Raw genomic sequence first — 72,089 nt, forward strand, 5'->3', positions numbered from 1 at the left:
GAGGAAAGAAGTATGGAACACAAACAAATAAAAACAAAAGATAGAAAGATGAAAGAGAAGGATCAAACAAGACACAAAACTAACAGAAAGCAATCTATAAAATGGCAATAGGGAACTCACAAGTGACAATAATTACACTAAATATAAACGGATTAAACTCACCAATAAAAAGGCACAGAGTAGCAGAATAGATTAAAAAAGAAATCCAACTGTATGCTGCCTACAAGAAACGCATCTAAGTAACAAGGATAAAAACAAATTCAAAGTGAAAGGCTGGAAAACAATACTCCAAGCAAATAACATCCAAAAAAAAGCAGGCGTAGCAATACTCATATCTGATAATGCTGATTACAAAACAGCAAAAGTACTCAGAGACAAAAATGGCCATTTCATAATGGCTAAGGGGACACTGAATCAAGAAGACATAACAATTCTTAATATATATGCACCAAACCAAGGAGCACCAAAATATATAAGACAGCTATTTATTGACCTTAAAACAAAAACTGACAAAAATACAATCATACTTGGACACCTCAATACACCGCTGACGGCTCTAGATTGGTTATCCAAACAGAGAATCAACAAAGATATAGTGGCCTTAAACAAAACACTAGAGCACCTGGATATGATAGACATATACAGGACATTTCATCCCAAAGTGACTGAGTATACATTTTTCTCCAGTGTACATGGATCATTCTCAAGAATTGACCATATGTTGGGCCACAAAAACAACATTAGCAAATTCAGAAAAATCAAAGTTGTACCAAGCATATTTTCTGATCATAAAGCCTTGAAACTAGAATTCAACTGCAAAAAAGAGGAAAAAAATCCCACAAAAATGTGGAAACTAAACAACATACTTTTAAAAAATGAATGGGTCAAAGAAGAAATAAGTGCAGATATCAAAAGATATATACAGACAAATGAAAATGACAATACAACATATCAGAATCTGTAGGATGCAGCAAAAGCAGTAATAAGAGGGAAGTTCATATCACTTCAGGCCTATATGAACAAACAAGAGAGAGCCCAGGTGAACCACTTAACTTCACACCTTAAGGAACTAGAAAAAGAAGAACAAAGACAACCCAAAACAAGCCGAAGAAAGGAGATAATAAAAATAAGAGCAGAAATAAATGAAATAGAGAACAGAAAAACTATAGAAAAAATTAATAGAACAAGGAGCTGGTTCTTTGAAAAGATCAACAAAATTGACAAACCTTTGGCAAGACTTACCAAGGAAAAAAGAGAAAGAACTCATATAAACAAAATCCAAAATGAAAGAGGAGAAATCACCATGGACACCGTAGATATACAAAGAATTATTGTAGAATACTATGAAAAACTTTATGCCATTAAATTCAACAACCTAGAAGAAATGGATAAATTCCTAGAACAATACAACCTTCCTAGACTGAGTCAAGAAGAAGCAGAAAGCCTAAACAGACCTATCAGTAGAGAAGAAATAGAAAAAACCATTAAAAACCTCCCCAAAATAAAAGTCCAGGCCCAAACGGCTATACCAGTGAATTTTATCAAACATTCAAAGACGACTTGGTTCCTATTCTACTCAAAGTCTTCCAAAAAATTGAAGAAGAAGCAATACTTCCAAACACATTTTATGAGGCCAACATAACCCTCATCCCAAAACCAGGCAAGGATGGCACAAAAAAAGAAAACTACAGACCAATATCTCTAATGAATACAGATGCTAAAATACTAAACAAAATACTAGCAAATCGAATACAACAACATATTAAAAAAATAATATATCATGATCAAGTGGGATTCACCCCAGAATCTCAAGGATGGTCCAACGTACGTAAAACGGTTAACGTAATACACCATATCAACAAAACAAAGGACAAAAACCACATGATCTTATCAATAGACGCAGAAAAGGCTTTTGATAAAATACAACACAATTTTATGTTTAAGACTCTCAACAAAATGGGTATAGAAGGAAAATATCTCAACATGATAAAGGCCATATATGATAAACCATCAGCTGACATCATATTAAATAGCACAAAACTGAAGGCTTTTTCCCTTAAATCAGGAACAAGACAAAGTTGTCCACTCTCTCCACTCTTATTTAATGTGGTACTAGAGGTTCTAGCCAGAGCAATCAGACAAGAGAAAGAAATAAAAGGCATCCATATCGGAAATGAAGAAGTAAAGGTATCACTTTTTGCAGATGATATGATCCTATACATCAAAAACCCCAAAGAATCCACAAAAAGACTACTAGAAATAATAAGCCAATACAGTAAGGTTGCAGGATACAAAATTAACATACAGAAGTCAATAGCCTTTTTATATGCCAACAATGAAACATTTGAGAACAAACTCAAAAGAATAATCCCTTTCACGATTGCAACAAAAAAAATAAAATACCTAGGAATAAACATAACAAATAATGTAAAGGACTTATATAATAAAAACTATAAACCATTGTTAAGAGAAATCGAGAAAGATATAATGAGATGGAAGAATATTCCTTGTTCTTGATTAGGAAGAATAAATATAATCAAGATGGCCATATTACCCAAAGCAATATACAAATTTAATGCAATTCCCATCAAAATTCCAATGACATTTTTTAAAGAAATAGAGCAAAAAATCATCAGATTTATATGGAACTATAAAAAACCCCGAATAGCCAAAGCAATCCTAAAGAAAAGGAATGAAGCTGGGGGCATTACAATACCTGACTTCAAACTATATTATAGGGCCACGACAATCAAAACAGCATGGTATTGGCAGAAAAATAGACACTCAGACCAATGGAACAGAATAGAAAGTCCAGAAATAAAACCACATATATATAGTCAAATAATTTTTGATAAAGGGGCCAACAACACACAATGGAGAAAAGAAAGCCTCTTCAATAAATGGTGCTGGGAAAACTGGAAAGCCACATGCAAAAGAATGAAACCTGACTACAGTTTGTCCCCCTGTACTAAAATTAACTCAAAATGGATCAAAGATCTAAACATAAGACCTGAAACAATTAAGTACATAGAAGAAGACATAGGTACTCAACTCATGGACCTGGGTTTTAAAGAACATTTTATGAATTTGACTCCACAGGCAAGAGAAGTGAAGGCAAAAATTAATGAATGGGACTACATCAGACTAAGAAGTTTTTGCTCAGCAAGAGAAACTGATAACAAAATAAACAGACAGGCAACTAAATGGGAAATGATATTTTCAAACAACAGCTTAGATAAGGGCCTAATATCCAAAATATACAAAGAACTCATAAAACTCAACAACAAACAAACAAACAATCCAATAAAAAAATGGGAAGAGGACATGAACAGACACTTATCCCAGGAAGAAATACAAATGGCCAACAGATATATGAACAGATGCTCATCTTCTTTAGTTATTAGAGAAATGCAAATCAAAACTGCAATGAGATACCACCTCACTCCTGTTAGATTAGCTATTATTAACAAGACAGGTAATAGCAAATGTTGGAGAGGCTGTGGAGAAAAAGGAACCCTCATACACTGTTGGTGGGAATGTAAAGTAGTACAACCATTATGGAAGAAAGTATGTTTGTTCCTCATAAAACTGAAAATAGAACTACCTTATGACCCAGCAATCCCTCTACTGGGTATATACCCCAAAAACTCAGAAACATTGATACATAAAGACACATGCAGCCCCATGTTCATTGCAACATTGTTCACAGTGGCCAGGACATGGAAACAACCAAAAATCCCATCAATAGATGACTGGATAAAGAAGATGTGGCACATATACACTATGGAATACTACTCAGCCATAAGAAATGATGACATTGGGTCATTTACAGCAAAATGGTGGGATCTTGATAACATTATATGAAGTGAAATAAGTAAATCAGAAAAAACCAGGAACTGCATTATTCCATACGTAGATGGGACATAAAAGTGAGACTAAGAGACATTGATAAGAGTGTGGTGGTTACGGGGGGAGGGGGGAGAGGGAGAGGGAAAGGGGGAGGGGCACAAAGAAAACTAGATAGAAGGTGACAGAGGACAATCTGACTTTGGGTGATGGGCATGCAACATAATTGAACAACAAGATAACCTGGACTTGTTATCTTTGAATATATGTATCCTGATTTATTGATGTCACCCCATTAAAAAAATAAAATTATTAAAAAAAAAAATTCATGGTGTTTTCTAACTGATTATTAACATTAAATAGGAAAGCTATTGGTATATGTTTATTTTTAAATATACTATCTTACTTAACATTACTATTTCTCATAATATATGAATCAAGATAGCCTGTTATATAATTATTTAATTCCAAATGGTTACAATTACGCCTTCTTTCACTTTGATTTTGTTTTTATATCTTGGTTAAAACTTTCAGAATAACGTTGTTTATAATGATCTTCATGGACCTTCTGATTGCTGACTTTAATGGGCCTGCCTTTGAAGAAGTGGTGTGAATTTAAATGCCTACAAAAACCTGGTGGGAAGCAAACAAATGACACAGACCAAGGTAAGAAGACAAAGCAAATGTCATAAAGTATAGTCACTGCCACCTTCCTCTGTGCAGAAGAAACAGAATCCAGTGCTGGAAACTGACAACCAGGGCAAATTAAAACAAAACAATGAATTAGCCTAACAAACTTATTTGCAGGTTGTATCTGGTCCTTGGGCAGCAAGCTCATGACCTGTCCTCTGGGCTGCAGTTACACTAATGAGTGCAATATTCTCTGTTGGTTTTAGAGAGATTATCTTCATGTTAAGAAAGTGTATTTTAATTTATCCTTTACTAAAAAATTGAATCAAGAATGAATGTTTTCCTGATTTTCTGGAATGGATACTGTATTTGTATTGAGATGATTTAGACAATTTTTCATACTCCCCCCCAAACTGTGCTTTTATTAAATTTTAAATTTTATTGACACCAAGCTATCTATATTTTCTTATATTTTTTATATAATTTGTACTGAAAGCTAATTATATTTTCTCATTAATATTGTATTATTTTGCTAAGACTGCTGTAACAAAATGCCACAGACTGGGTATGAAACAACAGAAATGCATTTCTCACAGTTCTGGAGGCTGGCAGTACATGATCAAGATGTAGGCAGGGTTGGTTTCACCTGAAGACTCCTCCTTGGTTTGTGTATGGTCATCTCCTTGCTGTGTCTTTACTTGGCCTTTTTTCTGTGCAAGTACATCCCTGGTGTCTCTTCTTCTTCTTATAAAGACATCAGTAATATTGGATTAGAGCCACACTGTTAATGACCTCAATTAACCTTAATTGCCTCTTTAAAATACCCATCTCCAAATAAAGCCACATTAGGGGGCTAAAGCTTTGACAGCTGAATTTTAGGAAGACAGAATCCATCTGTAACAAATATATTTATGTATTTTTTTCTCCTTCAGAATTATTGGCATTTTCTCCTTTTTTTAATTTTTATTTCCCCCCAAAAATGAACTCTTTAGACCCATAGCTTACCAATGATCCCATTCTATTAGTTGTATATTACCATAGGGACTCTACGTGCCTGCTCAGTAAAGCTGGCAAATTAAACCAAGAACACATGAATGTGACAAAAGTGTATCAATTTTGGGAATTCAGACATGGCAGTTTTTGTTTTTCATAAAGGCTAATTCTGACAAGTTATTTCTTCTTTTTTAATTTATTTTATTTATTTATTCATTTAGAGAGGAGAGAGAGAGAGAGAGAGAGAGAGAGAGAGAGAGAGAGAGAGAGAGAGAGAGAGAGAAAGGGAGGAGGAGCAGGAAGCATCAACTCCCATATATGCCTTGACCAGGCAAGCCCAGGGTTTTGAATCGGTGACCTCAGCATTCCAGGTCAGCGCTTTATCCACTGTGCCACCACAGGTCAGGCCTGGCCTGACAAGTTATTTCTTTAAGCTGTGTCTTAAGAGCACAGACTCTGGAGCCAAGCTGCCTGAATTCAATTGCAAATCTCCCTCTCAAATGTACAACTATGGATAAGTTACTTAACCTCTCTGTGCCTCAGTTTTCTCACATATAAAATAGAGTAATAAAACTACCTATGGTTGTTATTAGACTTAAATTAATTGGTATTTGTAAAGTGCTTAGAATATTACCTGGCACATTCTAGTTGTTTTAGAAGTGTTTGTAAATAATACACTACTTTAGGTGTGGACATACTAGAATGCTTAGGAACTCTTGTCAACAGTGTTACCACACAGCAGGGCCCCATAAACTGGTACTGATAAGGAGGTTTGATTCTTCATTTATTCTCCAAGTCACTTGTGGACAGCTCTGGCCCTTTGAACTGAATACACCTCTTTAACTCATAGATAACTTGGGGGAGAAGGCATGACTACAAATGATATTGAACTTTCTGATTTGTTTGTACTCCTACCTGGTAGGTTAGTTTATACCATTCAGTTAAACTTATCAACTCTCTCATATTTTTAGAAAATAGTCTTCCTTGTTCTTCAAGTTCTTTGCCTTTTGATTGTGATTTTGACATACTTAAAAGCATTTTAATTGTTAATAAATTTAAATCTTTTGAGTTTTTTTTTTGGGGGGGGGGGAGATTTCTTTGATTGCTTTAGGGCTTTGAAGTTTCCAAGTAATTTAAGATTAGATAACCTACTCCCTTTGGTTGTTGGCCAAGATGTTCTAATACTAACTAACTGACTAAGAGATGAATACAGTAGTAATGGGATCAAGGAGAGAAATTTAACAGAGATGGGATCAAGTATCACTTGGAAATCTTATACCTAAGGCAGAGTAATGAGTAAACTCTTCGTTTGCCTTGCTAACAATTTCCACTCTCAGATAGTAAATTGATGAAGAGGGCTACTGTTCTCTACTTAACCCCAGAAAGGAACCACTTAATGAAGTGTAAATGAGAAATTTGGCAAAAGTGACCATGATGTCTTAGAATCTGTGGTAAGACAATAAAAGTTTGATATAGTAGTTGTATATTATCGAATAGAAATGACAAATATATGACATGCAAGCACCCTCTTCCTACTCATGGGCCAATGACTGCCATCAGTTATTTTTTTATTTTATTTTTTTTTACAGGGACAGAGAGAAAGAGTCAGAGAGAGGGATAGATAGGGACAGACAGACAGGAACGGAGAGAGATGAGAAGCATCAATCATCAGTTTTTCGTTGCAACACCTTAGTTGTTCATTGTTGCTTTCTCATATGTGCCTTGACCGTGGGCCTTCAGCAGACCGAGCAACCCCTTGCTCGAGCCAGTGACCTTGGGGTCTCGAACCTGGGTCTTCCGCATCCCAGTCCGATGCTCTATCCACTGCGCCACCGCCTGGTCAGGCTGCCATCAGTTATTAATCAAAACCCCTTTTTTCTGCTGAGCTTGGAAATAGTTTCTAATCCTTTCCCAACCCAGTTCTTCAGAGGATCACCATGAACAGGTCAACTTGACAGAGTGCTTATTTTCCAGAAGGGGAAAGATTTTTAAAGTTTCAAAAATATATATAGGTTTAGAAGCAATACTTATTGTGAAAAAATTAATGTGACAGTTTATTAATATAGTCATATAGCACTTGCCACATCTAATTATAATGGATTCTTTCAGCAACAGTGTCTCCTGCTGGACAATAAGACCCTTCACGGTGGGGACCACGCCTTCTTCCCCTTGTACCTGTGCTGTCACACACAGGGCATGATGGCACATCAAATTCACTCAAAAATGCTGAATTGTATGGTGCTACTAATAAACATTTGAAAACATTTTATACATGTACTTAGAAATTGATGTATTTGAAAACTGTTTTTGGTGACACTGTTTTATTTGATTACATATTCTACTAATTTCAGGAGGGAAAATAGCTCCCTTTAAATAGCAAAAGTCACTGGTCTTTAAAGATAATTTAAGATTAAAGTAGGACATGTTCTTTTTATGGTAACAATTGAGGTTTTTCCCAGAAAACATGATATATGAAAGGCTAAATATTGAGGAATAGCTCCCAATGCAAGTGGCAAAAAATTAGTCTTTGGAACTATGTAAAGTTTTTAGGTTTCATTTTTTTATTTGGGTCAACTTGGTAAAGGCTTGACAATAGTACATGCAAAAATATTAATGATATTCACTAAATTAAAAGAAACAAATTTATATTGATTTATAAGTAGATATGGCTATTTTTTTTTCTCCAAAAGAAAACATTCATAACTCAAACTAAAGCTAGAAAACTTTCAAGAGCAGTACTGGTCAACCACACAGCAAGACCATGTTCTGACTTGGATGGCCAGTGCAGGTAATTCATTCTCGTGGCAATGTCAAGACAGAAGGGCTAAAATGAAAACAGTGGTGAGTAATGTGGTGCTGTTTGACCTTTTAACTGGAGAAATGTGAATATAAGAGAAAGTAATTTAAACAGGAATAAAATGGGGGTGCCGTTAGTTTGTAAATACCCCTGAAGCCCCTAGTCGTTCTTCTAGACCACACAACTCCTGTAGTGACTCTATCCCAGGACAAAATTATTTGGGCTGGCAAAACACAGGACTAGAAAAATCGAAATCACAAAAGTGGAAAACAGTGAAGGGATTATGCCCTTGACATCACAAAATAACACGTCAAAAGAAGTAGATGTCAGAAATTCCATTGATGATAATATGTTGAAGGTGTTATTTCAGGGAGGTTAATTTAGTGGTTCTTTTTATCTTCATGGATTGAGAGGGGGAGAGAGGAACTCTAATAAAAGGTTAACAGTTTAAAAATCTACTGCAGACATCTAGGTGAAACTTTATAACATTCTGAGTTACAAAAGTAACAGAATGAAATACAGGATGGCAACAAGGACGCTACAGAAAGAGCAGGCACGGGGTTTGGGGACTGAATGGATGTAGATGTGTGGGACGGGGAGAAATAAAATACCTCTTCTGCCCATACCACAGCTGGATTTTCAAGATCAGATGGTCATTATAGTTTGAAACAAATTAAAGTAAGATTTTTCTTTAAAAAGAAAATGAGAAAAAAATCTGTGTATTTTTTCCTGACTTAGTAACTATTCCATTTTCTCCATTCTTTCATAATTAAGAAGAAAAGAGTCAGCACAAAGTTGCAGACACAGCATGGAACTGAGTTGAGAGCACCACGTTCAAGTTCAATTCTGCTCCTAACTGTGACTTCCCTTCTGCAGCATCACTGTTCACAGCTGTGAAATGAGGTGGGCTGGACCATCTCTAAGGTCTGTTTCATTTCTAAAGTCTATATGGACTTCTCTACAGGCTGTAAATATTTGCTCCTAACAAAATATGACACGATGGCATTTCTATAAAGGGCGTTGTCCCCTTGAAGTGTGTGATTTTCCTTTCACCTTTATCATGATAATGGCATCTACCTTTAGATTTGAAGACTTCCATAAATTCCAGTTTGTGAACTCGGGGAAACAGAAAGATCAGAAGAATAATTTAATGCTGTTACAGGCAGTTGAGCAGGCCAGAAAAACAGAAAATGAAACTAAGTCAACAAGCAAAATGATGGATGCCACACAAGCTAAGGGGTGTTTTAGAAGGGAGAGAAATGCCACCGCAGTAAACCACATGGTGCATTAAAACCAGGGAGGACCAGCACAGATCTTGAATATGTGTGGATTTCAGCTCATTTCTTCTTTAACCCCCTGGCCAAATCCCCATTTGTCAAACTGAACCAAGATTAAAGTAACAAGGTGAGTAATGAGGGAAAGAAAGATAATACTTGCCCTGGTGATTTAACCTGAAACTACAGTCAGTCACAAAAATACCTCAGAGTGTTTTCATTTGTGCCAGCCGTGGGGGAGATAGGTTTCTGAGGCTGTAGTAAGATTTTCTTCTGTCCAGCTTCTGTCCATTTCTCTCTTAGTATTACTAATAGCTAAAATCCTTTTCATCTTAGAAGCAAATCACTTTTTCCTCAATTAGGACTAAAGTTCAAATTACAAGTATTCCTGGAAGTGGTGACTTATTGACTTAAAATTAATATTAAATTGTGAGTGAATGCTAGTGGATTTTGTCTGAAAGTGGGGTTTTTTTTGGTGGAGAACACAGAGCTAGAAAGAGCTGCTTGTGAAATCAAGAAGGATACTATCCAGTTAAGAGGAGAGCTCAGTGAAGACAGGGAAATGGAGGCGCTGAGCAATCAACTTGGCTCTTCTGCACTTCACAAAAGCTAATACTTGCTTCTCAGTCATTGTAAGGTGCCCTCAGGAGTCATACTTGCATTGATGGTTTCTGTCAGTGAATAAAGATTTCTAGGTGTTTTCTCACTCTTTGAATTCTTCTGCTCAAGGCATCAGCCTTGTTGTTTCTCAGTTGGTAGAGATACAGTGAATAAAATGACTGCAAGAAAAAAACAAGAAGAAAGAAACCAAGGGTGAATCTGCAATTTAGTAAACTTCTCTTGTCTTCCCAATCTCTTGTTTCTCTGGTTCTGCCTGATGGAACCCCTCCAGGAACAAATATTCCCATGTGGGAAGAAGTGCCTGGGAATGATGATTATTGAAAAAATGAACCCACAAATATACTAGGTTTCTGGTGAAATAAATATGTGGCTTTGTTAAATATCAGAAACAACTTGATCATTGAACTTAAAGATTTGCTTTGAAAGCAGGAGTTAAATCTTGTGAACACCACACACTGCTCTTTATTATTATTGCTAATTGAAAATCCATAATGTGAACTAAGCACCTTTTCTTTAGTAAAGGGAAAAAAGATGAGTTCAGCTAGTATGGTTTGACAAGTAGCCCGGATGCTGCTTTCTAATGATGTCTTAATGTAAAATTGTCCATGGAAGAGAGAAAAGAACATATTTGTGTCATGCATTTAAAGAAATGATGACTCAGGAGTGCAGGGTTTGAATGAATGGGGTCTTCATTTCTGAACTTCAGCAGACCTTGCTGATATTTTTAGCTGCCTTTCGACAGTCATGAGAATTAGATCAGCATGTGAAAGAAATTAGGTCAAAGTTTTAGAGAAAACAGGATGAGGAAAAACTGTTTACATGGAAAGCATGAGCAATTGCACTAGTCCTGTCTTTCTTTTGATCGCCAGTGCCCTCTGTAGAGCCATTGCCATGGGGATGCGGAGATGGAGAGTGGAGAAAACTGGTCAACAGGACACAGGATGTTGCCTTAGCTCATCTGCAAATGTCTATCTGCAAAATCCACTTTTATTGCTTAACTAGAAGATCAGGTTTGGGATTCCAATTTTTGTTTCCCAAGATTCACCAGTTTGGTGAATGTGAATAGAACTGAGCCTTTTTAAACTTCTATTTTGAAGTGATTTTAGATTTACAGAAAAGTGGCAAAGATGGTAGAAAGGGTTCCCATACTCTTTTCTCTCAGTTGCTTCTGATGTTAACATTTTACATTGGTATGATACATTTATCAAAACTAAGTTTTATTCTTTTCCAGATTTGTTTTGGCCTCTATTAGTTCCTTTGATTTATGATGTAAATTTTAGAGTCAGCTTGTCATTGTCTACCAAAAAGCTTGCTGAGAATTTGATTAGAAATGCATTGAATTTATAGATCTACAGGCTAAATTATATTGAGTCCTAAAATCCATTGGGCACATTTTATTTCTCTATTTTGCTTTTTGAAATCTTTCATTATGTTTTAATTCATGTGGAAGCTGCACATATTTTCTGTCATTTATATCTAAGTAATTTATTGTTTTGGTCCTATTGTAAATAGTATTTTTTAAAATTTCAAATTGTCTTTGCCAGAATATAAGAATACAACTGGCATTTTTATATTGACTTGGTAGTCTGTGTTCTTGCTAAAGTCACTCAGTATTTCTAGAAGCAGTTTTATAGATTCTTTGGGATTTTCAATGTAGATACTCATATTGTCTGTAAATAGAGACAGTTTTATTTCTTTCTTTCCAATCTGTATCCCATTTATTTATTTATTTATTTAGTCTTATTGCATTGGTAATATTTCTAGGAGTGGTGAGAGAGGAGATCTTTGCCTTGTTCCCTATCTTAGGGGAAAATATTCAGCCTCTCATCATTGACTGTGCTGTTAGCTGTCAGTATTTTATAGCTACCTGTTATGAGGTTAAGGAAGTTTTTTCTGTTCCTACTTTACTGAGATTTTTTTTTTTAAATCAAGAATGAATTTTGAAACAAAACTGAAATGGACTTACATAAAGAGGGAACCAACTAATGGTTGCCAGAGGTAAGGGGGGTTGGGGGGCTATGTAAAAATGATGAAGGGATTAAGAAGCACAAATTGATAATTACAAGCTAGTCATGGTATGTAAAGTACAGCACAGGGAATATAGTCAATAATATTATAATAACTATGCATGTTGTCAAATGGGTACTAGAAATATCAGGGGAAACACTTTGTAAAGTATATGATTATGTAATCACTGTGCTGTACACTTGAAACTAATGCAAAATAATATTGAATATAATTTTTTTTTAATTTTGTCAGGTATTTTATGCATATATTATTATAATCATATTGTTTTTTAAATTTAGTGTAGTAATATGGTAGATTGTATTGATGATTTTTGAATGTTGAATCAAACTTATATTCCTGGGATAATCTCCACTTAGTTATGATATATTTATCCTTTGACTCAATTTTCTAATAGTTTGTTGAGAATTTTTATCTCTATGTTCATGAGGAATATTGGTCTGAATTTTTTTTTTACTAAAACTTAAAATATTGTTGCATTTTTATTGTATGAATATAGTATGTCTTTGTGTGTTTGTTTTAGATATTTATTTTGCTTGTTCTCTGATCTCCTTAAATTTCTTTTTGTGTATATGTATCTGCCATCAATTTTGAAAAATTCTCATACATTATTTCTGATATATTAGCTCCACCTCATTCTCTCTCTTCTCCTCCTGAGATTCCAATAATGTGTGTGTTAGACTGATTTTGTCTCACATCTCTTGGATGCTCTGTTCTGATTTAAATTTTTTTTCAATTTGGATAATTCCTCTTGACCTATCTTCAAGTTTACAGATTATTTTTCAGCTGTACTGCATCTACTGACGAGCCTGTTAAAGTCACTCTTCATCTCTGTTCTGTGCCTTTGACTTTTAGTACTTCCATTTCTTAGAGTTGGCATTCCTTTGCTGAAATCGTTTGTTACTGCCCGTTGTCTATCTTTTCCATAAAGCCTTTAACATCATAATCAGTTATTTCATCATTTCCTTTCTTCTGCTTGCTTTAGTTTTAATTTGATCTTTCTCTAGATTTGTAAATTGGACTCTTAGTCTGATTATCATGATTGATTTTTCTCTTCAGCCTGAATTTTTCCTTGTCTTTTCTATGCCTCTTAATTTACTGATGAAAGATAGATATGTTCTGTATAGGACCGCATAGATATAGACATAGTTTATGCTTGGAGACCTGGAGATGAGGACACCTTTCTCTCTACTGGGCCTCTCATGTGGTGGTTTGTGTTAATACTGTTGCCATGTAACTGGGATTGAAGTTTGTTCTTGCTATGGTTCCCCTCAGGGAACAAGAAACCTCACATTCTTTCGGTGCTATCTTGTCTTTAGAATGTACACTGTGTACCATGAGTTTTTGTCAATGTATGGTCTTTAGAGAGAACCTGTCTTTGTAGCTCTTTTTATTTATTTATTTATTTATTTATTTATTTATTTATTTATTTATTTTTTCATTTTTCTGAAGCTGGAAACAGGGAGAGACAGTCAGACAGACTCCCGCATGCGCCCGACCGGGATCCACCCGGCACGCCCACCATGGGGCGACGCTCTGCCCACCAGGGGGCGATGCTCTGCCCATCCTGGGCGTCGCCATGTTGCGACCAGAGCCACTCTAGCGCCTGAGGCAGAGGCCACAGAGCCATCCCCAGCGCCCGGGCCATCTTTGCTCCCATGGAGCCTTGGCTGCGGGAGGGGAAGAGAGAGACAGAGAGGAAAGCGCGGCGGAGGGGTGGAGAAGCAAATGGGCGCTTCTCCTATGTGCCCTGGCCGGGAATCAAACCCGGGTCCTCCGCACGCTAGGCCGACGCTCTACCGCTGAGCCAACCGGCCAGGGCCTGTAGCTCTTTTAGAAATATTTTATCGTTGTTTTTGCTCAGCCCCTGCTTAGTGTCAGGGGAGGAGGTCTGCGACAGGGAGTGTTCTTGGATGTTATATGCAACCCCAGTCTAAGGCAGAATTTGGGGACTTCTCCTCGAGCTCAAGTGTCCAATTAGCACATAGCTCTGTTTTTCCCCAAGAGGCAGGACATTTTCATTTCTCCTCTTTTCTTACTCCAGATGCAACGGACCTGAACTAGTGTATATACTAAGGTGACAGATTAAGACCTCTCCACACTCCGAGCCACCCCAGGAAAATAGTGGAGAAGGGCCTGAGAAAAAACAGCCAATGGCTGTTGTTTCCTTCTCTGAGTCAGTGCTACAACAGCGGGATGCTTTCTCCGAATTCTTTCTGATCTTCCCTGTGAGCATGTTGAGGAGTTTGTGGAGGAAAAAGAAAAAAGCCTACAGGAGTGTAAAAGGTCCTGTGTCTATATCCCCCAGAGACTTCACGCTAGCCCATATTTGGCCTCTAGCAATTTGTCAACAATATTCACTGAATCATCTTTCTGACTGATCTGTTATCTGGAGGCACCTGCCACAGGTAAGGAAATGTTCTGCCCGCTCCTATCTACAGGCTTCTGTTTCTCCATGTTGCAGATTAGTTGTTCAATTCTCAGTTCTCAGATTGGTTAAGGAAAGTTGTTAATTTACCACTTGTCTGGCTTTTCTTTTGTTTTAAGGGTTAAAGTAATTCTCTTCCCAGCTTTCTACATTTATGAGATGAAACTAGAAAACTAAATGAGTTGAATTTTGATGTGCTTTTTAGCTCTTAAGTTATACAACATCAAAATTAGTGACATCCATGTGCTTTTCCCCCCTGTTACCTCTTAGGCACATTTTTGGAAAGATATTTATAAATGTTTGAGGTCTTCAGAGAAAGACTATAATAAAGTCTTTTGAATTATTAGCACCCTCTAATTGGAAAGACTTTCCTTCCTTCCTTCCTTCCTTCCTTCCTTCCTTCCTTCCTTCCTTCCTTCCTTCCTTCCTTCCTTCCTTCCTTCCTTCCTCCCTTCCTCCCTTCCTCCCTCCCTCCCATCCTCCCTTCCTCCCTTTCTTTTTTGCCTTGTATAGTTTCTTCATATATTTTAGATCCATCTCCATAGTCTCTTACATGCACAGTGAATATCTTCTTCAAATTTAAAAGGACTTAAAAGAATGAAGTTTTGAATATTAATATATGCACATCTATCAATCTTATAAGGTTTTTGACTTTTTCTTTCTTATTTAAGAAATGTATTTTCTTCTATGACATCATAAAAGATGGCATCACTTCATAATGTAAAATTTTACTTCTTAAGCACATTGGAATTTTATATATTGTGTATGAAAGACACAATTTACTTTTTCCATGAGGATGACCAATTTTCTCATTATTGCTTATTGTTTTAATTATATGCAACTAATTATACCAGATTTTATATAACTAGTAAAGTAATCTTCCTGCTTTATGCATCATCTTTTTTAATATAATTTTGGCCATTTATTCTTTTATTTTAATTGTAATTTCAACTTAATCAAGTTCTTTGAAAAAGTATTGAAGGTCTTTAAAAATGCAGTGGATTTACAGATTCATTTCGGAACAACTGAACCTGTTTATGATATTAGCTTTTCCATTCCAGGCTTAAATGTTATATAATAATTCTTTCTGTACTTATTGAGATAATAAACTCACCTTTAATGAGTTAATGCATTAAATTACTTAATAAAGATCTTAATGTTATGTCATTCTTTTGATACCAAGGTGAGTCTTCCTCTGTCATAATTAATTAGTACATTATTTAGGATTTTTGCTTCTCTAATCAAGAATAGTTTATAAATTTTCTTTTATATACTCTCTTGCTCTAGTTGGTTTGTGAAGTAGATCAGCATTCACAAAATAAGTTGGAGAGCTTTCCAATTCTTCTTCCAAGCCTCATAACAATTTATATAAGTAGAAGGTTTTTCCCCTTGGAAGTTCTGTAAGACATGCTTATAAATTTGTAAAATTGTATGGGAACTTGGCTTTTTTTTATTTGGGATAAACTTTTAATAACTGATCTGATTTTATTAATGGGTATAGGTCTGCTGTTCAGTGTTTTTAATTTCTTACTGAATAAATTTTGTCATCTATGTTTTTTCCAAATTTATTCATAATGTACGCAATTTCAAATTTATTAGCATAAAATTAACTTAATTACTGTTTATATCATAATTTTTATTTTGGTCTTTTTTTTTATTCCTAATATTTATTTTGGTTCCTTACCTGATGGTTGACACACTCCTACCATTCTCACCTCAGTCACATTAGGCAGAGTTTGTGGATTTTGTTTTTCCAAATAACTGGCTTTCATTTTGTTCATTCTTTTTTTTCTTTCTCTTTTTATTAAGTGAGAGAAGGAGAGGCAGAGAAACAGACTCCTGAATCCACCCAGTAAGTCCCCTATGGGGTGATGTTAGTCCCCATCTAGGGCTATTGCTCAGTTGCAACCAAGCTATTTTTAGTGCCTGAGGTGGAAGCCATGAAACCATCCTCAGAACCCTGGGGCCAACTGTCTCTAACCAATTGAGCCATGGCTATGGGAAGGGAAGAGAGAGAGAAAAAGAGAGAGAGGAAGAGAAAGGGGAGGGGGAGGAGTGTAGTAGCAGATAGTTGCTTCTCCTGTGTGCCTTGACTAGGAATTGAACCTCGGACATCCACATGCCAGGCCAATGCTTCACCACTGAGCCAACCAGCCAGGGCTTGGTTGGTTCTTTTTAATAATTCTTATCTTCTATATGAATTTCTGCCTTTATTTTGATCATTTTCTTTTCTATACATTCGTTAAGATTTAGTCTGCTGTAAATATTTTTATTTCAGGAATTTGAATTTTAGACATTAATTTTCAATTTTTCTTCTTTTCTAATACATATTTTAAGTTATAAACTTATCCTTTAAATATCATTTTAGCTGTATCAAAAATTTTTACATGTAATGTTTTTACTGAACTTCAGATGTAATATCATTTCTAGCTTAATTCATTCTCTGACTCATAAATTACTTAGTATTTTTTTAAATCAATTTTAGGTTTTATTGTATTGTGCTAAAAGAATATTGCTTAGAATTACATTAATTATTGGTAGTATTTGAGAATTCCTTAGTAGCTTAGAAAGATTTTTAAAGAATTTCCTTATGTAGATTTCTGTATGTTTTTATATTCCTTCTAAAGAAATGTCTTTTCCCTGTGTATTATTTTAATCTTCTATATTTTATACTATTTTTAGTTGCTATATTTTTAATTTCTGAGAGATGTTTAAATCTCTTAATATCATAATGTATCTCTGTTTCTATTTGTAATTATGTTAATTTTTGCTTTATATAGTAGAAGATTTTAGTGTTAGACACATATAGGCATGGGAATTTTACATGTCCCTGGTGACTTTCTCTTATATTTAATGCTTTTACTTTAAATTACAATTTTCTAGTGTTTGTATGGCTGCATCATTATTTTATTTTATTTTTTCTTGATAATTTTATTTTTATAACTTTATTTTCAAACTTTCAGTGTCAACATGTTTCCTTTCATAAACAGCACATATTTGGATTTCTTTTTAAAACTTAAGGTCACTTTTAAATAGCATATTACTGGAATTTAAAAATACAGTCTGAGTGTCTAACTATTGAGTTTAATTTGTTTAATGTAGTATGATTACTGGTCTATTTGGTGTTTTCTTTTTTTTTTTTTTTTTTGTATTTTTCTGAAGCTGGAAACGGGGAGAGACAGTCAGACAGACTCCCGCATGCGCCCGACCGGGATCCACCTGGCACGCCCACCAGGGGCGACGCTCTGCCCACCAGGGGGCGACCAGAGCCACTCTAGCACCTGGGGCAGAGGCCAAGGAGCCATCCCCAGCGCCCGGGCCATCCCTACTCCAATGGAGCCTTGGCTGCGGGAGGGGAAGAGAGAGACAGAGAGGAAGGAGGGGGGGATAGAGAAGCCAATGGGCGCTTCTCCTATGTGCCCTGGCCGGAAATCGAACCCGGGTCCCCCGCACGCCAGGCCGACGCTCTACCGCTGAGCCAACTGGCCAGGGTTATTTTGTGTTTTCTAGATATCTTGTTTTTATTTAAAATGACTATTGTTTATTAATTGACTTATTATTTAAATCTCCTTTTCCTAATCCTCATCTGATTTGGATGTTATATCTAATATTTCTGTTATTTTCATGACTTTCCCTAAAATGTTAACATACATAATTTGTTCTTACAAAGTCTAAAGTTAATATCTCTTTATTCCTTTTGTACAATAGGAGACACATTACTTTAACTTTGGCCACCAACTCTTATTTCTATGTTATTGTCTTTTTTAGCAGTTTTATCTTTTCTTATTTTTAACACCCATCCAATTTTGTCATTATTCATTTTTAAAAACTCAGCATTTATTTTAATTTTTCTTATCAATTTGCTTATTTTACCAATTTGTTTACATTATTTTACAGAACTCACTCTTTCCTTTTAGACTTAATTTCTTCTTATTAAAGTATATCTTTTAGTCACCCTTACTGTGGAATATCTGTGTTCAGTTCTTTCGGTGTGTGTCTAAAAATATCTTTATTTCTTCCTCCTTCCTAATAGAGATTTTAGAAGATAGTATTCCATTGTCCTTTAGCCTCTAATGTTATTGATGAGAAGTTTATAACTTTTAGAAAGTAATCTGTCTTTTCTCTCTAGTTGAATTGATGTTGATATTTTTAAATATTTGGTTTTAATGTTTTATAATTTCTCTGCTTCTTGGACTTATTTTTATTATTTTTCTCTGAACTCACTGTACTTCTACAATCTAAGAGTGTATGTCTTCCATCAGTTCTTGAACATTCTCAGATGTTATCCCTATTTGAATGTGGAAAAACATGGTAGGAGCCAAATTATGAGCACAGAATGGAGCAGCTTTCCATTTAAGCTTCAAGAGCATGATTCACTAATATCTAACAGCATCGAGGCTACAACAGTTTGGGAGTAAAAGGCAAGAAAAAATATGGACTTTTCCAAAGCTTAGTCATTGAGTTGTCATAATTCTAATTTCTGATATCACAAAAATTGAGACAAAGTAAAGACTACATGACACGCCCTGGCTGGTTGACTCCGCATAGAGCATTGGCCTGGCATGTGGATGTCCCAGGTTCGATTCCCAGCCAGGGTACACAGAAGAAGCACTCATCTGCTTCTCCACCCTTCCCCCTCTCCTTTTTCTCTATCTCTCTTTTCCCCTCCTGCAGCCAAGGATCCATTGGAGCAAAGTTGGCCTGGGTGCTGAGGATGGCTCCATGGCCTCTGCCTTATGCACTAGAATGGCTCCCATTGGAACAATGCCCCAGGTGGGCAGAGCATCGCCCCTTGGTGAGCATGCCAGGTGGATTCGGTTAGGTGCATTTGGGAGTCTGTCTCTGCTTCCCTGCTTCTCACTTCAGAAAAATACAAAAAAAAAAAAAAAAAGACTACATAACACATAGCATCCAGTATTCCAGTTGAGGACTAAGGTGGAAGATTAAAGGGTATATAATATATTCACTGATTCATTCATCAAATGTTGTTTAAATCTTTTCTGAGTGCCAGACATTAAGTTAGGCTTTTGAGAGTTGCAAACAAATAGTATTTATTTATGTCCTGGTTTCGATTAAAGCCTGAATCAATGGACCCAATATTTATACATCAAAAAAAGACAAAATCATTTTCAAACAAATTATTTACTCAACCATTCTTGTTCTAATTTAGGTGCTATTGAAAAATCTTTCAGTACATTTCTTCGAATCAAAATATTGGCTGCATCATACATATATTCCTTATACTGTTTAGCATGGCCTGTAGTTTCAGAGATTGACTTTAAGTGACCTGACTCACTCAAGTTAGCTTGTTTTATTTATGGAAGTGGAACTCCATGTGGGGTAGTGAAAATATCATCTTTGGAATAAGGCCTCTTCACACCTTCCCAAGGGTCAGGCTCTTTAATGAGGGGCTCAATGACCTCGTGCAGTTTCTCTGGGGAGCGGTATTGAAAATTTCCCTGTTAAAGGAAAGCCTGAAATTTTAGATGTTATCGCTAATGAATGTGGAAACTAATGAGAGTTTTATTGTTTTAATTCTGTGTCCAGGGAATAAGTTGGATGGTCATAAAGAGAAAGTAGGATCCAATTTGAATTAAAGAGTTGAGTGTTCTTTTGTAGAGTATTGCAAAAATTTCAACTTTGAGCATGTTTGTGGAGATGAGGAGGGAAGCAAATATGCGTTAGTCCTGAGCGCACTGTTTTTTTAATCTAATAAAAATACATGGTAAAAGACTCTGCCCGAGCCAAAAGGCAATATAACTGTAAACCTCAACTGAAGCCAAGAAAGACAGCACATCAGAGCTGCGTTTTGATATCTTAATTGCTAAGAGCCAAACCTGTGATCATTTTCTTTGATATGTTGCTTTTCTTCCAAAAACAAAACAAAACAAAACAACAACACCAACAACTCTTGAAATCTTTCTCAAGATTCTATGACTAACTAGGTAATTATACCCTTTAGTTTTGAATTGTGGGCTATGATTGGTATATTTCTGCTGGACAGAAAAGTTTGATCAAGCTTTCTTTTTCTTTCTTTCTTTCTTTCTTTCTTTCTTTCTTTCTTTCTTTCTTTCTTCCTTTCTTTCTTTTGTTCTTTCTCCTTCCTTCCTTCCTTCCTTCCTTCCTTCCTTCCTTCCTCCTTCCTTCCTTCCTTTCTTTCTTTTGTTCTTTCTTCTTTCTTTCTCCTTCCTTCCTTCCTTCCTTCCTTCCTTCCTTCCTTCCTTCCTTCCTTCCTTCCTTCCTTTCTTTCTTTTGTTCTTTCTTCTTTCTTTCTCCCTTCCTTCCTTCCTTCCTTCCTTTCTTTCTTTCTTTCTTTCTTTCTTTCTTTCTTTCTTTCTTTCTTTCTTTCATCTTCCTTTCTTTCATTACAGAGATAAGAGTTTAACTTTTTCCCCTTGTATTTTATTATAATATTTAAGTTATTTTATTGAAATAACACATACACTTTCTCAGGGATTCTTATATGCTCCTTGTGGTAGTTAATCTTCAAGAATGGTTTTTAATGAACCATGCTTCCAGGTATTCACAGCCTTGTAGAGTGCCCTTCTACACTATATTCTGAGCAGGCTGGTAATTCATGAACATTTGACTTTAGAAGTCTAGAACTTCCAGATAGAAAATCCGACTACCTTTCTAGTGCAGCCACTTGGAAAGAAGTGACTCTGATGCAATATGGATAGGGAGAAGTGCCAGCTGTCTCAGTGTCCCTGTTGGTCTTAGAGATGTTTCAACCTCTGTCATAGTCCATTTGCAACCTTGTCACAAATTATCTGAGTAACCTCAAATAAAACTAGTCAATCCACAAAACCATGAAATGATATATAATTGTTGCTGTGTGCAGCTATTAAGCTTTGGAGCAACAGTAACCAGAAACAGCCCCAAAAAGTACCTTGTCACCTCACTCTTCCCACACTATTCACTTCTACTGACTTTATCTTACTCAGTGACATTCGAGGGCAGAAAAAAGGATGAATGTTGTATTGACAAAAAAAAAAACGTTCTAGAAAAAATTTTCATTCTAGAAAAAAATTTATTTGAAATACCATACTTAAGAGACTTTACATTAAAAAGCCAACATTACAACTCTACTTTCAACCTCATATTTCTATAAATATTTATAACCATACTTATAACTTTATATTTCAAGCTGAGGAAAAGAATCAGAGAAACTGATCATCTAGCATATTATAGTACAATCCTCACAAACTAATCTATAGGTCCAATTAAATCTCAATTGAAATTACAGAAAATTTCAATTGTGTGTGGGAGGTGGTAAATTAACAATATTATTTTAAAGTTCATATGGAAATGCAAAAGCCATGAAAAGCAAAGACAATATTGAGGAAATACCAATTTGGAAGGCTGACATCATGAGTTATCAATAATTATTTTGAAGCTATAGTGATTGAGACAATGTTGTACTGGTGCAAAGATAGACAAACAAACCAATAAAATAGATTTCAGAAATAGATCTACTTGTATATAAAACTTGATTATATAGAAAGTCAGCAGTATGTAAAGAGGGGCTTTTCAATTAATAATGCTGGTGTTGGGCAGATAAAATATATTATGCTCACTTTGTTAAAGATGGTGCTGCCCATGTGGAAGCCCGTCGCCCAGGTAATTGCTTGGGATGGGCATGATTGTATTAATGTGTGTTGAGGTGGGCTGTGGACAGGCAGGATCCTTGTAGCCTGAGGCTTGGTTTTAAGACTAAGCCTTTCCCACCCTTTTTTATGTAGGGTAGTACATTCTCATGAGGAATCCTATTATGCCTCTGATAAGTGACTTTGTATCAGAGACTTCCTTATTTGTATATTGGATTAAAGATTTTGATTTCTACACTATAAAATGGGGAAGACCAGGAGCTTGCTCTCTCGGTTCCTGAGATTAGCATTAGAGATGAGAGCAGAGAAAGGCCATGTGAAGGAGGCCAGGGGAAGCAGCCAAGATGGCAAAGTGCTGAAGGAAAAGCCAGTTTGTGCAGAGTTTGTATCTGGGAGAAGGAAGGAGATGGGGAACAGAGGTGAATAAGTCTGGTGAGCTAGAAACCTTTGATTCTAGGAAAACTTGGATAAGTCAGTAGCATTGTGAGCACTGAATGAGTGGGTTTTGGAGCCCAGTGTGTGTTTTTACTGGCCTGCTGGGTGCAAGCTAGGATTAAAGATGATGGCCCACCAGTTTTTGGCTCTGTTGTTTCTTTACCGACTATACGAATCCCATGTGAACCTGCATGGGCCATGCGGCTGTGATGGTGGCCCTAGCTACTGGCTTTACAGCTGGGTCATTGGACATCAACATGTGAAAAATAAATCTTGGCCTATATCTTACAGCTTACATCATATACAAAATTCAATTCCAAATTGAAATGAAGTATTAAATGTGAAATATAAAATAATTTCTAAATGTTAACAAAGGAGAATATCTTCATGAACTCTGAGTGAGAAATGATTTTTCAAACAGAAGGAAAAAAAAACAACCTAATCATAGACTAATCATAGAGACAACTATTGATATATCAGACATTATTAAGAATGCAGAGTGAAAAAGCAAACCACAGAATGGATGAAGATATTTACAACATACATTTCTGTCAAATGATTCACAAACTGTGTTAAGAATTTCTGCAAATCAATAAAAACTGATGGGCAAACTAATTTTAAAATGAGCAAAGTCTTATAACTTTGTAAAGAAAAATATATTTGGCTTGACCAGGCGGTGGCACAGTGGATAGAGCATTGAACTGGGATGCGGAGGACCCAGGTTTGAGACCCTGAGGTCACCAGCTTGAGTGCAAGCTCATCTGGTTTGAGCAAAGCTCACCAGCTTGGACCCAAGGTCGCTGGCTTGAGCAAGGGGTTACTCAGTCTGCTGTAGCCCCACGGTCAAGGCACATATGAGAAAGCAATCAATGAACAACTAAGGTGTCACAATGAAAAACTGATGATTGATGCTTCTCATCTCTTTTCGTTCCTGTCTGTCTGTCTCTATCTATCCCTCTCTCTGTCTCTGAAAAAAAAGAAAAAGAAAAAGAAAAAAAAATATATATGTATATTTGGTCGTGGTTCTCAGTTCCTGGCACAGAGCTCTAAAATCTTTGGAATCTCCTGAGTGATAGCAGTGAGAGGAACATCTTTTGTTATTTATAAGTCCCTTTCAACCACACCTGAGTTTATGCTAATAAAGTGACCCTTGGAGGATGGAGGTTGGTTACTGGAGAAACCAGTCATGTGAATTGAAACTTCTAGTTCCACCCTCCAACTTCTAGAGAGGGGAAAGGGCCTGAAGACTGAGTACTGTCACCAGTGGCAATGATTTAATCAATCATGCTTATGTAATGGAACCTACATAAAGTCTCTCAGTGATGAGGTTCAGAGAGTTTCTAGGTCGGTGAACGTAGAGGTGCCCCGTCCTACATACCTTCTCCTGTGTATCTTTCCCATTTGGCCGTTCCTGGGTTGTATTCTTTCTAACAGAATGATAAGAGTAAAGTGTTCCCTAAGTTCTGTGAGCTATTATCCCAAGTTATTGAAACTGAAGAGGGCTTTATGGAAACCCCAAGTTTATAGCCAGCTAGTCATTAGTACAGGCAATAACCTGGGACTTACAATTGGCATTTGAAGTGGGGGCAGTCTTGTGGGATTGAGCCCTTCAACTAGTGGGATCTGGCACTAACTCCAGGTAGATAGTGTCACAATTGAAATAAAGTGCACGACACTCACTTTCTGTCTGCAGAGAATAAGAGGATTGCAGTGATGGAAAACACATGCATTCAGTGTCAGAAGTGTTGTGAGTAGAAAAACAGTTTTATTTTTAGTTCTTTTTTTTTTAGGTATTGAAGAAGTACTTCACAAAGAAGATATTCACTGGTCTATAAACAGATAAATAGGGGCTCATCCTTATTAGCTATTAAGAATGCAAGTAACAACTACACTAAGATACTGCTACACATTCATCAACAGTGCTATCATTAAACAAAGTATAATCTGACAACACTAAGTGTTTGAAAAATTGTAGAGTAACTAAAATTTTGGTATAACCATTTTGGACAACTTTGAAATTATCTACAGAAATTAAAATATTTATACTCTAAGTTTCAGCAATTTTACTCCTAGGAAATAAAAAAAAGTACTCAACTCAAATTTAAAAAAGAATATGTACAAGAATGTTTTTAGCAGCTTATTTAAAAAAATAAAAACTGGAGTAAATGTCCATCAACAGCTGAATGGATGAGTAAATTGTGGTATGTTCTTATTTACAGACTCTTAAAAACCAAGTTGCATGAAGAAATGTTTTCTTAAATCTGTTTTTTCTGAATCAGTCATCAATGAAAATAAACTACTTCTATAAGCAACAAAATAGATACATTTTACATAATGTTAAGTAAAATAAGCCAATCACAGCAGAATACATACTATATGAACCATTTACATAAAGTCTAGAAACAGGTAAACCTAATTTATGTACTACAGATTAGAGTAGTGATGAGAGGTGCATCGGTGCTTATAATTTGAAGGGACATAGAGCAAAGTTCTGGGACTTAAAGTAGTTCTATTTCTTGATCTGGATGCTGGTTACTCAAGGCTGTTCACTTTGTAAAAATGTTCCAAGCTGGAGAGAGAAGAGTAGGAGGAGAAGAAAGAGGAGGAAGGGAAAGAGAAAGAAATAAAAGAAGGGAAAAGGGTAAAGAGAAGGAAATAATAAGAAGAGAGGGTGAGAAAAAGAAGGAAGGGAAAAGGAGGATGATGAGAAGGATGTGAGGGAGGGAAGGAAGGAGGGAAGAATTGTGCAGCTTGCAATAGCATCATGGCTTTGGGACAGTGTGAATCATCTGTCTTCCAAAATTTAGATAATTTAAGATTATCAATGCCTGCAGAGATATATCCCTTGCCTAGAATATGGAATTGTAGAATTTAGAAATTTGGAACACATGGGTAATCTAAATTATCACCTTATCTTTAAAATGCATGATTATGTCCATCACTATGAGAAAAGGAAACCTGATTCAATTAATAATGGGAAATAAATGGAGACTTTTGGTCAAGTGTCAAGGCCGTAATTCTGTGGAGTAAATTTTACATGCACTGACTAACTCAAATGAGGTGATGGTGTGTTTAGCATTAGGTCTAAAAAAAAGATGTGCATACTTAATGACTTTTTTTCCTTTTCCACCCAAAACCTTTGACTTTATGAAAGTTGTCAGAATGGCTTTATTTTATAGAAAATGTACTGTGTACCTTCATCATTAACAGATGTGAAAGGGTAGGGGCGTGAGCAAAAGACAGAGCTGTGAGCTTCAACTCTAAAAGACCAGCTACCTCAGCAATAAAGATACATAAACCTCAGTTGCCCTTGGCCGTGGTTAACACAGAAAGCCACAGCCAACAGTGCCCTGGTAACAGAAGGATCTCATACTGTTTCTCTAAATACATGTCACCCTCCCTGCATTTTGTGAAAAGCCTTTGATGTTGATTTGCAGATGGATGCCCTGGACTTTTCCTTTTGCTTATGCAAACAAAGCAAGGCGGCTTGGGTTTTCTAGGCAAATACTGGACTGTCAGATGTTTTACACTCAGCAACAAAAAGTAAGTGAAGTTTTTCTTGCTCAAAATTCTGCTACTGCCCATAAATTAAACTACTTACACATATGTATTCACACAAGACTCGTGTATGTGAAAAAGAAATGAAAAAATCTACAGACCAGCATCTGTACAAAATATTCTTTTTAAAAATACCTCAAAAACCCTGTGAAAGAATGTTTTCCCTAATCTGTTGTTATTTTTAAAAAAATCATATATTCACTGTGTGATTCCAAACTCTGGTTCCACTGAAAAGGAATCAAATTTTAAAAAAATTCCTATTACTTAAAAACAAAATTTTTCTTAAGATGTGTTGGCCAGAAGTATGATATAATTTTACTAGTGTTCAAATAAATTATTGCTCAGATTCAAAACTGTTCAATGGTTTGACTCTGAATAGAATAGAAAGTCCACACTTGTTAGCCTCGTATTTAATATGTATAATCCAAATATCAACAGGGCCACTGTACTTTAAAATCTTGATAAGATTGGCTCAAAACTTATTCCACAGCTTTTAGAAACTTTACCACTTTCTTTGCCTACAAGATGTGAAGAAGAAAGGGAGAATGAAAAGGCGTCTGTTCCCATGATCCCTTCTGGCTTGGAGATTCTTTCCTTCCATCTGCATCAAACAAGCTCTTCTTAAATGATCAGAGTGGGCCACAAGCCAGGACCTGCTTGTGTAAGGTCAGGGCAGCCCTGCCTTGGAATCATCAAAGTATGTAGAGGAAGGTTTCTAACCATGGTATTATTTGAGCGTGGAATAAAATGGCCATGTGGGTAAATGCTGTTGACTCATTTGCAGTCATTTTTTGATGATGTAAAACATGCATATCGCCTGCCCTCACTCCTGCGTGGCCACTGCCAGAGGTGTAAGAAGGACATTTCCAACCCATCCCTCCTCTTTTGGACAGCTTCCTTTTCTCCTGCGGGGGTCCCTACCTACTTGTGGTGGGGTGCTCATCTTTTTATGAAGCCATGTCAGCAGCCAGGGGAGCATCAGCTCCTGCTGACCATGCTATTGGAAGCTAAGCTCTGATGGTTTTCAGGAAGTGCTGATGGAGAGGCAGGAAGGGAAAGAAAGACTCACTAACCAAACTCTAGTCCTTTGGGAGTGTCATTCTATTGTAGTAGAGAGATCATGGAAGAAGCCAAAACCAAGCCCCAAGTCCAAGGGATCCTTTACTTTCCAAAAATATGCAGATAACACATATCCTCATGCTGGGCAGTCTTCAGTTTTCTCCTATTTCTGGAGGATTCGCCAAGATGCTCCAGCAATTCAAGTATCTTTGCCCTTCAGTTTTAACACATCACCTCCAATTTGATGGGCAGATGAAATACCAACATGGGAAGCTGGACCAGAGAACCTTAGGCTCTATAACTTGTTAGCAGATCTACTAGAACATGCAGTCCTATAAAAATTGCTACTTTTCAACAACAGTCCATTCTTCCACTCTCAACTATCACTTGGGGATTTTCATCAGTGACTACTTAGCACACGCTTTCTTAAAGTGTGTTTTATATTCCATCTACACCCAAGTCAGTGGATGTGCTTGTTAAAAATCCTGATTCTAGGCCCTGGCCCGTTGGCTCAGTGGTAGAGTGTCGGCCTGGCGTTCAGGAGTCCTGGGTTAGATTCCCGGCCAGGGCACAGAGGAGAAGCACCCATCTGCTTCTCCACTCCTCCCCCTCTCCTTCCTCTCTGTCTCTCTCTTCCCCTCCCGCAGCCAAGGCTCCATTGGAGCAAAGTTGGCTCGGGGGCTGAGGATGGCTTCATGGCCTCTGCCTCAGGTGCTAGAATGGCTCTGGTCGCAACAGACCAACGCCCCAGATGGGCAGAGCATTGCCCCTTGATGGGCATGCCGGGTGGATCCTGGTCGGGCACATGTGGGAGACTGTCTGACTGCCTCCCTGTTTCCAACTTCAGAAAAAATACAAAAAAAAAATCCTGATTCTGGGACCCCATCCAAGATATACTGACTCATTATCTCCAGAAGTAGGGTTCAGAGATATGCCCTTTTAACAAGCCCTCTTCTCCGGTTTATTCTGATGTTTACTAAGCCTGAGAAACACTGACTCAGCAGAACTTGGTGAACTGTGGAATCTGCAGGCCAAGTTTTGTGGGACCAAAGTCTGCTACCCTGTTTTGCAGACGAGGCTCTTCATGTAAGATATCAGATTTATCTCTCCTTGTTTTGACTCTAATACTAAATATAACTTACTAGAAGGATGTACTGGGACCCTGATTAGCCACTGCCACTATGAACTGTATAGTTCTCTCTATATACATGTGTCTGTACACAAAGGACATCCTGAACTCAGTTTCATTCAGTGCAGGGCTTGGCAAGAACTGCACATGCTTCTTTCACCTGTATCCACTGGATTTGATGGAGAGCCTGAATGTACTACCTGGGCCTGATCATTTCAGAGCAAGTGCTAATGTCATGTAGGCTGGAACAATAGTGGACCAAAATAGGAACCAGTCTCCTACCCAACAATTTCAATTTGGTGCTCACATTTCACTGTCAACCTTCTAAATATCACATTCTGCTTACACCAAAGAAGGTAGAAGAGTCTAATGGTAAAACAATAGTCAAAACTCAGTAATTCTTTCAAAATAATACAATGTGAAATCTACCGGCTTTGAGCAAGAATTGCAGTCAGAAATTTGATAGCAGGAATCAATGAATCACCTTGTAAGCAAGCAAATAGACATTTCTCCTTGTTCCTAAATGTACCCTTTAGGGTCATTGGGGTCTGTTCTCTAGATAATGATTCTTAAGACTCATTATTTATGGAGCAATCTCCCTCTAAAACTGCTTCTCCGCCTCATGATAGAACTCACTCCCTGCTGCTCATCTCTGACCCTCTCCCATCTCTACCTCCATCTAGATCCCCTGTCACACTGGACATGTCATTAGTGCTGATTATCTATATTATCTAGAATTTCCTTCTGAGTGGTAGAAAGCACTTTAAATGGCTTTATGTTTGAACAGCTGGATTAAATAGCACTATAAGGGTCTGAAAGAAATAATACATCTCTCCAAACCTCCCTCAGGGGAATAACTTAATCATCTTATAGAATTAACCTATTATCTAATCAATCTTTACCAAAACCCTACATTAGGTTTAAAATTCAGTTACATAGACACAATAACTCAAATAACAAAAAGGTTAGAGATCTCACCCATATTAGTTCTTTTTCTACAAAAACAATTATTTGTCTTAGCATCCATGAAGCACTTTAACATATTACATATTTATATATAGTATATATATATAAAACATATATATACTATATATATTATATATACATATATATACTATGCTCTTTCTCAGATAAACTGTTGTATTTTTCTTCTGACTCTCATGAACAGACTCTCTTCATTCCTCTCTTCCCTCTCCTGTCTGCCCGTTACTGTCTATGAGCAACCTATTTCTATATATGTGCTTTGTATCCTATTGTATTTTAAAGACACATTTAAAAATTGTTTAGCATAAGATGTAGTGGCATAAGAGTATCAAAAATATGAAAAGAATTAAAAATGCAGTAAAATTAAATCAGGACTAATAAGAAAGCAGATGACAAAAGCCTGGGCCCTTAACAGGAAAATGAAAGTACATGAATTTCCGTATTACTGAAAGCAGCCGGTTGAGACCAGTATTTTCTTGGTCCCTTTCAGTACACTCATTATGCCAAGTGGATGTACAAAGTGCAAACTTTTCACAATCATGTGGGGTTTTTTTTGTTTTGTTTTATTTTTTGAATGGGAAAGTTTATCTTAATCTAACACTTCTGTTCAAATTGCTATCCTGCTGACCTGCACTGGTGCAGTGGAGAAAGCAGCGACCTGGAAGGCTGAGGTTGCTGGTTTGAAACCCTGGGCTTGCCTGGTCAAGGCACATATGGGAGTTGATGCTTCCTGCTCCTCCCCCCCTTCTCTCTGTCTCTCTCTCTCTCCTCCCTCTCTAAAATGAATAAAAAGAAAGAAAGGAAGAGAGAGAGAGAGAGAGAGGAAGGAAGAAGGAAGGAAGGAAGGAAGGAAGGAAGGAAGGAAGGAAGGAAGGAAGGAAGGAAGGAAGGAAGGAAGGGAAAAGAATGAAAGAAAAAATACCAAATTGCTGTTCTTTAAGGGCATTTTCCACATTGCATTGCATGAAGGCAGTTCTAAGCTCTGCCATGGTTCATGCTCTTTCCCTGAATGCTGTTTTCATACCTGTGAAAATCTCTACTTGCAAGCTGCCTTCGATCAGGGATATTTCAGTTAATGCAAACGATGCCAATTCTGTAACAGTTGCTCTGAACTGTTTACAATAACCTGAAATAAAAGTGTTTTAAGAAGTAAAAAAAAATAAAATAAAATTAGTCTTTGATCTTTTTGAAAGCAAAGGTAAAAAGGTAAATAAAATAACACCATATTTTTAAATATCTTTTATATTAAGGCATAAGTTGTCTACAATGAACTGCACAGATATTCAATGTTACAATTTCAGAAGATTTAGCAAACACACACATTCATGTAACCCTACCAAGATGTAGAACAAAAAAAAAGGTCTTCTGCCTCTTTCCACTCAATTCCTCATTTCTCTGGTTTCCTGCAACATGGACTTGCTTGCTCTAGAACATCATATAAATGGCATCGTGCACTATGTACTTTCTGTGCAGACTTTCTTTGGCATTTCTCTCAGTGTGATGTTTTGGAGATTAAACCACAGTGTTGTGTTTATCGGGAGCTTGTTCTTTATATTGCTGACTAGTATTCCACTGTATGAATGTACCCTTTTAAAGATTATTAGTTTTAGATATCTGACTGGAAGCTCTACTACCCTTAAGAAGAATTGTATAATAACCCTTACACTAATAGATATTTGGTACAAAGATTATTACATAATACAATGAGCAATGTCTTTAGCAATAACAAATGCAGGAACAATCTTCAGTTGGCTTTTCTTACATGAACCCTTAATAGCTATCTCCTCTAGAGTGTTTAGCTGAGCAGCACACAGGCAGTTGTCTGGTGTCTTCAGTCTGGTTTTAGAAATATATAGGAGAGTTTAGATCAACATAAACCCAAATAATCTGCTAATAATTGCAGTTCATCTTTCAGGGTATATGTGGGCCCAGCAGACAGAGCTGGAGTTTAAATCTTAGATTGCATATAGAATAGAATGTAATAAATTTCACTAACTTAAATGTAATAATCGAGTTACACTTGACTGATTAGGCTTATGGATCTGTATGGCACCAGTCTGGCTGCATTTTTCTTGCAGCTAGGATTAGGCTTCATTTTTTAGGGAGTTTGCTATAAGGAACCCAGCACACCTTTGATTGTGGACTTAACCCCACAGACTTAACTGCTAAATAAGTTCCAGCTGTATACAGCCACTGATGATGGACTAAGTGCTCTTTAAATGATAATTATTTGTCATCTAAACTTCTTTTGTGAGTATCATACTACATGGATACTTCTATTTAGTATATTATTTACTCTAAATAATATAATTATTGAGGTCAAGACTGAACATTATAAATCATGACATTTCATTCTTTTCTGCTAGTAGTCAAATAGAATATTAGAAAACAAGGTAGAAAGCTGAAAGAATCATAGAGAACAAAAATGTGCCACTCACTTTGTTTTAGGAAATTAAAGTTAATGTAGAAGTGTGTTTCTAGTGTACTTTTCGATGTATAGTTTTTACATAAAGATGAATTCTTTTCTTTAACACTTATGTAACCAGTTTTGTGATAATAGTTGAACTTAATTTATAGTATTAATTTGATTATAAAAATGTGCTGACAATAATGTGCCGATAACCTTATTTTAAAATGTTTATATCTATTTTCTTTTAGTGCATTTTAATTAGTATTTTAATGCTAATTGCTTCATCAATGTATATACATATATATGTCTCTCACATCTAAAGCTAAAAGCAGTTTCATTTCATAATTACAATTTCTTTTTATATGACATTATTCTTGCAATTAAAGAAATATAAAGAATTTCTCTAGGACTTTTGTGGTCACCATCTTTATTCACCCCTAACTCTACATCCTTTTTTTTTTTTTTTTAAGATTCTTATTTATTCACTTTAGAGAGGAGAGAGAGAGAGCGAGAGAAAGAAGAGGGGAGGAGCAGGAAGCAGGAACTCCTAGATGTGCCCTGACCAGGCAAGCCCGGGGTTTTGAACCGGCGACCTCAGCCTTCCAGGTCCATGCTTTATCTACTGCGCCGCCGCAGGTCAGCCTACCTCTGCGTCCTCAAGTTGTAAAAAGTTCCATCGCAGTTTCCTGCTCCCTTTTCTAGTCTCTGCCAATTTTTCTAACTAAATAATTTATATTTTATTTTAATTTTTATTGATTTTAGAGAGAGAGGAAGGGAGAGAGAGAGAGAGAGAGAGAGAGAAACATGAATCTGCTCTTATAATTGCTATGACCAGGAATTGAACTGGCAACCTTTGCACATTGGAACGATGCTCTAACCAACTGAGCCATTCAGTCAGGGCTCTAACTAAACAATTTAATCAAGACTTTTGAAAACCAATATAATATTCTTTGTCTTCAATAAAGTTAAATACACAGATAAAATCATGTAACGCATTTTAGTGATACTGTGATGTTAAATACTTGCTTGGATAACACTAAGTAACTTGTGCAGAAGGCATACCCCACCAAAACTTGCATTTTGGTTCAAAGGCTTAATGCAAAAAAGAAAATAGAAAAAAAAAAAGAAGAAGAAGAAGGAAAGAAAGAGGATAGATGGTAATAATCAGACCATTGTTTGGAAAGTTTAAATCACATTTTCACCCTTTTCTTATGACTTGCAAGCTTATAGAAAAGGGTTATCAATGAACATACACTTGAGGCATCATTCAACATTCATTAATTCAGAAACATTTATGGCCAGCTACTATGTACTAGGCATATCACGGTGCAATAGCAAGAGCTATGCTTAGGAATCAAGCAGACCTGGATTCAAGTTCTGCTTCTGTCTCTTACCAGCTGTAGCACCTTTGGCAACTTTTACTCAGTTTTCTTTAAAATGTTAATAATAAATTTGTATTTGTTTATTTGTTTGTCTGTTTGTTTAGATCACATGTGCCAATATTTAAGATTTAGGATAAATTGCTAAAGTATATACAAATAACTCAATTAGGACCTCTGTAGGTCCTAATTACATAACATTACTATTTGTATTACATATGTGTGTGTGTATGTGAATATATGTTTTCTATTTTTCCTTAGGCTTATGTATGCTTTTAAGTGTTTTATTTAAAAAAAACCTTGAAACTATCTCAAACTTACAGAGAAGTTGTAAGTATATTATAAAGGATTAATTTTTACCTAAACCATCTAAGAGTCAGATTATGACATGATGTTGTATCAGCACCTTTAAATATTTAGTATGTATTTACTACAGGTGAGGACATTCTCCTACATAACTACAGAGCAAGCAGTAAGCATAAAAATCGAGAAATTACCATTTAAATATTAATACTGTCTAATCCTCACACCCGTTCAAGTTTCACCAATTGTCCCAATCATGTCCTTTACAGTGTATCGTTTAGTTCCCGTGTCTCTTTAATGTCCTTCAATCTGGAAGAGTTCTCTATTTCTCCCTTGACTTTCATGGGTTTAATACTTGCTCATTACAGGCAAGTTATTTTGTAAAATGTCCCTCCATTTGGGTTTGTCTGATGTTTTCTCATAATTAGAAATAATTAATGTTGTTGAGTACTCATACGTATATTCTTTCAAGCTATGACTTGCCTTTTATTTTTCTAACAATGTTTCTGGAAGAGCAGGAATTTTAGATTTTCTGGAGACACAATTTATTATTTATTTTATGCTTTGTGTGTCATATTTAGGAGATATTTCCCAGATCTAAAGTCACTAAGATTCCCTCTTACGTTTTCTTCTAAAATGTTTACATTTAAGTCCATGTTTCATTCTGAGTTAATTTTTATATGGTATGAGATAAGGGTAAGAGTCAAGATTAGTCTATTTTTATATAGGTACTACATGCATTTATGTGACTCTTAACATAAAACAACAGTTTAAAAGTGGCTTGGAATGGGGGTTAAAGAATAGATAATGATATTTCAGTCTTTTGGCTCCTAACTTTGGATGGCGTAGAGAACCTGCCTGCCCAGCATGAGCTGTCACCATGCTATGGCTGATTCATGCTGGCAGACACTGTCCACTCTCTATAGAACAGGCCTCCAGGTCATGAAGATAGGATCTCAAGGAAATGTCTATACCCACATAGACAATTTCAGCCGTAAGCCAAAAACATACTGCCCTCTTCCCTCTTGCCTGCACTGAGTTTCTTAGCTCTCTCAGGAGGCCACTTGCCCCAGTAGAGATTTGCTAATACCAAAGTCTACCCTTTTCTTTGCCAAAATGATGCAAAGATGAGACAGTGAAGGAGAAAAAAAAGGAGAGATTAGCACATTACTGTTCTCTTACAGATACTCGGGCTAAACATTCATTATCTTTATTTTTAATGCCGGCCTCAGCAAGCTGAAGAAATATTGACGCTCCTTGTAGAAGGTAATGTTAAATATTCTTTGTCACTTTTCATTTTTATGGTTTCAGTGTTTATCAGTATTTCAACATAGCTATAACTAATTACAGAAAATACAGTGTTCAAAAAATAGTTTTCATACTGGTGGGGGTAACTACATTATTAAAGAAGGTTTCACTTAAAAGTAATTCCCAGAGGAGTTGTATTACATTGAGTTTCCATGGAACATTTCAAATATGATTTCATTTCTATTTATTCCCGTATACATAACTTTTCAGGAATGTAGATGGCACTCACACACTGGATGGGCTCACACATGTGTATATATCCCCTATGCATACAGACATCTCAATCTGAAATTTCTGAGAAGGGAATGAAATGCACACCAGGTGCATTTTACACAGTAGGTGTATTACATGTAACTTCTGGTGTTGCTTCCACAGGAAAGAGCAGAATACCTTTTTTTTTTTTTTTTTTTTGAAGGCACATTCAAACAAAACAAAGACCAAAACAGTTGAAACAGATACATTTAAAGTTACCTACTTTGCAGTCCCCTCACTTATTTCGCTACCAGAATAACTTGGCGTTTGTTCTGGGAGCACACTTTTGACTATTGATCCCAGATGGAAACTTACATAGGCTAAAAACTACTGTTGCAAAACATACAGACATTCTAGGTAAATATTCATGCTGGCTCTGGCCGGTTGGCTCAGCGGTAGAGCGTCGGCCTGGCGTGCGGGGGACCTGGGTTCGATTCCCGGCCAGGGCACATAGGAGAAGCGCCCATTTGCTTCTCCACCCCCCCCCCTTCCTCTCTGTCTCTCTCTTCCCCTCCCGCAGCCAAGGCTCCATTAGAGCAAAGATGGCCCGAGCGCTGGGGATGGCTCCTTGACCTCTGCCCCAGGCGCTAGAGTGGCTCTGGTCGTGGCAGAGCATCGCCCCCTGGTGGGCAGAGCGTCGCCCCTGGTGGGCGTGCCAGGTGGATCCCGGTCGGGCGCATGCGGGACTGTCTCTCCCTGTTTCCAGCTTCAGGAAAAAAAAAAATATATATATATATATATATATTTTTTATATATATATATATTCATGCTGCATGATATAAAATATTTGCCACTTTTCTTGAGATTTCCACATTTTTGCTTTGTTGTTAGGCTTTGTGGCAGAGGGTTGTAAACAGCAAGTCTCTGGAATTGATCATTCTACTGGGGTGTTCCTGAGTGGATTGGTAAGATGGGACAGTGAGTGGAGAATTCTCCATTTGAATTACACGATCATTCTAGAGAACAGTAAGATTTCAGAAGGGCATTCTGAATTAATGGGGAGACTGTTAAGGAAAACCTAAAATGCATGCATGTTATTAATAGAATTTCTCTGTTTCCTCAAAGTGTGAAAATGGGTGACTTATAACCTCTCCTACTGATAAAATAAATTTGGAAATTACTCTCTCTGCTATCCACAGCAACCATGGCCACTCAAAAGGAAGATGATAAAGAGCAAATGAATAAAAACAAAAATTCCTCAATGTGTAAAGATGCAGACCATGCTTAAACAGGAAATACTGTTTGTTTTATTTCCAGTCATTTGGAATGATCTAACATTTCTAACTTCTGGCTCTACCACTCGGGAGATCATCCAGCACTCTCTGAAATGAAACCCACTGTCACACTTTCCACTGTGGCAGTCTCCATATAAGCACATTGTTTTGCATTTAAATATATATTGCTTTTAAATTTTAAATGGTGATATGAGTGAGAACCCTTCGCAGCAAAGAAATTAGATTGGGAAGTCAAGTGAGAAAACAAGTACAGGCAAATATATTAAAATGGGGCTTTTCATTTGGTGTGTCTCTGCTACCCACCTGGAATCCAGAATGATCCCACAGATGCCTGATACCCAGTTTGCTGTTTTCTTGAATGCCAAAGTCTTTCAGGATGGTAAGCGAGCAATGCTTTCAAAACATACTATTTGGGGACAAAGGAAAACAAATATGAATTCACCTAAAGAAAAACTGAAAACCTCTCCATCTAGATCATGTCCCAGAATTATACCAAGAGAAGGAAAATGAAGAAAAACTCAGATCATTAATTCTCTAGCATATCAATATTTTTCATAACATTAAGAAATAGAAAACTCATTGTCTTTATTTATACTAGGAAAGGATATATTCATCTTGCCAGCATAGAGATACGAGTAAAGGCAAAATCTATATATGAATGCATATGTTACTGTATGTAAAGCTAAATGTTGTACTAGATAATGTACATATTTGTAGTAGAAAACAAATGCTGCATATCCTTTTGGTTTATTAGTGTGTGTGTACGCTTTGTCCTTGGAAAACCATATCCAGACTAAAAAAGATCAAAGGAAAATAAGCTAAGTAACAGACAGATTTGAGAATATAACAGAAGGGGAAAATGTGAGGGAAGTGAATATATTTTGCCAAAGAAATGATACTGAGCGGGTCAGGAAATGAAAACATTACATAAATACTTATATACTTAGCACAAACACAGGGTCAAATCAGGCTCTCAAAGACTCAGAGCTCCCACTGAAGTCAAAAGTCTGCCCTGAGAGTTGTGCACATGCATTTAGAGACACAACCCGGCCTTAAACAGCTAATAGGTGAGAAAGAAGTATTTATTTTGGATAGAATTGGCCAAACAACTGAGCTTAAAAGGAGGAAAAGTCACTTTTGAAGTAAAAGAGAACCTTTTTTCACCATGAGGAAAAACAGACGCTGAAACAGCTTGTCTGATGAGGTAATCACAGTAAACAGTAGAAATGCTTAATTTAAGATTAATTAGGTCGGGAGAAATTCTCTGTTGACTCAGTCAGGGACTACATGCAAACACCCAAGGATCATTTTCTATCAAACTACCACTAGTGTGATAATATTCATCATTATTCTCCTATAAAAGCCTTAAAACATCACTCAACTTTGTTCACTCTCGATACACTTTTTCTTTTTTTCACTTAGGATGTATTAACCTGATCGTAGATTTGAAAAAGTATAGAAATAAAAAAGTTTAAAATGTATTTCTGTCCTGGTTGGTAGCACAACTAGTTAGAGTGTCATCTAAATAGGCCAAGGTTGTGGGTTCGGTCCCCAGTCAGGGCACATACAAGAATCAACAGTGAATGCATAAATAAATGGAAAAACAAATTGATGTTTCTCTCTCGTGCTCTCTCTGTCTCTCTTTCCCTTCCTCTCTATGTTTCTCTTTCCCTTTCTCTCTCTTTAAAATTGATTTTTAAAATTTTTTTAATGTATTTCTTTGTTGAATGTCTCTCAGGATGCTAATGGATAAATCGGTCCCTTCAACACAAGAATTCAATCCAATGTGAGAACATCCTTTAACTTGAAGAGACAATGTTTGTTCCGAAAACCAGATGTGTATTGAGCAGATTGACGTCTGTCGGTGTTACTGTTATTGGCTCCAGATGCTTGGAAGGCGGGAAGACTTCCAGATCAACTGAAGCTCTAAAAGCTAGTTTCCATTTGAGTACCTGGAAAGTAGTCAACAATCATCTCTATTTTACATTTCCTGTAGTTTATGAGATAAGAAAATTCCCTGAAGGTCTTAGCAGACCTGCTGACTAGAGATCCTGAGGTTTGCCCCACAGATGAAAAATATTGTTGAATTTATTGACATTTCATTGTATGCAGTTAGCATGCAATATTCTATCCAAATAGATATAATCTATCATTTTTACAATGTGTAATGGTAGGCAGAATAATTTAATTTTTTTCTAATACAAGGGAATGCAAAAAAAATAACTATGTCAAGAATGAATTATTTGAATTTAACACACATGCTGCAGCTGGTCACTAAAACCCATTTGCGACTTGTCAAAGAAATGTGTGGAATCACAGAATCATTCTCCCAGTTGTAACTGCCCATTTGTGTGTGTGGAAATTGAACATTTCTGATTGAATTTATGAAAGAGAAAGACTTTGCCAAGAAACTCCTTTAGCACTCAAAATACCAAAATAACAAATTTGAAAACCATAACACTTGCATTTGGGCATCACTTCTTCTTCACACTTCCAGCTGCTCCGACAGGTTTCAAACTGCTTCTGCAAGTTTCAAACTGCTTCTACAGCAATATTAACCTTATTTTAAAAGACCAGGAAATCGGGTGCAGCAAACAATTTCCTCAAGATTGTTGTCAGTCTGATATGGACCTGCCTCCTCTGTTTCTCCTGAGCACTATGTTTTCAGACTCAGAATTTCTATTTGAAGACACATATACTACTTACCCACCAGCCAACCAGCATCACCCAGACTGGACCTAATGATCATTGATTTCCGCTATATCCAGTTTACTGGCCTCCTAGCCTAAATGAGACTCTTTATCCACTTTCCTCCACCACCACACTTCTACTCTTTTGTCCTGGGGTTGCTAGAAGTCATGATAGTGTACATATATACATACTGGCTTCATTAGAAATTCATGTTGCCACCCAACAATGTTTTACTTATCTTTTATTAACTGCTGATGGAGTTGGGGGAAGATGCAACACTCCCTCTGCATCAACCCCTGTCCTCTTCACACTTCCAGCTGTGACTGTAGGCAAGTCACTTGGCCTCTTGTTCCCATAACTCTTGTACATCCAGTCTGGTATGGTAAGAGATGAGAGAAAGAGAAGCCATTGTTCACAACAAAAACCAAAGAGATTCTGCATCATATGAGGCAGCTTCATTCTTTCTCAGCAGCCCTCAGAGCCATTCTCTGCCCTGCACCCTATGACTATTCAACCTTCTACTATGACTCTGCCTGATACTGGCTGTTTTTTCTTTTCCCAGAGAGTCTGTTGGACTTATTTTAGATTGATGTCACCTACTAATTAGGAAAACATTCCCTGAATCTGAATCCTGAAGCAACAGCAGACATGACCCTTTCAATGTAGCCGTGTGAAAACTGAAGCAGCCAAGACTGAACTTGCTGGAGAAGTGAATAAGGAAGACTCTCCAAGAAGCCCCGTGGTGGGGCAGGCAAGCTCAGGGAGCCTGTTTAGTGCAAAAATTATTTCAGTGATGATACCACTGGCCATGCTGAAGGCAAAAATAAGTCTCTGGTTCACCAGTCAACTCCGTTTTTGACACAGAACAAATATTCCCACGGGTTGTTGAGGATCTGGCTGATTTTTTCATGAAAGCTGAAATGGGATGTAAGTAAAAGTACAGATTTTCAAGCCAGTCCACAGACTCCTGTAGAGGAAAAGGCTCAAAGCAAACTTCATATGAGATGTAATTTAAGCTTTTTCTTTATATAATTCACTGTGGAAGATAGATATATCTTTGGAGAGTCTCATGAAATTTGGTTTAAGCACATTTTTACTCACACTGTGTTGTAAACATGCATCCCCCCACCACCACACACACAAACCTGGAAATACTGAGTGCTAGATCTTATTCTGCTACTATCTAGGTATGTGATTATTTTGTGTGGGGGAGAGGGGGAGTAGAGAAGAATGTATTTTGCCTCTTAGGTTTTAACTTATTATTTATTAGAAGCAGTATCCTGGTGTGCTGTGTTAAAATGGATTCCAAAGTTGTAATCAAGACTGCGTGAATGAAGTGTCTATTTCAGGATACTGCTTCTAATAAATAATAAGTTAAAACCTAAGGGGCAAAATGCATTCTTCTCTACTCCCCCCGCCCACACACACAAAAAATCACATACGTAGATAGTAGCAGAATAAGATCTAGCACTCAGTATTTCCAGGTGTATGCCCCCATGTTTATAGCAGCATTGTTCACAATAGCGAAGATCTGGAAACAGCCCAAGTGTCCATCAGTGGATGAGTGGATTAAAAAGCTGTGGTACATATATACAATGGAATATTATGGGGCTATGAAAAAGAAGGAAATATGACTTTTTGCAACAATATGGAGGGACCTGGAAACTATTATGTTGAGTAAAATAAGCCAGGCAGAGAAAGAAAAATATCATATGACCTCACTCATTTGAGGAATGCAAGAAATAATGAGAACTGAGGGACAGAATTGAGACAGAGGAGGGATCAAAGGGACCAGAGAAAAAGAGGACAGAGGGAAAGGGGATGATAGGATAGGATAAACCTGAAGGGAAGAGGGGAGGGTGCTGTAGGGAGGGGGACAAGGGAGATGTTGAAGGGAATAGGGGGGAGGGGGGAGGCATTTGGGGTAACCCTAGAATCTACTATTAATTAAATACAATTAATTAAATTAAAAAAAGACTGCGTGAATGATTGGAACAATCTGTTAGCAATGTCTGTCGTGGGTGAGAGTGTGTGCGTGATGGGAATGTGTAGGAATATGCTCTGAAAATATGCAGAGTTGGGGTAAACAATTAGAGACAACAAGGCGCCTTAGGGCAAAAGCCCTGAGCAGATGAGAGTCCAGGGCCCTTTCTGACCCATACTGGAGACAGTGCGTGTTGGAAACAGCAACACAGCAGGATCAGATTCAGCAACAGAAATGTTTAGGCTCTCAGAACAGATATTAGAAGTCAGCATGTTCTTTATTCTTTACTTCACCCTCTGAAAACTTCTGCTGTCTGCTTCCTTGAGTTAGTTGTATTGGCTAATAAATATCTGAGTAAGGCTGGGAACGGGGCTTCAGTCCTTCAGTCTGCTGACCAGGGCTGTTGCCTCCCCTCGGCCCCTCGGAGCAAGTCATCTGGTCTCTGAGTAGTTCACTGTCACCGTGATAAAAATAAAGGCAGATATAGTCCATCTTTTGAGTAAATGATCTAAAATTTCTTTGAATTCATTATTTTGGGACTTATTTTATTTAACTCTCTGTATTCCATGTGTACTGTATAGAAGGTTATTTAGAAATGCTTAAAGCAAATGATTCAGAAAGACAAATAGGACAAGAAGCAGGTGTGAAATTGTTGGAAAACCTACCCATATACATCTATTTTGTGACATTCCCATTTTCCCTCTAGAAAGTGAAGATATGAGCAGAAAACTTCTACATGGAAAAAAATACAGTTCCTGTTAAGATTTTCAATTAACAGTGTATGATTACTAATCAAGCACATACTTTCAAGAAAAAAGAATTAGTAAAAAATGTTATTCTACAACTTATTGATAAACATACAATACAGGATGTATTTAGGATAATAAAATTTGGAAAAGTAATGGTAAAATATCTAATATTCCTATCCACTTTACAAAATGCTGACCACTTAACACAGTGATGGTGATAGACCTCATATTTATTGAACATTTTTCTCGTGCCAGCCTTAGTTCTAAAAGCATTTCATGCATTAATTCATTCCTTAATTTAAGTAAGTTTTAATTTAATCTCTTTGATAAACAAATGCATTATGTTATTTAATTATTATGACACTCCTAAGAAGTAAGCATTATTTGAACACTAATTTTACAGATAGGAAACTGAGAAAACAAGAGGCCAAGTGACTTGCTTAAGGTCACATGGAGGTAAACCATGTCAGAAATTATCTCAGTCCAGAACCCTTGGGTCTAAATCATTACACAAGAGTGTGGAGCAGGGTAAAGAACTTCTAGCATAAGCCTAACAAATCTAAGCCCTGAACCTTGGCACAGCCGGATGGTGAAGCAAAGGTCATTCTGGAAGCAGTAAATGAACCTTTATAGACAAGACCTTTGCTTCTTCCAGGCTTCAGAAGGGCTGCTTTTGACTATTGTCAGGCTCTGTGGAAAATACAGAAGGAAAAGAAAGTCAAGTATTTTTAAGGAGGCATCTTTGGTGTAATTGAAGGTTGTTGAGATTTTTTTTTGCAGACAGTTCTTTTCAAATCACATCATGAATTTGTGTTTTGATCAGTTTTGGGGCTTAACCTCCTAGTCCTTCCTTTTGAGCTGATTGTAAACCAGTCAGCAAGAATGTACTGTGTACCTTCCATGTGTCGAGCACTCTTCTGGGACCTCTAGAGCTTGCTCATGCTCAGAGAACTCAGAGACACAGCCAATCAGTATGCAGATTTCTAGACAATTATCTAAATTCAGTTCCTTTAAACATTCAAGATCTTGAAAGCAATCTCTGTTTTTTCTGCATGGAGACTCAATTTACTACTCATTTTATGTTTGACAATTTGCCCATAAATGGCAATGTAAGCTTCCTATATTTTGTTCATCCTGCATGGGTTAGACTACAGAATCCCATTCAAACAGTGTACCTTTTCAAATCAAAATCATTATGAAAAATCATTACCAAAATCTAATAATGAAATTAGGCTTGATTTTATCTGTGCCAGCATTAAAAGCATGACACTGATGACATATAATAGTAGCAGATATCTGGAACTCTGAAATAAAAGTTTTTGTTTGAAGAAAAGAAATTTTAAGGGAAAAATAAAGTGTATCAACCAACTCAGACAAATAAGATGATTGATTTCTTATCTACTTGAGAGATTTCAAGGCCAGAGATAACGTGGGATATCCCCACCACAGTCAGAGTTGAGTTATTTCAGCAGGTGAAAATCAAAGAAGGAGCATCCAGGTGGCACTAACAATGTGAGCAAGGGCAGAGGTGCATGACTTATTTCCATATTCAGGACTGGGATCAGGGGATAGAAAGATTTGACGAGAAAGGAAGATTAGATCATGACAGTAGAGAATCTTTAATGTTTTCCCAGAAGCATGATTGATAATGAGAAAATATTAAAGGGTTTTATTTATTTTTTAACAGAGGAAATAAAATAATCAGGGCCCTGGCTGGTTGGCTCATCGGTAGAGCATCAGCCCGGTGTGTGGAAGTCCTGGGTTCGATTCCCAGTCAGGGCACATAGGAGAGATTACCATCTGTTTCTCCACCCCTTCTCTTTTTCTCTCTCTCTCCCCCTCCCACAGCTATGACTCATTCAATCAAGTTGGCTCCAGGCACTGAGGATGGCACCACGATCTTGCCTCAGGCACTAAAATAGCTCAGTTGCCGAGCAACAGAACAATGGTCGCAGATGGGCAGAGCATTGCCCCATAGGGGGCTTGCCAAATGGATCTTGGTCATGGCACATGCGAGTCTGTCTCTCTGTTCCTCACCTCTCATTTAATAATAATAATAATAATGATGATGATGATAATAATAAAATATTCAGAACTACAGAGCTATAATAATTTTGAGTTATAAATAATAGCAAGGGGACTTAGCAGATTGGGGGAAATGGCCAATTTAATCTATGTAGACAAAGAAAAAGTAAAAAGTGGAATAGGAACTCAGAAACTATTGTTTGTTTAAACAAGAGAATACCCTACAAATTTAAGAAAAATGAATCACCAGGAATCGAATCTATAACTCTTATAGTTTTATGGCTTAGTTCTGTCATCCCACAAATAATAATGAAGAAGTGCAAAAAGGGACAGGATTGGTATATAAATCTGGAAGCATATGAGAAAGAGAGAGAGGGGTAGAGAGGTGGTGTGCAACTCATATATTCCCATGTAAAACACAGTCCAGTGGTAGGCTATTTCACTGTCACTCTCACTGTCACTCAATCATCCTCTAGCCAAAGTTAGTAATCGTTTATCTGCCCAACATCCCAAGTTTCAATAAAACTGAATCATACATTACCTTTTTGATGTTGAAGAGAGGCCGACAATCCATGTCAAGATTTGACGCAGAGTGCAAAGCAATGCTGATGAGAAACATAAAGGCCAAATTACTCCATCTCTCTGGTGTCACTGCCCAACTCAGTGGCCCTTGTGATCCCCATCATGTTGATGCAAGTTACAACACTGAATCAAGCACAGCCAAATTGGAGTGGTAGAGTGGATAATGGGCTTCACTTTTCTAGCAGAACTTATTCTTGAAGTACAGTCAAGAAATGATTGGCTTTCAACTCACTAGAACATAAACTCCATGAGAGAAGAGCATCTATGTGCAGTTGTCCACTACCGTATCTTTGGTTCACAGTAGAGACTTTGTTAGCACTTGGTAGATAAATGATTGATTTAATGAATAAAATCTAAATAAGCTTTTATTTATGTACCTAAAGTTTATGTTAAATAAGTGTATATTTATATATGATACTACACATTGTACACATACATATACCAAGTAATTAGTGTCACTAGAACTTAGCTCAAAAAATAAATTTAAACCACACATTTAACATACAATAATGAAAATAAGAATTGAGCTTTGACATTAAGATTTATGTACTTCTAGAAAATATGGCTTTTTTATTAGTGTTAATTTTTTTAAACATTGAGATCATTAGATTTCATGGTAACCTTATTTTCTTTAATGGCCCAAAGTTCTTGCCCGAGTAACAGTTTTCATTGTAAAATCTAAGTAGAAAGATTGAACAAAGAACAGAGGACAAGGAGAGAGTGTTCAGTAGGGAGAACTGAGCACGGTAGCAGAGCGCCTCCTCCACATACCACGTGGTCTAAATCAGGAGACCATGAGTCCCCTTTGGTCATCTCATTACCTCAGTCCCACATTCAACCCCTTCCCAAAACTTGGAGGTTTCTCCATGATTTTCAAGTTATGCCCAGTGGGTAAGTGAGAAGTGGAGGGCAGGGGTTCTACTTCCATAAAATATCCCTGCGATGGTTCCTTGTAAGATTGCGAGATTTTATTAGATGAAAATAATTTCAGTGTGTTAGCAGTTTTTTGGAAACTTTAACACTGATCTTCTGTTTCATTCACCTCTTCTCCACGCCACTGCCTGTGCCTCCCCAGTCAGGCCTGGGCTCTGTGAGCCTGGGTTATGACAATGGCCTGCTCAGTGATGCCCCACCTGTGCTCTTCCACCTTCCTGGTCTGCTCCATTCTTTCACCAGAAAATCATGTGTTTTTTTCCTCTCCAAATTTTCTCTTCAAATTTTTGCAGCTGTATGAATTACCTTTGTACAGAAAGCAAAATTTCTACAGTCTCCTTTTTGTCTCCCTATCCAGCTCTTCTCTCATCTATCACTTCCTCCCCTATCACTCTCCCCACAGTAAGATTACAGTTTTATTCCATATATCATGTGATTCTGTGCCAATACAGGCCCCCTGTCTCTCTGCCTTTGTGTTTGCTGATCCCTCTACCTGGAATGCTTGTCCTTGTGTGTCCTTACTCTTCTTTAAAATCCAAAAGAAGCACCACCATCTCGGGGAGCTTTTGTACCAACCTAAGATAACCAAGAGGTGATGATATTTTTGGAAGCACATAGAAAATAACAATTTTCAGGAACCCAAGTTCTTATCTTTCTATTTTTTAAAAAAATATATTTATTGATTTTAGAGAGAGAGAGGAAGGGAGAAAGAGTGACAGAAATATCAATCTGTTCATGTGTGTGCCCCGACCAGTAATCGAACCTACAAACTTTGTTTGTTGAGATAGTGCCCTAACAAACTGAGCTATCTGGCCAGGGCTTTATTTTATTTTATTTTATTTTATCTTATTTTATTTTTTATTCAAATGCTTTCAGTATATGGATTTTATAGTGTTCAGCTTTGAAGAAAATTAACATAACTTGGTCAGGCCTTCAATATGTGTAACCTGAAGTATGGGTTAAGCATAATCCAACCAATTCTAGTTTTTCAAGTATTGGTCTGTGCCTTTGGGAGTTTACAGTCAAATTGTGGACCTAAATTATAAACTTCATCAGGCCTTTTCTGGGTGGATATCTTTATCTTTGTCACCAACCCACAAATTCAGGAAGACCCTTAATATTGGCCAGTTGGAGTCATTTGCCAAGTGACTCACTGCCTCGTATTAGGTGCTTTGTAGTGGAATGCATGCTATTTCATTTAATTAACATGACTATTTCATATCAAACATCTTTTCTATTATTCTGAAGAATAAAAATAAATAATGTGAAATCTGTTCATATTTGGAGTCTAGAATGGCTAAGGAAAGAGCAAGGCAGCCAAAATAGTAGTGGGGGGAGAGACCTGTGACATTTATAGTTACTGAGTTAACACTGAGTTTGTCGAGTTTGTCATGCCTGCTCTGCTGAAACTGTTTAGTTTCTCCCAGGTACAGTGCCTGCCATTGTGTACCTGTTACCAGAGAGCGGTGTGAGATGAATCAACATGATCTAACCAATTCCAAATGTTTTCTTTAAGTCTACAATTCTACTACAATTCACAAATTTTCATATTAATAAACAGTTTTACTCTATTACATATTTTAATAAACAGTTGTTTTTTTGCTTATGTATTAATATTTTCAAAAGTACTATCTGACGTTGAATGCAAATGAGTACGCTACCTAGTCCTAGGCCCATACCTCCACTGTAGTCATCATTGTTTCTTAACTTGAACTTTTTTTTTTTTTTGCAATTTATGAAACTTTACTTTCCAGAGTTAAAGGCCTTCCTGGTCTTGGTCCAGACCCAGCTGAACTCTGTAGATTTGCAGTGCATGCTTTAAAGCGCAGTGCGTGATCTCTCCTCATGCAGTGCGATGCAGCTTTGCCTTACCTCGGGTTTCTTTTGGCCTTCACAACTGGTTATGTTGCATTTACAGAATCACTTTACGATACCTCGGTGATGTAACTACCCTGCCCGCACTCGTCCCCTTCCCCCACTCCGGCTGCCTGCTCTTGTCAGACCCAAGTGCAGCCACCTGGTTCTTTCCCTCTTTGTGGCTATAACCACCTAAAAGTAAAACAGAATGTACAAAATATGACAGGATGCTGATGAGAAAACGCTAACTTTACTTACAGTAGCAACTTCACCAGGTGTTTTGTTATCATCTTATGATGTTGTCTTTTTAAGTAGAATGAGTATTTGTACTGACTATACTCAGATACTAAACATGTTAGACAATTTGCACTCTCTCCTAACTCCCTTTTAAGGAGACATTGTTTCTCTGTCTTTGATTGCTACCAGTCCAAAAACTATATGGGTAAATTTCTCAATTTGCAAAAAGGGTCGAATATTTACTGCAAGAATGGTGAGATATGTATGGCATATTTGTGTCAATATTTGCTTCTTTCTCATAGAGCACCCTTTCCCCAGCGCAGACAGGAATAGTTTATTCAGATATGCACTCCCTCTATTTTGAGTCCATGGCGGTCTGTGTGGGTTAATACCCCAATATCCAGGGGTGACCCAGCCTGAAGTCAATCAATTAACCAAATTCTTCAGGTGATGGTAGTAAGTTCAGGGGTGGGCATGTGATCTAAGCTCATGAGTCAGAGTAAACCTCAGATCTAACTCACCCATTTGACATGGGCCCCCAAAAATATGAGGTAAGAACAACTGTAGCTATCTTGTGATCATGTGGAACTATAAATGAAATCAATACGCCCTATATGGAACAGCAGAGAGAAAGCTATTGTAGTTCTGAGGATACTGTCTGAAATCTGAATGTAGCCCTACCTGAAGGCATAACTCTCCCTAGACTTTTCGTTCATATAAACCAATATATTTCCTTTTCTGGAAGTTTGTTTAAGCCAAATGGATTTGGGTTTTCTGTCACTTGCAAAAGAAAGAGTCCTGTCCGACACTCTCTGATACTCTGCGTTCAGCTGAAACATGCAGGTAGTTTGTCCACTGTCACGGCTCTGTGCTGGTATAGATCTATAATAAGCAAGTAACACTCCATGGAGACCTTTACATAAGCTGCTCCTTATGTGAGAGGCATATTTAGCTCCAGTTCTATTAAATATCTCTCCTTATTGATCACGTAAATTTAATTTTTACTTTCCCTCTTAAGGAATATTAAACATTTTGGAATAATTTTCTTTACTAAAGCAACAGCTGATTATTTTTTTTTTGTCATTGTTTGTGTGTTAACCAACCCATACCTCAATTTTGTTGTAAGAAATAATACTGCCTCACCTAAAAATTACTCCTTCCAACTCACAACTGAGGTATGCATTTCTCATCTTGCTGTCTGAGCTCTTCTATTCTTTATGTTCTACTGGTGGGAAAGAGGCCAGTTTGCAGAAACACTAATCCAGGGGTCCCCAAACTTTTTACAGAAGGGGCCATTTCACTGTCCCTCAGACCACTGGAGGGCCACCACATACAGTGCTCCTCTCACTGACCACCAATGAAAGAGGTGCCCCTTCCAGAAGTGCAGCGGGGGCCAGATAAATGACCTCAGGGGGCCACATGCACCCGCAGGCTATAGTTTGGGGATGCCTGAACTAATTGATCCTTAATGAATACAAAGATTATTTTGTCACACCATCTTGAAGCTAGACTTATTTTAAAATAGATTAGCTCTTTGTTTCTTTTCTGCTCTCTTTAGGAAACAACCAAGCAAATCCTAGGTGGCACTTTTGTCCCTCTGATTTAATTTTAACCTCACTATATATACAGTACTATTAGGCAAAAGTAGGTATATTTTTAAATAAATGTCACTTACCTCAAGAACCTTTCTACATAGATAGTTCACTATGAATTAAGAATATTTCAACAGCATTTATAAAAAAAATTTAAAAGGGCACAACAGAAAAAAATGAAACGTTACCATTTTTTTCTTATAAATTTTCAAGTGATTTATATAGAAATAAGAAAAATGGTAATAGCAAGTATGTTTATGAAATTTAAACGTAAGGGTTATAGTTTCCTGCTGTTCTTCTATGAAAAAGTATTAAAATATCAATAATAAAGACTGCTTTCTCCCAAAGGAGGAAATATTTGGCTACATTTAGATAGGCAAATGTTTCAGAATGTCTTTAAAGTATAAAATAAACAAAACAGTTTTCTTTCTCAGGAAAAGTTATTTGATACAGTTCTGTTACCCCTTCTATGCATATGCTCTTTAATGAGGTAATACTGTCTGTTCATTTCCTGCCTGGGGACTTTTTGCAGAGATAGATATATTCCAAGAATGTTTATTTACCAGCTACTATTTCTTTTTTCAATTCCCAGTAGGACTTTTTTTCTACCCACAAGCTCTAATGAGGAGAAAAATTGTTAAAAATACAACCATATCCCTTATGATCATAAATGAATCACTTGCTTATGTGCTTGCTTTGGCTAACAAATTTTTAGTTGTTATCCATTTATTTCCTAAGGTTTTTTTTTTCTTTTAGATTTGAGTCAAGCAAATGAAATTTCATTCCTTTATCACAGCCTCCAACCATTTGACAACATTTGATCACCAACGTCCATGGGAAGATAACGTTTTGGGGAGGGTGGTTTTGTGTGTTACCTCTCTCACCAGGAGTCCTTTTCTCTTTACCCTTTTTCCAGCCTCTCTTTTTTGTTTTTTTCTTTTTTCTTCTCGTTTCCACACAATCCCAGAAAATCTTTTGTGCACTGTCAGGTCAACAAGAAGCCAAATTAAAAACTAACAACTTTTGAATTTCAACAGCCAGACAAAGTGAATGTTGACTAAGAAGCACAAAAAAAAAAAAAAAAAAAAAAAAAGAAAAGAAAAGAAAAGGGGGGGGGGAAGACCCTAAGGAAAGAAAAGGCCAGCTGAGGGATTTGGAGGGCAGCGGCTCTGGAGGGGCCAGGCTGCCTCGTTTGATGTGGGAGGTCTGAGCGCAACCTGCTGGGATGCTCTCTGGGACATCTCATTAACCGTGTCATCAAAGCCCCCTCAGGTCCAGCGAATCATAACATTATCTCTGACATTACCACACAGATACAAGGTTCCCGAGGCAGTCTATAAACATGCCTGTACTAACCAATTCATCGTGGCTTGACACCCCGGCAAGGGCTGGATGCCCTTTAGTGAGCTCTGTGAATTGCCCCAGCCATTCATCAAAGTTTCTTGGAGTGCATTTCACACAGCATTAAATTTAATTAAAGCAACATTGACCGCATTGTAATCCTCAGGAGGCTCTTTGTCAGACGGATCTGGAACACTTTCAGCTTAAAATATCTATTGTTTTCTTGGAGTTTTCCTTGGTTGTTGGGTTTGGAGTTTGAACTTTTTTTTTTTTTTTTTAAGGTTGGATATCCGGATCAGACTGAAGGGATGGCCTGATCCGGATGTGTATTCTTTTCTTTCCACTTCGTCTTCTTCAGCTGCTTCTTCTTCATCTTCCTTTTTAATTTCCAAAATCAAAAACCTAAACATTTGTTATCAAAGTACTTTCAAGAGGATGGGTTACAGTAAGTGAAATAGCTTAGTGACCCCAATAATGCATTTTTAAGAAAACCTACACGGACACATTCCTACACAGAGCCATGCTCCCATCCACACCCAGGCGGGTAGAGGAGCCCAGCACAGACTTGGAAGGCTCACGGCAGCATTACATTTCAGTCAGCAATGGCTCGGAAGACGTTATTCTACAATCTGAATGTCATGCAGTTTGTGGTTTGTCGTGCACAATTCTTGTAGACACTCGGTGGCCTTTGCAATGTCTTTAAATGAAAGCCCTCTAGAGGTGGGCCTGAGAAAAAAGAAAGGTCTTTTCTTTTCATCAGCAAAGAAAACTCAATGGCATGGAGAGGCCAGCACAGCCAAGGAAGTCAATGAGCTAGTCTAACACCCCTCAGAGCCCGCATCATAGCTGAGTTATTTATGGAGTAGGTGGCCGGTGTGTGAGACAGTGTATATGAGTGGGGAGTCTGACGCGGGTTGGTTTGGCAGAAAGAGAGAGGGAAGAAAAATAAAAAATAAAATAACACTCATGGAGAATTTCAGAATATGCCTTTACCTGGTGGCATTTTTTTTAGATACTTTTTGAAAAATATATGCATTCTAAGCTTAATTATTCCTCTACAATGCCCTCAAAAGAGTCCAAAACTTAAGGCTAAATGGCATAATTTAAGTATCACAATTTTGAGCCCGTAAAAGCCTTGTTTAACCAAGATCAGATTGGTTTACTTTGAGAGTTAACATTTTTCCTTTCAGGGACCATTCACACTAATTTTATTTGTTTGTTTTCATCATTATGTGGCTGTATCGATGACTTGATTTCTTCATTAAGCTACCATGGGTTCAATTCTCTGAATTCAATGAGACATTACTAGGTAAACTTATATACATCTAATCTATTTTGCCAAAAATAATTTTAAGTTTCACTTTCTTGACTAGAAAAATGAGAGAAATAAGATTTATCTTACTATGTTCGTAAAGATACTATAAAAATCATACTACAGCCTGACCTGTGGTGCAGTGGCTAAAAGCGTCGACCTGTAATGCTGAGGTTGCTGGTTTGAAGCCCCGGGCTTGCCTGGTTAAGGCACATATGGGAGTTGATGCTTCCTGCTTCTCCGTTCTCCTCTCTTTCTCTCTTGTCTCTCCAAAAATGAATAAATTTAAAAAATATAAAAAAAACTTATTAAAAAGATTATACTGAAGGTGTATGAAGATTCTTTGAATAGAATAAATGCCCTTTACAATTGTAGCGTTATTTTTAAATTATATATCAACTAAGAAATAGTGACAATATTGTGAATTTTTTCTAAACTGAAACATTTTAACCCTGCTGACTGATCTGAAACTCAAAGTTTCATATACTATCTTTTAAAAGTATATAACAATGAGTAAGGTGTATACGAGAAAAAAAAAAAGGATGAGAAATTAGAAAGAACCGATATACATTTTGCTCCAACAACAAAAAAAAATTAGAACAGACATCATGCAATCAGTGAAAAAATGAGGCTAGAAGTGAAAACATTGTTTAACATGTCAGATTTGACAGGATGCCAGGAGGAAATCTGCCTGGGGTTTAAGAGAGTTTTCTGAGATGCTGGGGCGATCCCATGTTGCCTCACAGTGAGTGTATTTGATTGCTGAAGGAACAGATGTGAACAGTGTCGTTAAGGAGGGCACTGGGTTTGGGGTCAGGCAGGCTGCTAGTTGTGTGATATCGGGCAACATGCTTAAGTTCAAAGCCTCGATTTCACGTCCATAGTATGAGGATGAGCCTACAAATTTTTTATAAGGAGGATAAAAATTAATGTATGCAAAAGCCATTAGCAAAGAGATTGGCATGATGTAAACACTGATTCTAGAGGGAAAAGTTAGGAGTAAAAGGTGTATAGATTGTATAATGGAGTCTAACTAGTTTCTAGGACAAGAGGCCAGCATGAGGGCCACAGTCTATTCTCCCACTTTCTGGACTGTGAAAGCATATTCGCTCAACTGCCCCATCCCTTCTGTCCAGGATGGCAGTGCTAATTTCACAAAAACTTTTGGTATGTTTTCATAAAGTGTGGAAAAATCATTGCCATCTGGGAGACAGTTTGTAACACCAACACAGGGTGGGATTAGAGGAACTGTACAAGGACCACCAGAGGAGACAGAAAGATGCCCCAGCTGGCGAGGATTGAACATGTAAGTATCGACATAAGTAGAGAAATGTTATCTATAAAAAAGGAGTGCTTAGCCATGTAAGTTTAGAAAAGTACAAGTTAGGTAGGCAAATATTGTTAATGGCTATCCTAACACCCCTCGGAAAAGAGAACTTTATCAGAGGGACTTTATTTCAGAAAGGAACAGCAAGATGGATGTGTAAGGCAGTTCAGCATTTGACTGCACCACCTGCCACGTCTGACTCCGCAGACCTGGTGATGACGTGAATGTGGCTATGGGGCGAAATGTGCCAATCACGTGGACTCTGAGTATTTCTGGTCTTTGTAACCTACTTTTCTCACTGTACACAAGCGTTTTTGGTATTTTAGTTAACCATTTCAGCTTTCTGATTTTGCAAGTTAGGTCCACCCTTGCTATTTTTGAAGATTGTGGGCTGGATTCTACACTACAATATGCCCACTTCATCAGCCAGAGTCCAACCAGGAAAATAGGACCAAAAGGAACAAGATATATATTAAAAGATTTGTTACTGAGAATTGGTTGTACAATTATGGAGGCTAGCACGGCAAGTCCAATACCCAAAGGGCAAGCTATCAGGAAGGAAAGGTTGGACCTCTCATCATGAGCTAAAGCTGTGGCCCAAGGATGGAATTTCTTCTTCATTCAGGAAAGCCTCAACCCTGCTCTTAAGGTCTTTCAACTGATTAGATCAGAACCCCCCCCTCCCATGTTATCTATCATAATCTTCCTTACTTAAAATCAGCTGACTATAGACTTCAGTCACATTTGTAAAATATTTTCACAAAAACACTTAGATTAGTGCTTGAATAGGTAACTTGGGACTGTAGCCTGGTCAAGTTGACATAATACAACTGATCATCACACCCACCAAGTTAAGACTGAGAGTGAGATTCTAGACTGTTATAGACCCCATGGTAAGATGGAGTACTATATCCTAGAATATGATACACACATCAAAGAGAAATGGAGAAATAGATCTTCTAGTATGATGTATTCACCACTTAACAAGGCGCAGCTGCAGAGCAAGTGTGTTGTCTTTGTCCTACAATATCCCAAAATCACCATGGAATTCTCCATATTTCTATGGAGGTCCCTTCCTTAGTATTGCAAATTATATAACCAGTATATCCAGGAAACAATAGTGACCACCTCCTAAGAGCTTGTCTATGCTTAGGATATCTCATTGGTCAGATTTCATCTGACTCTGTGAGTCTATATTTTGGACATTTTAAGACCAATCCCCCTTCCTGTGCTATGATCTCCAACTGACCTCACCTCCACGGGAATCTAATATTATTAGTAACCTTTGTTTTCCTTTCTATTTCTTTATCTATTCTAGACCATCCTATACTCATACATTTAAACTTTAACCTCTTCCATCTGAAAAACAGAACTTCTCCACTTCATTCCCCTTGCCACCCTCTCTTCCTTTCCAGCCAACCTCTCAAAAGAGTTATTTGTATGCCTTTTTTCTATTTTTTGGCCTACCCTTTCTAATTCCACTGTGATGGCTGTCATCACAGTCACCATGGACCATCATGTCACTAAATCTAGTAGATATGTTTGGATTCAGCTAACAACAACATCTGACACCACTGAGCATTCATTCCTTTTTTGTAACATCCTCTTCCATTTTCTAAAATTTTATAACACCTATTCTTTGTTTTATTCACTTTCCTATTTTCTTCCTACATTTTTGGACACTTGCTTGGTCCCCTGTTCTTGCTTATTGTTTTTTAACCTGACTTTAATTGTTGGATTTCTTCTGGTCTCTGATGAGCCTTCTTCTGGCCCCTAGTTTCTGTTATCATTTATATGCTACTGATTGTCAAATTTATAACTCTACCTATATAAGTTAGAAGTGAGTGGGGTTTTTTTTTCATTTCTTAAAGTCTAGAGGTAGTTTTTGTTGGTGTGTTCCAGCTCTTCAATACCATTATGGTTGAAGTCTTTACGATTCTCTTGCCTTTTCTCTTATAGCAAGAGTATGGTTGCTGAAGCTCCAGCCATCATATCCATATTCAAAGAGAAAGAATAAGGCAAAGGTGCACTAGTACATGTATCAGGGAACAAAGCTTCCCTGACAGTGCCTTAACAAACGTAATCTTATAGTACAATGACCAGATCTTTGTCACATGACCATTCCGAATGCAAAAGAGACAAGGAAAACAACACTCTTGTTGCTTATACAGTCTGAATAGTAGAAGCAGGCAAAAGAGGGAAGAGTTGGGAATGAGTGTTGGGTAAACTAACTTCAAGTTCTTCCACATCTCACCAGACCTTTCCATTGAGCTCTCAACTGTCCAGCATCTCCACTTGGATGTTTTGATGGCACCCCTGAATCAACATACCAAAAACTTAACTCATGATATTTCCTCTAAATATGGTCCTTCACCAGTACTTTAAAAAATATAAGTTGTAATATTATTCAAACAGTTATAAAAGCAGGGAACCAGGATAGTTTGGGGAGTATTTTTGTGGAGTTTTTTGGACAGTTCTCTTGAATATCCCCCACCCAAGCAGACACACATACATCTGATACCTTGCCAAGTCCTGTCAACATGGACTTCAATTCCCTTCATTTCTTTCTGTCTAGCTACTACCACTCTAGTCAAAATTAACAGCATCTCTTTCCTGGACAGCATCCTTTCATGCTGTCCTCTATCCAGTTCTCAAAGTGATGATTTTAAAAACAGCTTGGATCAGGCTTTGGCCATTTGGCTCAGTAGTAGAACATCGGCCCAGTGTTTGTATACCCCAGGTTCAATTGCCAGTCAAGGTACACAGGAGAAGCAATAATCTGTTTCTCCACTCCTACCCCTCCCTCCCTTTTCTCTCTCTCTCTCTCTCTCTCTTTTTCTTCTACTACTGCAGCCACTGCTCAATTGGTTTGAACATTTTTGCCTGGGCACTGAGGATGGCTCTATGGAGTCTTGTCTCAGGTGCTAAAAATAGCTCAGTTGCGAGCATGGACCCAGATGGGCAGAGCATTGGCCCTAGATGGAGGTTACTGGGTGGATCCTGGTTGATGTGCATGTGGGAGTTGGTCTCTCTATCTCCCCTCCTCTAACTTAGAAAAGAAGAAAAAAAATGAACAGCTAGATCGTGACCCTCTTCTGATCATGACTTTCAATTATTCTTTAAGTATAGACTTAAGAACCACAAGTTTCTTCATGATCTGGTTGCTGCCCAGCTCTCAGCTTCATTTCTTAGTAATTCTTCTTTGCTTCTTAAATCCTCATCTGCTAGAACTTACTTTGCTTCTTCACACCTCAGGGACTTTATCCTTCTTGATGTCAAAAAAATTTTTTTCTTTAATCTGGAATGCCCTCTTCATTCAAGGAGTTGATTCCTTGAACACATCTCAGCTCAACTATCACTTTCTTAGAAAAGTTATTCTTGAGCCTTAGACCAAATTACATGCTCCTGTTAAAATCACTTAAGGGTTCTAGTTCTTTTATGGCTTCTAGCACAGTTTATAATTATGTATTTGTTTGCATGACTTGATTAACACCAGCTTCCCCAACCAGAATTTAAGTCCCTTGAGAGGAGATGCCATGTTTATGTTTTTCATTGCTTTATCCCTAGTGCCTGGACTGGCACAGGAATTAATATATATTTGTAGGAATTCATATATATTTGTTGAATAAATATTGACACAAAATTGTGTTTACACATTGGAAAATTTTAATGGAAAAGAACATTGATTTTCTACTAAGTATCCAGCACTGTAATAAGTACAAATAAAAATGAGTACAAGTGAATTTGCAAAGACAGCATTTGCTAATTCTTTGCAAGGGAAAACTCAAAAGTCTCTGATATTTGTCTCATGTCACTATCTAATTCTGTTGGTCATGCCAACAGAAAAATTGGAGATATGTAATTCAAGACCAGTGCAGTGCAGTGACTTAGTCTGCCAAAAACCAGAGAAATCGATCATACAATTCCTCTAATCCTTTTATGACCCTCACTTTCTGTCATTTCCATGAAACTCCTTAAACTCAATTTTCAGATCTTATAAATTCTCATTCTACCTGTACACTTCTGTCATTTCCATGGATAGAATTGACCCTCTACCTCTTTCACAAAACCAATTTTGTCTCAACATGATAACTGCAGACATGGCTTTAAGGAAACATTGGCAAATGAAACTAAAATAATCTCTTTCTGAAATGCAAATCAAAACTACAATGAGATACCACCTCACTCCTGTTAGATTAGCTATTATCAACAAGACGGGTAATAGCAAATGTTGGAGAGGCTGTGGAGAAAAAGGAACCCTCATTCACTGTTGGTGGGACTGTAAAGTAGTACAACCATTATGGAGGAAAGTATGGTGGTTCCTCAAAAAACTGCAAATAGAACTACCTTATGACCCAGCAATCCCTCTACTGGGTATATACCCCAAAACCTCAGAAACATTGATACGTGAAGACACATGTAGCCCCATGTTCATTGCAGCACTGTTCACAGTGGCCAAGACATGGAAACAACCAAAAAGCCCTTCAATAGAAGACTGGATAAAGAAGATGTGGCACATATACACTATGGAATACTACTCAGCCATAAGAAATGATGACATCAGATCATTTACAGCAAAATGGTGGGATCTTGATAACATTATAAGGAGTGAAATAAGTAAATCAGAAAAAAAAAAGAACTACATGATTCCATACATTGGTGGAACATAAAAATGAGACTAAGAGGCATGGACAAGAGTGTGGTGGTTACCAAGGGTGGGGGGGGGGGAGGGAGGACATGGGAGGGAGGGAGGGAGAGAGTTAGGGGGAGGGGGAGGGGCACAGAGAACTAGATAGAGGGTGACGGAGGATAATCTGACTTTGGGCAAGGGGTTTGCAACATAATTTGATGACAAAATAACCTAGACATGTTTTCTTTGAATATATGTACCCTGATTTATTAATGTCATCCCATTACCATTAATAAAAATTTATTAAAAAAAATAATAATAATCTCTTTCTGTTCCTTTCTACTTGACATCAGTGCCTGATGTCAAAAGAAAGGTTGGACCTTAGATGAAAAAATGAGCCTAATCTCGACTGTAACCTCCATTCATCCATTCTTACCATCATTTATTGTTTAAGTTCATGAAGTTCACCTTATTTTTCCCAGAGTACACTGAGTGTGATATGCTAGCTAAAATACTGCTAGCTGGGTAGACAGGCCACTGAAAAGAGGCACGCATGAATGTCCCATTTTAAACAAGTGTGCGTGCAGTAGCAGGTATGCTGATGTTTCTTCCCTCAACATCTCTACTGTCTTTTTTTTCATAGCTTGTTCTTCTTTTCTTTAGCCAGACCAGCTCCATATATATGAATGGCAATGAAGTTTCTGTAAGAGGTTTTTCAGGGATGAGTTGATGAGATTTGATTGTGATGTGAAGAATGGCCACACAGTATTGAGGTTGAGCTAATCCCTACTCATTCAGTGCCAGTGCAATCTTCATGTGCCCCTCTCGGTCCACCCTCACCCTGATCTCCTCTGTAGAGGCTGAGCTGGATGGGTCATATCCTAGACTCCTGAGTCCTCTAACTTCCTTTTGATTCATCCAATTATGGAAGACCAGATAGGAGCTTGGAAGGAACAGGAAAATGAGGTTCAGGGATTGATGCTTCGGGCACCTTTCTGTGAGGTCCTAGGGGTTGGCAATGTCTTAGTTGGAAGGAGCTTGCTCCTAGTGAGTTTATCCTCTCTACAGGATTCTCCCCTTCTGAGTCTGGTAACTTACCTTTCTCTTATTTCTTGGGATCTAACAGTGAAAGGACTCTTGTTGCTGCTGGTCTGTGAGTGTCTCAAGGGCCCAGACTGAAAGGTTCTCAGTTCTTCCATATTGCCATATAGAACTCTTGTTCTTTGGAATTAATCCAGGTGCACACTTTCCTTATGTCTTTCACAACCTTCAAGAATGTGGCATTCCCATCCAGGTCTCAAGGTAAGTCCAGAGAGGACCAGGTGCTCTGCTTCATGAGAATGAAACATGCAGATGACAGCAGGTGGGAGCTGCTCCCAGCACTGCTACGTTTTTTCTCTGTGCCAGTTTTATGATCTGCATTCGGAAAGTGTCACTCTTACCATCCCTCTCCTGAGTGTCTGGAGTAGGCATCTCCAAATGCCAATTGTGGGATGAACAGTCTGAGGGTAGTTCAGATACAAATGCAGATTTCTGAGTCCAGGGTACTAAGTTATAACTTGGCAGGTCTTGAGAGAGGCCCTGAAATCAGTACTTTTCTAAGTTCCACTAAAGTCTTGTCAAGTTTGGGAACCATTGTTTGATGTCTTACTTCTTCCACCTGCTCTATTTCTTCTTTTGTTTCTTCAAGAAATTTATATAGAGCTTCTGCTATCAAGTTTATGGATTTCCATCTCATCTTTATTATTGTGTACAGTTATTCCCCTGTCACCTTTAATAGATAGGTCAATTTCTTTTGAAGAAAGCAAATCTTTTCAATAATATGGCATGTCATTATCTAAAATGCTCAGGCCATGAAAATGCTCATAAGATCACATAAACAATTTAAATAAAAATACCATTTGCTTCTAAATATTTGAATACATTCTTGTCTACACAGTAGGTGTACATATCTGAGAACACAGAGATTTTCATCAAACCAGTTCCTTAATATTATTTTCTATACTTTTCTCAAATTATTCTTCTTCCTGTCATATATATTACCCTCCAACTATCTGGAATTTCAATTTTTGTCTGATCTTTATTCTCAAGTTCATTTTAACTTCTTGATCAGGTCAGCATACTTTTTTCCCTTCAACTTATTTATTTTATTTTATTTTTTTAGTTTCAGAGAAAACAATCCACCATTCCATTCTCATATTCCTAAATATTTAATTGTTTTCCAAAGTCAGTTTTCCACTAAAAGAAATTTTATTGTTTCTTAAGCTTTTTCGGGCTTCTGGACAGACTTTTTTAAATGGCACCATTCATTTCCTGAGATTCATCAAAATTAGATCACAATTTAGTGAATCTCACCAGGCTTCTCATTAAGTCTCTAAGACTGCTCCCCACTAGATGGCACTTCCAGCCCTGCCACTCTTTATATTCTAATTCTTGAGTCTTGGGTGCAACTGCTTGTCTACCCTTCCAACAACCTCCCTCTGTTAGGCTCTTGTCATGAGAACAGAGAGTGAGAATGCTACCTTCCAGTCTGGTGCCCTTCCAGGGTTTGATCCTCATTACCCTCCAGTCTACTCAGTTGTGAGCAATTACTCTTACTGTCTCCCCAAACCCAGTCTCATTTTGTTCTTTAATAACCTCTGATTTTTAGCTAAACACATGGCTATTCAAAATAAGACACATTTGCTCCTGGTATAGCCATGTGAGGAAATCCTAGTGGTCTGTGCAATTATGGAGTTAGGCATGACTTTCTTCATTTCCTCCTTGCCTTCTTTGGGACTTTGTTGAAAGTGGCAGCTTCTTGGATTGTGGAGTGTTTGCTAGGCAGTCTATCTTGGACCATGAGGAAAGAGTAGCAACATCTTAGGAATGTCATTATGGTAGGTTGCAAAGGACCCGGGCCTCTAAGCACTTAGAAACAGACCCACCATACTAGCCTGGACTGCTTGTTCTCAGGTATTGTTTACATATGAGAAAACTTTGTCATGTCGTTTAAGAGATGGTTATTTGGAGATTTCTGTCACTCCCAACTAAACCTAATCTTAACCAATTCAGAATGTGGTACCTGGAAGTGGGATATTACAACTAAATACATCCAAATTGAGACATTGGCTTAGTGAATTTAATAGGGTAGTAGATGATTTATTAAATGTTGCAAAACATTTGGTTAAATCATTGCCAGCAACAAACCATGTGCTGATTGGGGCTATAGAAAAAAATTTTAGTATGCTGGTGTGAGCTGGCCACTTCGTGTCACTTTCAGCAAAGTCGCCAAGGAGGAAGATAAACTTGGGCCAGAACTAGCTCATCTGAAAATAAAAGTGGAAGGAACATTCTTGGCTTATGGCTTGCAAATTAACAAGGGTCCAGTGACATAAGGTCTTTCGGAGATAAAATACCTAACTGGATTTTTATCCTAAGTGGATTGGTAAGAAGGAAGGACTGCCTAACCACAGACAGGACTCAGCGCCAGCGTGACTTTCACGCACCTTCTGATCATTGTTTTCTCTAAGACAAAAGGAGCCAGCTCAGAAGTACATGTCAAATCAGGGAGGTTATCTTCAGATGGCTACAAGGTGAAAAACAAGGGAGTCTTTACAGAGAAAAGTAAAAGTCAAGAGTCTTTATACTTAAAAGCCATATCAAGACTAGATCTTTGGCAAGGATCACCCACACATGGAACAGATTGCACACAAACAGATCAGGAGCCCACCAACTTTCTGAGTGAATTACATGACCAAGAAAACCACAGACTTAGTCTGTAAAAACTCTGTTTAGCCCCAAACTAATCCCTGGGCTCCTAAACTGTGCCAAAGGAAAGCAAGATATCAAAACTGTGAAATTCCCCAAGAAGGGCATAGCTCCTATGTCCACCTCAGATGTGGTCATGGAGGATATGGAAGAGAAGAAAGTCCTGGAGTGCAGAGCCAGGGATCACACAAGACAAAGGCCAAAGAAAGGCCTCCCGGGGACCAGAAGGAAAGGCAATGAGGTAGACTAACCAAAATCTTTCCAATTCTTGCCCAGAGGGACTTTATTATTGCTACGGGCTAGTGACTGCCCCATACTCTCCTTCACTAAAGGGTCTTTTAATTGCTTCAGTGATTCTCTTTCTGTTGAATAACCGTATATTGGGGTGGGCAACATTAATAACTGACATAGGTATGATTATATAAAGTTCTTAATTTTTTTTAAAAACTTGAATATCTTTTCAAATAAGAAATTTACAACAATCAGCATGTCTATTGTTCTATCATAAAGCACCAGGACAACCCCTGGGTTCTTTTGTTGCTGTTCCTTCGATAGATGGCAAGTTAATTATGTATGATGGAGTAACCTTACTACTGTAAATGCCAAACAAAAAGAGGAAAGGCCAAAAAGGTTCATGAAGTTAAAAGCTGTGCATTACATTATACTTTAGATGACCTCCTGCTGGTTTTGAAGAAAAACAGCTAACTTTATTCTATTCTCCCTTGGTATTAGCTTCAATTTCCTTTTCAAGCTTCTCAAACATACAATAAGCTTTTGATAATCAAGATTTCAAGCGTTCTACTAGACAGCCAATGTGTATTTATGAATGGAATTACTAAAGAAGCAACTTGACTCCATCTAGGGAACAGTTTCAGCGAGCCCTAAGTGAGTCTCTGTGACCATGGAGGAAACTGAAAAGAACTCGTTGGCCTTATTTTCACAATTGTTTTGGTGGCTCTAGGGAAATGCACAGAAGCATATATTACACATTTCTTGTTTATTTATGCCCACCTTTTCCCAGAAAGAATTTATGATGGCTTAGGAGGATGCATATGGCAACACAAATAAATTCACCAGAGGTGAGAAAGTTGAGGCAAAATAAAAATTGTAAGAAAGTAAGATGTTACCAACAATAAACTGAGTATATTAAATATAGGTCATGACAATGTATCTGTGTGCTAAAAACGGGTCACTCTTTTATCTGTTTAAAGGAGAAGATACCATTAATTATTCTTTTATAGTGTTTTTAAGATAAAAAGCAACCAGTAGCTCCAGAGAACTACGACTATTTCAGAGGCACATGTGTCCTATGGATTCTCACAGAATAGATAATATCCTTAGTTTGCTTTACAGAATTTTTTTATAGGATTATCTCTTATAATATCACCATTATAAACTGATGAAACCATTCCATGGTACATTTAAGTTAATTAATTGGTGAATGGGATGGTGAGGAAATATTTAATTGACTTTATTCAAGGATAGATTCTGAGATAGTTAGAAGAATGGAAGCAATATGTATTCTTGTGGCAATTATTTTCTTCCTACAGATTTATTGAATACTTATTATGTGTAAAGCACCATGCTAAACTCAGGGGATAGAGTCCTTTTATGTTTTATTTTGTTTTGTTTTTTGTTTAGTCCCTCCACCTTTTTCACCCAGCTCTATAATCCCCCTCTTCTCTGACAGCTGTCAGTTTGTTCTCTTAGTTCATTTTTATTTTGTTAGTTTAATTTGTTCATTAGATTCCACATGAGTGAAATCATATGGCACTTGTCTTTCTCTGACTGGTTTTAGCCTAATAAAATTTTTAGGTCTATCCCTCCTGTTGCAAGTGCCTTCTTTTTTATGACTGAGTAGTATTCCATTGTGTAAATGTACCACAGCTTTTTTATCTACTCATCTAATGACAGACAGTTGGGCTGCTTCCATATCTTCACTATTGTACGGCAATAAACATAAGGGTGCATATATTCTTTCGAGTTAGTGTTTTGGGTTTCATTGAATATATTCCCAGAAGTGGAATCACTGGGTCATAAGGCAGATCCATGTTTAATTGTTTGAGGTTAACTCCATACTGCTGTTCACAGCGGCTGCACCAACATGCATTTCCACCAACAGTGCATCCTTTTCTCCATATCTTTGCCAACAATTGTTTGTTGATTTATTGATGATAACAGTTGTGACAGGTGTGAGGTAGTATCTCATTGTGGTTCTAATTTGCATTTCTCTGATGATTACTGACATTGAGCACCTTTTGTTGGTTGTTATTGATGTCTGTTGGCCATCTGTATGTCTTCTTTGGAGAACTGTCTATTTAGTTCCTTTGCCCATTTTTTAGTTGGATTGTTTATTTTTGGTGTTGAATTTTATAAGTTCTTTATAAATTTTGGATATTAATCCCTTATGAGATGTATTGACAAATATGTTCTCCCATTCACTGGGTTGTCTTTTCATTTTGTTTCCTTTGTTGTGCAAAAACTTTTTAGTTTAATGTAGTCCCACTTGTTTATTTTTTTTGTTTCCCTTACCTAAGGAGATATATTAATAAAAATATTGTTATGAGAAATGTTTGAGATTTTTACTGCCTATATTTTGTTTAGGATTTTTATGGTTTCAACTTTAATGTTTAAATCTTTAGTCCATTTTGAATTTAATCTTGTGTATGTTGTAAGAATGTGGTCTAGTTTAATTTTTTTCACCTATCTGTCCAATTCTCCCAACACCATTTATTAAGCAAACTATCTTTAGTTCACTATGTTTTTCCCTCCTTTGTCATATATTAATTAACCATAAGATGTGAGTTTATTCTTGGGCTCTTTATTCTGTCACATTAATCTGCATGTCTGTTTTTATGCCATTAACATGTTATTTTGATTATTAGGGCCTTGTAGTATGATTCCCCCAACTTTGTTATTCTTTCTCTAGATTGCTATTGTTATTTGGAATCTTTTGTCGTTCTATATAAATTTTTGGAACATTTGTTCTAGTTTAGAGTACTTAAAGTATAGCTTTAGTATCTGTCTTTATTTGAGGAGAAAGATGTCACATGTTAAAAAAAATCTTAAGAATGTAAATATAATTATTAACTATGATAAGCAAGCTAATGGAAACACCTACAAAGTCAGTGATAAACTAAAACAAGATGAGTAAGATTTATCCAGCCACAGGTAAAGGTTGTTGTATCAAGGGGAAAAAAGAGGGTAATGGAAAGGGACTGTGTGGAGGGGTAAAAAAGCAGTAAGCAGATCAAGCAACATATAATATATTATGGCCCTGGGGTGAAATCATTGGATACACTTCAGGGGATGGAAAGAAAGCCAGTGTGGCTGGAGGCTTGAGGGCAGGAGAAGTTGTAAGACAAGTCTAAGGAGTTACACAGAAGTCAGCATATCCGGCCCCTGGTAGGGCAAGATAAAGATTTTAAGTTTTAACCTAATAATAGTGGGAAGTCATTGAAGGCTTTGTGACAGTGTGTTTACTTAAATACTTAGGGTAAGATGTCGAGCCTGGAAAGGTTGGGATAGGAGTAAATGTGGAGAGAAGTCAGAAGACTCTTGTGATGCAAAAGACTATGATGGCTAAGATTACAGTCTTGTGTTGGAAATGAAGAAGAGAATGGATTAAAAAACAAAATTAAAATAAACAGAATAGAAATAGACTCAGATACAGAGGACATGTTGATGATTCACAAATGGGAGGAGAGGTGAGGAAATGAGTGGAAAAGGTGAAGGGATTAAGTACAAACTGGTAGTTATAGAATAGTAATAAGATGTAAGTACAGAACAAGGAAACAAGTCAATAACATTGTAATAATTATGTATGGTGTCAGGAGGGTACTAGATTTGTGAGGGACTCACTTCATTAAGTCATATAAATATCTAATCACTGGGTTGTATACCTAAAACTAGTATAATATTGTATGTCAATTTTAATTAAAATTTTAAAAAATATTTTTAAAAGGAGAATAAATTTTAGATACAAATGTCCTGAAGTTCAAATTAACAGGGCCAATATTTATTACTTCAAGAGAGTTAAATAGCTATTGATTGGCAGTGATTTTTGAGACTACATTTCCTAACAAGTCCTTGGAGTGCAGTTATTTTATGTGGCAAGTTAAGTATAGAGCTGTACACTTTAAAAGCCAGCCATGCCAGAGATAGAATGAATAAAAGCTAAGCAACCCTAGAAGCCATCTCATCTCCCTTTGAAGATGAGTAGATAGGACCCAAGTCAGGGCCAAGATTTTCTTCAAGAAATAATTCTTTAAATTTACGTGAATGCAAAGAACCAATAACAAGACATTGATGTCCTCTGCCATTGAATATAGGTAGTAATAATTTCAACTGGATAATTTACATAATTGATTTTCCTACCTTAATCATTTAAAAAATCTCAGTAAAGCACTCAAGATACATGTAATTTCTGTTGTACTTCTGTGTAACTTCTTGTGCCTTCAACAAAATGAGCAATAAAATTTATCTGGCTTTTCTAAGTAAAGTGAATTCTATTTAAAATGATCAGATTGAAGCTGAGTTGAGTTTGCTGATAATAATGACTTTGGTTTTGGAGGAGTTGATCTTTAGTCCTTTTTTCTAGCAATAACTAGAGAAAAAGACCACTTATTTATAAACATTACACTTAGTTTGTGATCCTAAAATTGTGTCATCACAATTTACAATTCTTCATCACATGAGTAGTGCTTTTATCTCAATAGCCTCTAGTAGTCTCTGGTCTTTAGGATGCCCATTTAAATCATACAATAGTGATTTTAAAAAGGGATGGTAGAGCCTAACCCCACTTTAGCCCATTGGGAAGGTTCCCCTTCTCAGTATATTACAGAATAGGTATTTATGAACATCAGTTATCATCAGGAGACTTCATGGAGCCCCTAGGGCTGATCCCATCACAGAAGCAAAGGTTGTAACATTGGCAAGCCCAACCTTATGCCAAACATGAGAATAAGACTTAATACCTATGTAGCATTTATATATAAGTCACTGTTCTAAGAGCTTTACCTACCTTCAAAACCAACCTATTTTACTAGTAAAACCAAGGCTCACAGCTAGGATATGTCCAAGGTCATGGAGCTAAGATGTCAGTATCAGAGCCAGGATTGAATGAGGCACTCTTTTCTGGTCTCTGTGCTCTTAAACCTTCCACTCAGCTGTCTGGGCTGATGTGCTTATGAAATGGCCAGACAATTTAGATGGAAATGTGTAATAGCATTTCCTCTTTGGTTTTCCTCCCTCTCTAACTTTTTCCCTGGGAAATATCAGTGTTCACTTTGTTCCGGCAGAAGAAAATGCAGTGGTGCCTTGCAGGCTCCGAGGCTGTGAGCACACGTGAAGCTTTCACTCTGCAGCTCACTCACATTCAAGCCAAAAAGCCAAGGAAGATGGGGCCTGGAACATGACATGTTTTTGTTACGACATATCTTCTGCCATTAAGTTTGCTGAAATTTGATGACAGCATGTTGGCAGGGAGCTTAACGATGTTTCTCATGTATTTCAAAATTTGCTTTAAACAGCAAAGCAAACCACTCAGACACTGTCATAGAAAACAGTTTCTCTTGTTAGTGTACTAAGCAAGTATATATCTCACACTGGACTGCAAAGAAAGAAAAGCAGAATAAGGCAGAATTCTTGTGCTCAAGGAATTTGCTTTTAAAGGAACCTGTACACTCAGTGTGCCTCCTGAACTTGCCCCAAGAAAGGTCTGCTTGTGCTTAGAAGTCTGTTGATGGGTATCCTTGACCTTGCTTCCTATTTCTCAGGGAAAATTGAGAATATAGGTAGGAACTGCCTCAGTTTCCTTTCTCTATGCATAAATTTATCTGTACTCTCTGTTTTTTCTGTCTCAGGTAGGCCTCTACATGGTAGGTTGAGGAAGGAGGACCAGTTTGTGCAAGAATAAACAGATCCATGAGGCAGGAAGAAAATCCGTAAGAATTCCCTAGAGTATTGAAAAGGTATACTTTAGAAAGTAAAATAATATTTAAAATTAGTAGAAGAAATAAATATATTGAAATAAATGTTGCTTGGTCTATTGGCTAACGACTTGCTATATATGAGTAAATAAATAAAATATACATATATGCATATGTACAGCTAAATCACCATCATACCAATCCAGGCATTTGTTTGCTAATAATTGAAATAGATTCTTCCCTGACCAGGCAGTGGCACAGTGGATAGAGCATCGGACTGGGACATGGAAGACCCAGGTTCAAAACCCCGAGGTCTCTGACTTGAACGCGGGCTCATCTGGTTTGAGCACAGCTCACCAGCTTGAACCCAAGATCACTGGTTTGAGCAAGGGGTTACTCGCTCTGCTGTAGCCCCCCAGTCAAGGCACATTGAGAAAGCAATCAATGAACAACTAAGGTGCCACAATGAAGAATTGATGCTTCTCATCTCTCTCCCTTCCTGTCTGTCTGTCCCTCTCTCTGTCTCTGTCACACACACACACACACACACACACACACACACACGCAAAGAAAGAAATGGACTCTGTATAATTTAAGCTAAAAAGACATTTATCAGAAGGATTTTAGGTAGATCACACAATTAATAAGAACCCCATGAAACTGTCTTGAGAAATAGGGGACTATTAAGGTTAAGCAGATTATGCATTTGGCTGAGAGGATAATTAGGGGCTGAAATCCAGCCTACCTTCTGTTCACCAAGCCAAGTACCTTGGTGTATGTTACATCAATTCAGAAAAAAAAGATGCTATGTCTATTCACATTAAAGCTCCATCTACCTACTAAGCCGTGCAGCCAAGGGCTTGTGTTTACAGACAGTGACACCTTTCTCTAATTTATACAAGGGCACTGTCTCGTTTAGTCATGGCTTAGTCATAGAACTAAGCTGGTAGACCTATAGCCCCTAATCCTAAATCAGGAATGTCACAGCTGACTATCCTGGACTCATGATATAGCCAGAGAAGTGAATTACACGGAGGTGAACTGGAAGCTCTTCCTGTTTTTACCTTACCAATTCTGAGATCCTGAATGGGAGAGGTCAATTGGCCAAGGTTAAGCCTTGTACCTATTACCTGTCTGTAATATTGGAAAGCAGGTATCTGGCTTTTTGACTTCCCCAAACACACAGTAGCATATTCCATTTTATAAAAAGCCATAATTTCAGGCCAATTAGTTTAATATTATATGTTTAAATAAACACAGAAAAAAAGATACTTATCAGATCTTAGGATGATGAAAGGACATTGGAAACATAAAATAGAAGAAGAAACTACAAAGGCAAAGGTTGATACATGTAGCACAGAATTAATAATGTTATGTCAAAAAATCATAAAAGATAAGAAAGTGGGGGGCAGAGTAAAATAAGATAAAGTTCTAATAAGATTTCTCAAAAATCAATATGAAAAATACCCTCTTAAAAAAATGGAAAAAAGGAATAACTAGAGAAATTAGGAGGAAACATGAGAAATGTTTGGTGTTTCTAGTTGCCTGTCCCCTTCGGTGGATGAGCACCTGCTGGGACCCACATCCGGGCCTGGGAGTGGCTTGCCCGTGGGTCCAGCCTGCCACAGGAGATGAGGATGCTACTGAAAAAGGAAAAGAATTTGGAAAAGTCAAGTCCAAGAGAAAGAGTAAGATATCAATAATAGTCAAGACAAGGTTCAAAGGTTCAAGGGGCTTTCTCTTTGCAAGATCTCATTTATTCCTCACATAACTATAAAGTAGATATTTTTATAATTCCTATTTCACAGCAGAGGAAATTAAAGCTTAAAGCACTGAAGGGGCTGGCCCAAGGTACATCAAGCATGTGGAAGAGCAAGGATTTGAACCCGCTTATGTCCATCCATAGTTTATCATTTTAGTTGCCAAAAACATTTATGATATTTACACTGTGACTTAAGATTCACAACCATCATAGCTGATTTTAGGTACTATCACATCTCAGACAATTACCCTTAATTTCCTGCTGGAAGTTTGGAGAATGACACTGTCAGTTGGGTGGGGCCTTACGCAACCTGGGGTTGGGTGTGTGGGTTTTAGGATCTACTGTGCCTGTTACATATCCTGCTTCTGTCCTGACAACTTCACACTTGGCTCAACCTTTTTTTCCTAAGGAACAACATGTAGACAAAAACCTCCTTTTGGGCAGAAGTGCTTCCATAGAGATGCTAAGCGGATTCTTTGAGCCCTCCGCTCCTGCTGGCCCTTCCCCTCAGCCACCCTCCCCTCTTCCTCCTAGTTGCAGCTGCAGAACCACCACTACATCCCCACTCATTGTAAGTGACCAGACTAGGCAAATAGGAAGACGAATGGTTAGTCAGGGAAATTTGGGCCACCGTGATGGGAAAGGTGCAGAGGAAAACATTATGGCCTAAGCCCCTTTGAAACATGCTGACAGTTGACAGATGAGCATCCATAAAATGACAAAGGCCGGCCTGTGTAAAATGCTTGGCCACCAGTGTTTCTCCCTGGGAAACTAACTGCCCTCAACTGTCAGTGGAAATATTATTTTTTTTGCTGGTAATTATTCTCATCCCTGCGTCTGTAATCACAGAATAGCCTCCACTTTGCATATGTGGGTAACTGCCACCACCCCCTGCCCACCACTCCTCTCAAGAAATGATGAATAATCCCGATGATTAAATGATTATAACCAGGGTAGTAAACGGGAATGCTAACTGTATGATCTATTTATGGTTACCAGGGACATGTATTGAGAGAAGCCTAAGATTATTTTAAAGTAGTGTTGGGGATCCCTAAGGGTCCGTGAACCAGGACTGCATTTATTTACAATGCGTTGAGTCTTCAGCAAACAATGGGTACTAAAACTGATGCTATATGCATCTTCCAAAAAGCCCTGCTGCTGTGACTGTGCAGTATTTTATTCTGTTTATTTTCTCTGTCCTGTGGTCCTCTGCATTAGAGAATAATAAAAGAGGAGGAGAGGAAAGAAGACAGAAGGAACCAGAGGGAGTCGGATGTTGTGATAAACCGTGGCAGCTCTAAAATAGAGGGAAGGATCTTCTTTCCTGCAGAATTTGGGAATCCTTGAATTTGGGAATCCTCCCAGAAATCTGCAGGAGGCATTTTCCCCTCTCAGATGATAACTTTGGATTCAGGATCTCTCTTGACCTCTTCTTCTCAAAAGCAGTGCTGTCCAATAGGATTTTCTGTGATGATAAAAATGTTTCATATATATTTATATATATGTGCTGTCCAGTAGGTGATCTCATGTGACTGTTGAGCACTTGAAACAGGGCAAGTGTGACTGAGAAACTGGGTTTTAGGTGTTTGATTTTAATTCATCTAAATTTGGATTTTGGTAAGTACGTGTGACTAGTGGCATTGGACAATGCAGCTCTAGAGCCACCATCAAGACCACCTCGGTCCTAGCCCTGGCCGGTTGGCTCAGTGGTAGAGCGCCGGCCTGGCGTGCAAAAGTCCCAGGTTCGATTCCCGGCCAGGGCACACAGGAGAAGCGCCCATCTGCTTCTCCATCCCTCCCCCTCTCCTTCCTCTCTGTCTCTCTCCTCCCCTCCCGCAGCCGAGGCTCCATTGTAGCAAAGATGGCCCAGGCGCTGGGGATGGCTCCTTGGCCTCTGCCCCAGGTGCTAGAGTGGCTCTGGTCGCAACAGAGCAACGACCCGGAGGGGCAGAGCATCGCCCCCTGGTGGGCAGAGCGTTGCCCCCTGGTAGGCGTGCCAGGTGGATCCCGGTCGGGCACATGCGGGAGTCTGTCTGACTGTCTCTCCCCGTTTCCAGCTTCAGAAAAATAAAAAAAAAAAAAACAAAAAAAACCCACCTCGGTGCCGCATATGAAGTATTCAACTACTGTGGGTATAAACTTCAAAAGAGAAACTAAAAATTGGACACACGCATCAAGTACAGATCGTACAAAATTCAGGCTATTTAACACAAGGTTAAGCAGCAACAGAGCCCTCCCAGAATTCCCTATGGTCACCCTATCGTCTTGGTACAACCTTTCCTTTTAGAGACTAATCTTGGGCTGGACTCTGTGCCTTGATCTTTAAACAAGAGAATGAGTATTTTGCCTTTTAGGACATCAGTCTCATTTCCACTGTCTTCAAATGAGAATATCCTCCCTGTCATTCACCTTGCCCACCATCCTAACCAGTGTCTCCAGGTCTCTGAGGTCAGGAAATGCCTGACCAGCTTTTTCCAGATTCTCAGTTCAGTCTCCATCTTGTATGGTGACATTTGCTGGGTCCCAGTCCCCCAAACTCTGATCATCCTGTTTTATTTCCCCCAGTCATTCCTGTGCTTACTTTTGAGGTTTTGAATTTCCTTCTGCATCCTCTCTTTCTCATTCTACCATCGTTAGCTTGGCTCTTTACATGCTCTGGAATCCCTGAGTCATGCACTTAGTGGGATCCCTTTCTTGGGTAACTTCAGGGTTCAAGTACACTTTAGGTGTGCAAAAGAAAACATCACTTTCCAAATTTCTAACATTGTTTACCCATGGATTTTTGCAATTTTTTAAGCTATTCTACTTACATTTTTTTTCAGATTTTTTTCATTCTTCAAGTTTGTTTTTTAATAAACTGTCTTTTCTGGGAAGATATTAGAGATGGTTTTCTTTGTTTTATTGCTGTTGTTGCATCTCTACTCACATTCACACACACAGAGAGGTATATATTAGAATAGTTCATTAAAGGGCAATAGAAATTCAATAGAGGGAGGTTTCTGTTTTAAATATCTGAGCCAGTATTTAATTAGAGAGACTTATGAATGTATTTTATATTCTCATTCACCAAAAATACTTTTACTCCATTATTATCAAGCAGGACAAGGTGTTATA

The sequence above is a fragment of the Saccopteryx bilineata genome, chromosome 5 (genome assembly GCF_036850765.1).
Source record: "Saccopteryx bilineata isolate mSacBil1 chromosome 5, mSacBil1_pri_phased_curated, whole genome shotgun sequence".
NCBI lineage: Eukaryota > Metazoa > Chordata > Mammalia > Chiroptera > Emballonuridae > Saccopteryx > Saccopteryx bilineata.